General features: G+C 37.9%; 6 protein-coding genes and 1 long non-coding RNA gene across 8 annotated transcripts; 1 reads left to right on the top strand and 6 right to left on the bottom strand.

The window, feature by feature from the left end:
- Positions 1-906: 906 nt before the first annotated feature.
- Positions 907-5,656, bottom strand: LOC131323699 (uncharacterized). The gene is made up of 3 exons (XM_058355546.1): positions 5,462-5,656; positions 1,084-1,302; positions 907-990 (listed from the first exon to the last, which is right to left on the bottom strand). Exons 1-3 carry the CDS (start codon positions 5,588-5,590, stop codon positions 907-909), a joined length of 432 nt encoding a protein of 143 aa, XP_058211529.1. The 5' UTR covers positions 5,591-5,656.
- A 7,851-nt stretch (positions 5,657-13,507) lies between these two features.
- Positions 13,508-16,151, bottom strand: LOC131322637 (uncharacterized). Its single transcript, XR_009198905.1, has 3 exons — positions 16,023-16,151; positions 13,975-14,088; positions 13,508-13,689 (listed from the first exon to the last, which is right to left on the bottom strand). It is a non-coding gene; the product is annotated as an uncharacterized LOC131322637 (long non-coding RNA).
- Positions 16,152-22,615: 6,464 nt separating this feature from the next.
- Positions 22,616-23,936, bottom strand: LOC131322725 (uncharacterized). The gene has a single exon (XM_058354144.1). The coding sequence runs from the start codon at positions 23,738-23,740 to the stop codon at positions 23,150-23,152; it is 591 nt and encodes a 196-aa protein (XP_058210127.1). The 5' UTR covers positions 23,741-23,936; the 3' UTR covers positions 22,616-23,149.
- A 9,529-nt stretch (positions 23,937-33,465) lies between these two features.
- LOC131321703 (uncharacterized) lies at positions 33,466-42,211 on the top strand. The gene is made up of 8 exons (XM_058352596.1): positions 33,466-33,959; positions 35,242-35,613; positions 35,857-36,116; positions 37,368-37,509; positions 37,689-38,060; positions 38,475-38,606; positions 39,420-39,548; positions 39,638-42,211. Exons 1-8 carry the CDS (start codon positions 33,807-33,809, stop codon positions 41,870-41,872), a joined length of 3,795 nt encoding a protein of 1,264 aa, XP_058208579.1. The 5' UTR covers positions 33,466-33,806; the 3' UTR covers positions 41,873-42,211.
- A 614-nt stretch (positions 42,212-42,825) lies between these two features.
- On the bottom strand, positions 42,826-56,178 carry LOC131323236 (uncharacterized). Of its 2 annotated transcripts, none has more exons than XR_009199129.1 (2): positions 55,852-56,178; positions 42,826-43,551 (listed from the first exon to the last, which is right to left on the bottom strand). XR_009199129.1 is itself a non-coding variant. In XM_058354927.1 (2 exons), exons 1-2 carry the CDS (start codon positions 56,058-56,060, stop codon positions 43,690-43,692), a joined length of 327 nt encoding a protein of 108 aa, XP_058210910.1. In that variant the 5' UTR covers positions 56,061-56,178; the 3' UTR covers positions 42,826-43,689. The 2 variants fall into 2 exon arrangements, 1 of the variants encoding a protein (XP_058210910.1); XM_058354927.1 differs by having other exon boundaries at positions 42,826-43,807.
- Positions 56,179-58,925: 2,747 nt separating this feature from the next.
- LOC131323298 (fatty acyl-CoA reductase 2, chloroplastic) lies at positions 58,926-65,043 on the bottom strand. Its single transcript, XM_058355012.1, has 9 exons — positions 64,068-65,043; positions 63,555-63,658; positions 63,252-63,451; positions 63,055-63,155; positions 62,536-62,746; positions 61,966-62,127; positions 61,784-61,865; positions 60,576-60,979; positions 58,926-59,975 (listed from the first exon to the last, which is right to left on the bottom strand). The coding sequence occupies exons 1-9, from the start codon at positions 64,447-64,449 to the stop codon at positions 59,810-59,812; spliced, it is 1,812 nt and encodes a 603-aa protein (XP_058210995.1). The 5' UTR covers positions 64,450-65,043; the 3' UTR covers positions 58,926-59,809.
- Positions 65,044-65,386: 343 nt separating this feature from the next.
- LOC131322337 (uncharacterized) lies at positions 65,387-69,222 on the bottom strand. The gene is made up of 3 exons (XM_058353638.1): positions 68,878-69,222; positions 66,712-67,050; positions 65,387-66,126 (listed from the first exon to the last, which is right to left on the bottom strand). Exons 1-3 carry the CDS (start codon positions 69,121-69,123, stop codon positions 65,629-65,631), a joined length of 1,083 nt encoding a protein of 360 aa, XP_058209621.1. The 5' UTR covers positions 69,124-69,222; the 3' UTR covers positions 65,387-65,628.
- Between the last annotated feature and the right edge of the window lie 1,858 nt (positions 69,223-71,080).

The following is a 71,080-nucleotide window of genomic DNA, read 5'->3' as shown; positions in this document are numbered from 1 at the left end:
TATATTTTTGGTACGAAAACGACAGACCAGCTTGGGAATTACATTGCATTTTAAATTGGTATGAAAGTCCTGCACCACAGGCTAAGTGGATGACAATGCCGGACATGGGTCACCTCATAGCCTCTACTTATAACTGTGTCCTTCCCCTCCGATCTAAACCCTTACCCTCCATGAAGCGAAAAGTTATTGCTATTGGATTCGTTGATGGCGAACATTTTGTACAGATACTCAAGTTATTAGTTTATTATTTGCACATTTCTATATAACGAATGTTGCTCTTGAAGTCCAAGTTAATGTAATTGTTATACATACCCTCTCATTTGTACATCATGAACCTCCTAAAGTCTAATTAAAGTTAATTTTTTTTAAAACCTACCATGGTAGGTGTTCCTTAAAAACGGTTCCCCCATGCCGCCAATAGCTTGCAATTGGACAATCTATCGCGACTCTATAGCAAAAAATTGGGATGTACCATATGTCAAGGCCATTCAAAAGTTCAAGGAGATCATTGGCAATGACGTTGCAACAAAGGAGGTCATCGATGTGGATTAGGCATTTTTATTTGTCAAATGTATCTTGTACTTTGTGCTGCTATTTTGTTTTAGAATGGTGATTGGACTTTGGATCCTAATATTTGACAAATTGTAGTTGTACGTATTTTGGTACTTATGGATGAATGTTGGCAGTCTGATACTTATGGATGAATGTTGGTAGTCTGATACTTATGGATGATTGTTGGCAGTCGGACAAAGAACTTTCAGATTGTAGAGTTTGAAAAAACCACTTACAATCATACTTTAGTACATGAAATTTGGGAAATATTTCAATCTCATGAATTCGAAATTAGTGCAAAATTTCATATTCGTATATAGTTTTGGATCCGTGAAAGGAAAGTTGGAGGTCATTTCAAGTACTTCCTCCGTCAGTGTGTGCATCAGCCTCTGGCTCTACCGCCTCAGTGTGTGCATTGGTCCTGGCCTCCTCCTCTGTCTGTGCATCGGGTCTGGCCTCCTCCTCCGCTTGTTCATCGGGCCCGGCCTCATCCTCCTGCGCCTGTACATCGGGCCTGGTCTCCTCCTCCACCTGTGCATCGGGTCTAGCCTCCTCCTCCGCCTCTATAGCATCCTCCTCCACTTGTTGCTCTGCCTCAGGCCTATTCTCCTCCTCATCGGCCTCTCGGACAACCTTCTTTTGCCTCAGTCGTCGTCCTCTCCCTCCAACTTCTCCAACTTCTGAAGTTGAAATTTGGTCAGCCTTCCTCTTCCTTGCTGAAATAGTAGGACGAATCCTCTTCATTTTGACCTATATTCACCAATTAAGAGCAATCAACCTTTAGCACATTGATTCCTCTTCATTTTTGTCAAAAAAATCGATATCAAACATTTAAAATGATAGAATATCTCACACAGTGCAAGCAAATAAGACTCATGAATATCATAAAAAAGGAACACAGAAAACCTAGTACCAAAGTGGAAAAGGCCTTCAGTTATTGCCCAAAAAAAAAAATTCGCATATAAGTCTCATACCATGAAAAGAAAAAAAAAAAGAATATGAAACTCACAAGCAATACAAAATGGATGGATTTCTATATTCTACTAAAAAAAAAAAAAACCTGTCTACAAGTCCAATTTAAGGCCAAAAAAATACTGCCACACAGCCAGAAATTGAGAGAAGATGCGCTTCAAGAAAAGATGATAGTATGCGACTGTAACGCCCTGGATTTTGGGTACGTTAAAGAAGACATTTTATTGAAAATAAACTGAGTCGGGCTCTTTATTACAACAAAACTTAAAAGAAGTACTTTTATTACAAACGGGAGGGAACTAAGGTTCCTAACTACTGCTCCTCTTGTTCTTCCATCACAGCTAGCTCCTCGGCTCCGAAGGCCTCCAAAGTATAAAGCTCGCCCTGCTCATCTATGAAATCTGACATATTATACCAGCGTCGCCACCGATATAATATGCCAGGGTCGCCAAAAAGGCAACACCGTGAGCCACAAAGCTCAATAGAACTATCCAAACCCTCTAACCCTTAACTTACAACAATACATCATATAGTCAATAATCTTCCACATAGTGCATGCTTATCTAGCCAAATTAACTAACAACGACACATCCATATTCGAATATCAATCAACGTTGGTGTCCAAGATTTGTGAGTTTCTCCTACGTGACTCCTCGTAGACCGTGTCAACATTTTCCACATTTCATAAACGTATCACCTTTTCAAAATTTTTTTTTTTTAACACACCCAACCTCGGTTCCGCCGTTCCGGGTTCCCGAGTACCCTCACAATGGTTCCGCCGTCCCGGGTTCCCATTGGCTCACATTGCATTGGCTCCTCTCCGCGGATAACCAAGCACACACCCAACCTCGGTTTCACCATTCCGGGTTCCCGAGTATCCTCACAATGGTTCCGCCGTCCCAGGTTCCCATTGGTACACATACACAACTCACATAATGCCACCCAAAACCGGTCATTATGTAGTTTCAAAATATTTCCTCCCTCGGATAAACACATTTTCATCCTTGTTAACACACCCTAGGTGCCATATCTTTACTTTCTTGGTTCTCGTGTCACGTTATCATGCATAGACTCCGTGGTGTTGGACTTTCCACATAAACAAGCATTTATCTAAAACTCAAAATGAATCCAACAAGATCATCCATCTCTAGACTACTTAACATGCTTGAATCACTAATAACGAACATCATGCATTTCATACGTTTCCAACAAAAGATAACCTTATCTACTTTAAATAAAATGATCAAAGTTACTTCCTAATGAACTTATTTTTAGAGTTAGGATACAAAACTACTTTATACTTGGGATAGTAGATAAGGATAACTACCGTTCTTCTTGGCGGTGGTCGGCTACGAAGATTTGGTAGTCGGTTTTAGAATTCGGCGGCGTAACGGTGTCGATTTGCTTCGAAAGGAAAAGAGATGTACTTTCTTTTCCTAGAAACAACTTTACTAACTAAATGTGAACTACTTTAAAGATCTATGGGTGATTTTAACAGGTGGTTTGGTGGTATTGCTCAAGAACTCAAGAAAACTAGAACTTTGGAAGCAAGAACACTTAAAATTTCTAGAGAGAAGGAAGAGCAAAGTTTTAAGGTGTGAGTTTGAAGCTTGGAATGGCTTCTATTTATAGGCCAAGACTCTCCTCTCTCTCTCTCTCTCTCTCTCTCTCTCTCTCTCTCTCTCTCTCTCTCTCTCTCTCTCTCACTTTTCTTTCACTTGTCATGGTTGATTAAAAGGTTGATGGGTGAAGTTAAGGCTTGCTTGCACACTAACCACCTAGTTTTAGGCTTGCATGGCTAGTTTCGTACCTTGGATGGGATTTTGGAAGATTTGTTGAAAAGAAAGGAGACAATGGTACAAGATTTGGTGTTTAAAGAATAATTGAAGGACAAAAGGTGATGGATTTGAAAGATATTCAACCCATAAGTTGAAAAGGTGAAAGAACAACTAGGTACAAGTCTCATCTCCTTCTTCTTCCTTCCTCATTCCCCTCTCTCTCTCTCTCTCTCTCTCTCTCTCTCTCTCTCTCTCTCTCTCGGCCTCTCTCTCCTCTCCTCTCTCTCACACATATATGTATATATATATAAGTACTAAGGAAGACTAATATATATAAGTAAGTACCAAGTACAAGATTCTAGGGTTAAAAAGGTCAAGATTCTCCCTTTAAACTAATACAAAATGTACAAGTACTTAATTAATATAATATAGTGCTTTGTACTCTCGGGAATCTTAATAAAAGATTAGTTTAATAGGACTAGTACTTAGTTGGCAAGACTACCCTATGGACCAATGGATAATAAATCCCCTAATGGTTAATGACCAAAGAGTAATAAAGGACGAGTACCTTAAATAATAAAATAAGCCTTTTAAAAAGACTACATGTCCTTTGCATGAGGCAAATACACATATGCATATATATATATATATATGTACTTATCAAGATATAATATTTGGAAATGCTATTGTTCAATGGGTAAAGATTACCCTAACGGTTATTGTCCAATGGTTAATGGTTACTAGGGAACTTTTATAGTAAAATAATCGAAAGGTACTTTAAAGCAATTATAAAAGTCTTTGCTCAAATCTTTCATTGAATCTTTTTAATATAAAGAATTGGGTTTCTATAATCCAATGGATAATAGTTCCCCTAACTTTTATCGTCCAAAGGATAAAGAATAAAACCAAAACAATAAAAGAAAATAATTAAACAATTTCTAGGCTAGGGTTTGAAAAGGTTCAAAAGGTTCAAGATGGGCAAAATGGCCCATCTATGGTTAGGGAAAAGTAACTAGGTGACTTCCTAGTTTGGTTTCTCCAACAAGTCGGTTAGAAGCTAACTAGACTGGCTAGATAGGGTTTTAAAAGTCAAGAAACGATCCTTGAGGGGCTAAAGTGTAATTAGAGTTTCTAGTCGAGGAATATGATGATAAGGCGTTCAATTGCTCGAATACAAACTACTAGGAATCAAATCAGAAAATCATCGAGCAATTAAGAGAAATTAAGAAATTTCGAATAACAACGAGATTTTATTGAATGAAAAATCGGAGTTGTTACAGCAACACACCCCTTGTGCACCAAACATGGGTTGCAGCCGATGGAATATCCCAAACAATTACTACCAATTTAACATGGTCATCATAGATAATATGCCTTGAATTTCTAACCACTAAAAAATAGGATAAACATTAGTTATTTGGGAGTTCCATCCAAATGATCGAAACTATTCATTCGATCAAACAGTAATAGATATAGGGATTAACTTTTTTTTTTTGCTTGAATTGTTTTAAAATCAAGCCCCTGTAGCCCTTGAACATTGAGCAAACCAATGAACTGAGGAATTTTACCATTCCATTGTCAAAGATGCAAGAAAATAGAAGAAAAAAGAATTGAGAAAAAAGAAAATGAAAAATACCCACCACCACCCGTACATGCATTCTAGCCCTTGAACATGCAACAAACTCAATCAATGAATTCTATCATTCCATTGTCATAGATGGTAGAATACAGGTAGAAATAGAAGGTTGAGAACTTGAGAACCCTAGAATCTATATGGGAGGCAAGAGAAGAATTGAAAAGAAAAACCCACTGATAACGCCAATAAATTACCCATGCTCTTTGCAAGCACCTAAACATATAACATTGGTACGACATATATGCATATCAATTATCAAAGTGTCCGTGGATGTATAAAACCTCAAATACCACTGTCATGGAAGGATTCTGTTTAAAATAAAAACATATAGAATGATTTTTTTTGACCCCAAATCAATTGGCCATGATAAGGAATGATTTCTAGGGCACAATTTTGTTTTGATTTCTAGGGCATGATTTCTAGGATATGGCTTCCGATTCAAATACTCAAATTTAAAACCAATAATTGAGTTCTAATATCTAATATAGTTTGTAAAAATCAGAAATTTGGATCCGAACATTACCAGTCTTATGGCGGTAGTGGATGGAATGTTGGTGCTACAGATGATGGATGATACCCAACGGTGGTGGTGAAGGCGAAGACTGCTTCTCTTGCTTGTCATGGTAGTGGCGTGGTGGTGGAGGTTGCTCATGTTGGTGGTGGTATGGCGTGGTGGTGGTGTGCCGTTTGGTGTCTAACGAAGAGAAGGGACAAGAAGAAAACAAAAGAAGAGGAGAACGACGTGAGAGCAAAAGGGGATGGGGAGAGTTCAAAAAGGGATAGGTTTGGGGTAATTTTGGAAGTTCCTGGTTATTTGTTAGGTTATATGTAGTAAATTCTTATAAGATTTTGTGATTTTGTCTAGTAAACGTTACATGCAGTAAATTCACAGTTGCATTTATAAACTCCCAAAAAAAAAAGGGGAAATTTAGATAAGGTAAAACGACGTAGTTTTGTGTTATATTTTGGTTGCAACTGTTGTGCGCAGGAGATTTTAACCTAAAAAGAAAGTTTTGTGTTGTATTTCGGCCACACCATTGGGCGACAAATTTTGAATTTCCTAGCCAAATAAGTCCAATTTGGCGACGAAATACTAATTCCTTGCCAAAAGGTACCATTTTCCGATGAATTTTGGATTTCGTCACGATAGACTATTTTTGTTATAATGATCTTTCTCCCCTGCATGAGAAAGATGGTTAGCTCTCGAACATCATACCCGAAGAAACTGTCATCACAAACCTTTTTCTTTGCCCAAGTGCTAATTGGTACGGGGCCATAAAGACAGATTACATTCTATGTCTTCTTGATGACTTTTCGAGGTTAGAGATGAGTTTTATGTGTGTGAGATTGTGAATGTTCTTTTTTGAATTTACGTCTCATTTTTCGTTGCTTTCCTCCCTCCTTAAGGGTGGCTGCCCATTCCCAATGTATGATTTTCATATCAATAAAAGTACCATCTAAAGATTGGGGAATTTTTTTTTTTACGTTCTCTTAGGTACATGCATTCTTCAGTCGGGCGAATGTAATTATGTAACGCCCCGATTTTTCGAAAGCAATATAAAATAAAATCTTAAGAAAATTTGCTAAATAAATATAATTTTCCAAAATAAAGTTTAGCTATTACAGTCACAAGATAAATTTACTGATTCAAAATACATTAACTTCAGAGCTGACTCTAAACTTGATACAAATTCGAAGCATACTCGATCTTTGTTCCTGATATTCTTTCCGTGTTGAACTGTACCATCTTTGAATCCTCTTCATTGAATCATGCGCCCACTGGCAAATTGATCGCCGAAGCAAACGATTTGCCAGGATACAGACGTATCCGTGAGTGATAAATCAACCAGTAGAATAATTCAACCCAACCACCCCTCTTACTTTACAGCTAGCAAGTAATAGGATAATAAAGATGCAAAAAGCAGAATAAGGATTTACAAACATCGATTTATTACTATTCATTATTCTAAGGTGAAATCTAAGATCCCTCCGCGAGATCTTTCCTCCCCCAACCGCTAGCCATGCTCGGTCCCATGAGGTCACTTCCTTTTGCTGTCGCAGATACACCTAAGTTATATACCGAGTGTGCACCCCAATAACTACAACAAGGGGAAAGCTTATCATGCCTGAATCATAACTAGGGTTTGCCTATCTTATATACCACTTTACAAATCACTTCACAATCATCACTGGACACACGTCAGTCTATCAATTCATCACTGGACACTCGCCAGTTTCAATCTCATCACAAATCCCATCATATCTCAAAATCACGCCTTCAGGCAATCTAAAAAATATAACTTTCCAATTTATCAATTACCTAGCATCGTCTAGTGAATTCTATTCGCATACCACTCCATGTCTCTAGGGTCCAATTTAGCATTCAAATCAAGTATCGGTGCAATATACAGTTAAAACGAATAATAATTAAAACAATTAGTAAGCAATGCAATCACGCAACTTTTTATGAATGGGCCGTTGCCCTTAATCTCATATAGCCAAGATGATAATAAGTAAGAACTTTTTAAAAGAATTTTAAGAAAATATTTTTTTAGGCTCCCATTAATTATTTCTAAGTAATTAAATTTATTAAAAACTAATTAAATACATTAATTAGGAAAAAATATTAGAACAATTAACATGACCTTAATAAGAGTCCTAAAGATCCTATGCAACCAGTTAAGTGTCAAAAGTTGGGTTTGGAGAGTCGCGGAATTAATTTAAATGAAGACGTTAAATAAAGTGGCCGAAAGTGAAGTAAATAGATAATAAAAAATTTATAAATTAAAATATGTTGCGGTTAACAAAGTTTTATCTTTGGAATGTAAGGAGTCTAAATAAAATTACTCGGGCATTAATAATATGGTTTATAAGGTCGTAAATTAATTTTGATTGGAAACACTATAGAAATAACAATAAATAGTAAATTAAATAAAAAATATATTAATTTAACAAGATATCATCTTTGAGATGCAAGGAGTCCAGAAAAAATTAGTTTGGGTGTTAAAACGTTGTTTGGAAGGTCGCAAGATTTTTCGTTTGTAAACTTTGATAAATAACTAATAAATAGTTTAATAAATAGATAATTAAAAAAAATGATCTTAACAAGTTATAATCTTTGAGATGTGAAAAGTCTATAAAAAATAATCCGGGGGTCAAAAAACGATGTTTGGAAGGTCGCAAAGTTATTTCGAAACATCTAAAATTAATAAATAGGAGTATTATTAATTTAAAAACTTTTATTAATCAACTCAATCTATCAGATAAATTAAACTGATATAATTAATAGGTTTTATACTAAGTTGATATTACATTGTAAGAAAATAATATCAATTCAGTAGTTTTTTATAATATTAATATCATAAAGATTGTAAAATAAATATCACAAGAGTAATCTTCTTCGTAAATAATTACAAATAAAGTGCCGGGCTCAAAAATAATATCCAATTGGTGAATAAGGCAGAAAACGCACAGTGAACTATATTTTTTTCGTTAGGAATATAGGGTTAAGCATATAAGCACTTAATATACTTAGAGAAGGGGTTGGATATGATTATAGTACCTTGAATTGGATCGGATTGATTTAAAAATGAATCTTGAATTTTGGGAAAGAAGACTTTAGATTCCTTGATTAGGAGACCGTGGGATCGAATTGGACGATGTTTGGGGATGCTTGGAGTTGAAGGAAGTGATTGGAACGGGGGAATTGGGTTTCGGTTGAACGTAGCTATGAAACCCACTTTTCTCAATCCAAAACCCCATTGATTGGAGCTTGATTTTCTTCTGTTTTTCTTTTCTTTTCTGGTCGTTGGAGTGTGGAAAATATCGTGGTATTTTCGTAGGTCAATGGGGTGGGGTATTTATAGGAGAATTTTGGTGGAAGAGTATAAGAGTAAATTTAATGGAGTTGGCTTCATGAAATTTTGAATGAACGAATTAGGCTTGGTTTTAGGGTCAGGAAGGAAGTAGAGACTGAGTAGGAGACGGAGAGACGGAAGGAGTTTGGGGTGAGGGAGAAGGAGTGTGCATGCACGCATGTAATTTGTGTGTAGGAAAAATTTGAAAAGAATGCATGTATATATTGCATGCATAATTGTAAAAAAAGAATTACATTAAGGAAAATAATTATAATATTATTATATTTAAAAAAAAAATTGGGTCAAAAATTCGGGCGGTTACAAATTAGAGCATAGAGCCATAGACCATCGAGATGCCCCAAGGTGGTGTTACCTAATTTTCTGGTTTCTATCCAATCGACGGAGAAATGTTGGCGTTGTTTTGTGTGTTCTTACAATGAGGCCTAAAAAGGCTATTTCTAGGAAAACAAATATGCGCAGGAAATAACTTTCCAACTTCTTCAAAACTCTTCATTCCCCTTTGCTTCCACTTGTCCAAATAACTTCCCACTAACATCAAAGTGTGTAGGAACATGCCCAGTGTTCTTTTCAACCTCCAAGTGTGTAGGAAAATGCCATGTGTCTTTTCAACATCCAAGTAAATAGAGATACGCCAAGTGTCCTGCACATATTATTAAAATACAAATACCAATACTAATAATAATAAAATAGGTTGCATTCCCATAATTGCTACCTTTCGGTCGATCATTGACGGGCGGTGAATATATGGTCCAAACAATGTCCCCCTTATTCATATGGGTGAAGTGCTAACATAACCCAAGTGAATAATTTAACTAGTTTTAAATCACTCATTTGTCGATATCGACGGGTGATAATTCTTTGCGGTGTAAACATTTATGCCCCAACTCTCGAAGAGTTTTAGATAAATTTCACACCAACATAATGCACGACAACTTACTTAACTAATCAGTTATCATCGCAAATTATTTCGATAGTTTTTATGGCCTATAAACATGACTAAATTTGTAATCAAAGGCCAATATTTGCCAGCAAAGCCTCATCCCTTATCGACACAGGCACAAGTGCATAATCGACGGGAACTTGGCTTATTATCGACAGAAACATCCCAGTATCGACGGGAACCATTGACCTTATTAGTTTCCATCGAAAACCACACAAATGGCTCTGGAAATCCAATAAGGACACTTAGCAAATACAAAAACATTTAGTCGTCGAGCAAATGAACAGTTTCACCAGCATTTCTTGGCAAATACACCAACACTTCACTCGACTGGATTTGACCAAAAAATTCCATATTGAACAAACGGTTGTTCATAAATCACAGCCATAATTGGCTTGAACTCATACTCCATGGGCAAGTTTTCACTATTCTTGATCCGTATAGATAGAGTGGAGGGATCATTTTCTATTTCAACCGGTCATGGTCTAAAATGAAAAACTCTAGTCGAATCATTTTCACGATTCAACTCCATTCAAGTTTCAATGCGAAAGCCACTTTCTTTACATAATTTGGCTTTTAAAGATGAGTTTGCCCCATGCAAACTTGAAATCATAAGAGGGCAATTTATGATTTTGGGATCATTGGAGATGTTATTTGTTCACTCTTGACTGGTTGCCCCTTCTTACCAAACATCTTCATGGGCAGAATGTTTTACTGATCATAATGGTTTTTTTTTTTTTTTGTAAAACAAAATTGATCAAAATTGGTTAACCCTAGATTGTTCCAAAAATTCGGCCAATAAATGATCAGCCTCTTTTGAACAATTTAATTGATCAAGCCTTCAATGCAGGGCTTATAAACACGACATTGCCATTTTAGAAACTAGAGACCTGTGAAAAGGAAACGAGGCCACAAACTAATGGCACTGATCGATCGATGCATGGCAATAAAATTCTTAAAAGATTTCGGCATAAAAATTCTTATAAAATTGGGCCTTCCATAAATTGGCCCTAAGTGTTGGTCAATTTTGTTTCTTCATAAACTGATGGCCGACACTCATAGTATGCTGACATCCATGCATACGGAATACAGTTTGTTAGACTTTCGTCTAACGAAAGACAAAGCCATTACAAATGGCCAACAAATGGCCATGTTTCGCCGGAAATTAGTTTCCTCTGTTATCATAAATGAAGCCTTGAAAGGCACCAAGATATATGGATCTCCCTATCCAGGAATTGGCCAACAAATGGCCGGTTTTCTTTTAGCAAATTGTTCAAACCTTATAGGCTTTCATTTTCACATTTGATTTTTTGCCATTAGTGATGGTGCGGACAAAACTGTGGTATTTGCCCAAAAATTGTAGAAAAGTAATGAACATTATCTACACCTCTTAACCAAAACTGGACATATTTCAACCAGAACCAATACAGATACCAATACAGAAGGCTTTTGAAAAATCCATACCTCTTACGAATATTGTTGATCAACAATTGAACAAATAATTCTAGGGTCCTTGTGGTTGACATGTAGTGTGCCATAGGAGGCACATATTGACTTTGATTAGTACCAAATCCAGGCGGTACTTTGAAACCAATGGGAATGTTTTCATTTTGGCCATTACCACATTGACCTCCAATTCCATTTGGAGTCTTCTTGTCATTAGGAATTTCTCCTTGTCTTGGTGTAATCAACCTTAGAAATAGAGTCAAAAATTCTTGGGCAAAGTTATCTTGTGGATTTGCCGAAATGTGAGCCGAAACCTGAACGAATTGTCTGATTAGGTGTGCCATTACTTCCAAATTAGTAAGGGCCCTCCTTTTAGTGCCAAAAATTGTTACCTAATTTTCTAGTTTCTATCCAAACGACGGGAAATCGACGGAGAAATGATATTTTGACTTGCTAGAATGTGGGTGTGAAAAGTGGAGTCTGGTTCCTTGCCGTATTTCAGTACTTCTTTGGAAACAAACAATGAAGTGGATGGATTGTGAAAGAAGACTAACAAAATGGGCTTTATTAATCTCCAAAGTAGAAGAACAATCGATTAAGATAATCGAGTGAACAATTACAAGTTATAACTACTCCTAGAAAAGAAAAGATAAAGGCATGTTGGCGTTATTTTGTGTGTCCTTACAATGAGACCTAAAAAGGCTATTTATAGGAAAACAAATATGCGTAGGAAATAACTTCCCAACTTCTTCAATACTCTTCATTCCCCTTTGCTTCCACTTGTCCAAATAACTTCCCACTAACATCAAAGTGTGTAGGAACATGCCCAGTGTTTTTTTCAACCTCCAAGTGTGTAGGACAATGCAATGTGTCTTTTCAACCTCCAAGTAAATAGAGATACGCCAAGTGTCCTGCACATATTATTAAAATACAAATACCAATACTAATACTAATAATAATAAAATAGGTTGCATTCTCATAATTGCTACCTTTCGATCGATCATCGACAGGTGGTGAATATATGGTCCAAACAGGTGGTTGATTCCATTGAATAATATCCATTTGGTCTTACTACTAAAAAAAATACTCCATATATATTGTTTCGATAGCATTACTAGAAGAGATGTTAGAGATTATAATGAAGTTCTACAACTTTTCCATTTTCCGGTTTTGTCTGCTGTGAAGATTTTCGCACTTTTTTGGAGTTCTTGTGCCTTCTTTTCAGCGAAAAAGAACGTTTAAGATGATGAGATGAGTAATCAAATTTGCATTTCTTTTGTTTATTGGAGCTTTAACAGACATGTCTTTACCAAATTTGAAACTCTATTCATTTATCTTCGTGTGTTTGATTGAATGCACGAACGATAGAACATTCTCTACCTTTTTTGTTGGAGCGGTCTACGAGAGGTTCGTTTGTTTTTTGTATTTTGAGCACAAAAGACAAAAAATAATTTCCAAAATCACTATCCAGCATAGTTATCGATACCGTTCCGTACCGGCCGGTACGTACTGTTTTGACGGAAAACCGGTACCCTAACCCCCCAATTTCGTTCCGGTCCCAATACCGGTCGGTACCGGACTTTTCGGAAAATACCGGCCGGTATCGGGATACTGGAAATTCCGGCTGAGATTTTGCAGCTTTTTTTTTTTTTTTTTAATTTTTCTGGTACCAAAAAAAAAAAAAAAACGTTTCAGGCCTTCTTTTTTTTTTTACTTTTTCTTGTCCCAAAAAAAAAAACATTTCAGGCCCAAAAAAACTAAAATTTTTTTTAGCAAAACATAGGCTTAACCTTAGATCCCGGATTTGCACCCCTCCTGCGCACGAATAACCCGTGACGCACACCCGGTTAATTGGTTTCCGAATCAGTTTTTCCAAATTGCCTTCGGCCACGGCACATTTTCCCGAGCGTGCGAAACCTCTTATTGGGTTCTCATTCACAAGTTCACTAGTGTGCAAAGTCATTTAAAGTGGATAAGAGTTTTATAACTAAGCAATGTGGGACTAGAGAATCTCTAGTAGAGATATTTTATGATAAATTGTATGATATGGGGAATTTTTTTGAATTATAATTATATATAATTATTATATATATTGTAGTTGCGGTAAATCCGAAACGGTACCCGGTACCTGACCGGTACCGGTACGTACCGTACCAGTAGAAAAACCGGTACCATGTCCGAAACGGTATTCAGAACTATGCTATCCAGTTCAATAGTTACATAGGGAAAACATTTTACTCATGAGACTATTTTGCGCTATAACAAACAAATCCTAATTCCCTTCTTACAATAAAATTTAAAAAAAAAAAAATGAATACGCTACACATGATGGTCAGCTCTCGAACATCATACCCGAAGAAACTGTCATCGCAAACCTTTTTCTTTGCCTAAGTGCTAATTGGTACAGGGCCATAAAGACAGATACCAAGATCACCTTGAAGCAGCCGTGGATGGAAGTAGCACTTATACAAGTCCCAGAATTCATCTCTGTGACATGAATACAAATGTAAATGAGAAACAACATTAACCATAATGACCATACCAGGCACAAGTTGGAGAAGGGAGAATGCATATTGTATTCTGGATTCTAAGACAATAAATCCTTCCCCTACTTCCGCACAAGTATAAAAAGATGAAAAGGAAGGCAGAGGCACTGAGACTCGGAGGTCTCAGAGATAAATGAAGTCAAATTCACAAAAGCCGTGGATGATTCCGATACCAATTGCATACGAAAGGACAACGGTAAAAGGAAGAGGGAGAAGGAGGAACAACCTGACTAGGGGAAGGGTGAACAAGGAATAACCCTCAACGTCTGTGTGCATGTCGAGCACAATCACGGCTAATCGTGATGGTCCAAGTGCCTCCACATCAATCAACTTCTTAATCCTGACATTAATTTCGAGAAACACCCAGACAACCATGTCATATAACTCAATATGTCAACAAACCCAAATGCACAGGATTTGATAAATACATAAAAGAGATAAATGGCATTTCACTCGGCAACAAAACAGCAAAATCAGCGAAGCAAATTGAAATGCAAAACTTGCAGATGTGGAAAAGATCAGGAGAAAGATGCACAATTGAATAGACAATCCGTTCCCAAAAATGAAGACCATGTCAAGGATTTTTGTCCTCTCCTCTTTTGGATCAAATTCCTTATTTAATTACTGATGTAGAGAACTCCACGTTAACTCAGCCTCCTTTAGATGAGGTCAAAGGTGTAGTTTTTGAGATGGATGGAGACATTACAGCTGATCTGAATGGATTTTCTAGAAAAAACACCTCAAGAGTCAAGTGGATTTCTGGTCCACATTGAGCAGCAGTTAGATTTCCTTTTCCAGATTATCACTTCTATTATTTGTTGAGAGATTTTGACAGATACCTTTCTAGGTTTGTGGGAAGCCCCAGGGTTACAGTTCTATTATTTCAAATAACACTTTCATGATTACAGATTTGTACCTGGCTGCTACTATTTTCAGTTTGGTGGAGGGGCTTGATATTCTTATGCTTCAGGGTCTTAGGTTGCCCTTGCCCAAGTCTAAGAGATACTCCTCGTAAGTGGTCTCTGATTTGGTGGTGCATCGTTAAACCTCCCTTAATTAACCTAAAATTTGATGACTGTTCTTGTGATAATCCAGGCATTGCTAGAGACTCTCAAGATCATTTTCTTTTGGCCTATGCTCAACCCGTAGGCCACCGTTCCAGCTTGTTGGGGGAGTTTCATTTCCGGTGATCGTTGTCTGCATTTGTGTATTACCAAACTTTCATTGTTCTCTAGTGCGTAGTGCTAGAGCGCACTATTGGAAAGGGTAACTAGCACTAGCGTATCGGCATATTGCTCAAAAGAGAGGGTGGGAAAACCAAAAATCAACACTAGAGCAATCTGCCCATAATTACCTAGCAAACCGACACCTACTACTTTCATAATTCATAGTATGAGTTCTCTAGTGAATATTGCTAGAGCGCACTATTGGAAAGGGTGTTTTAGCACTCACATATCGGCATATTGCTCAAAAGAGGGGGAACACCAAAAATCAGCACTAGAGCAACCTGCCCATGATTACCTAGCAAACCGACAACTACTATTTTCATAGTATGAGTTCTCTGGTGAATGGTGACAGAACGCACCCCCTCCAACCACCACCAACAAAACAATAGTAGTTTTGCATGAGAAACTAATGGATTGCAATTGAGAAAGAAGTCTCTCGTCTAAAAAAAATTTTGAGAAAGAAGTCTTTTTAGGAGTCCGGGGTTAAGATGTTTATTATTGTAGTATCTACAAATAGGAGAGCCTTCATTGTAACATTCTTTCGTTGTTAGATGTAAAGTAGAGTAAATAATGAGTTCATCAAAGCAGGTGGTCAGTATGGTTTTATCATCAGACTAAGAAGACCCTTCGTACTTCTTCTCGAGTGACTTAAGCAAGCTGATTCTAGGGCTAGTAAAAGAGTGAAAGTGGATGTACCTCCGGCACTTTGGCAGTACACCAATACTGTACATGTCTCTCATACTATCAACTTCGGTAACTTTAATATTTCTTTTTCTGAACATGAATCACTTTGGTTATTTAGCATTCATGTTTGTGCTCGAGAAAATCCAAATCCCTGTAGTTTGACCTCGGACTCACCCGAGTAATACTACAATGCGACGTACGGCATTTGGGATGCAATAAAAAGTTTACCAAACAAATCCTAAAGCCTAAAATATATAAAGGTCAACTGTCCATCATAGACGAAATGGGTAGCCTTTCACCACGCCTTTATAGAGCCAGCGTTCTGAGAAAAAAGCAAATATAAAATCAAAGTTACAAGACTAACCTGCTTGGTGTACCACAAGCAATGTTAACACGGTTCTTTAAAACGGCCACCTGAATTCATTAGTAAGAACAAAGATAGATAAGTGCATATACAGTATAAGTTGAAGAACCAATAAAAAGTAAACAGACTCAAGACTAGGTCAGAAGATTTACTCAAATAATACTCCCTTTATTCTATACGTGTTTCATTTTATGGCCACTTGTCACCTTCTGATTGGACCAATAATTTTTCATGCGGCGGGTTCACGGCGGTCTTGGTTTTCGTGGTGGCGGCGGCTTGGCGGTTCGGATTCCAGTTTAGGGTTTTGGAAGTTTTTGGGCTTTATTGTTGGGTTAATCCCCTCGTATTTGGGCTTTTAGGCCTTTTCAGGTGTTGATTCTTTATTGTGTTATCCGGGCTTTGTGGCCTTTTAGGTGTCGGGCTTTGGCCATTGGGATTTTCTCCTTGGTTAGTATCTTGCCAATCAAGGACTTGGGTCTCGGATAGACACTTGTTGTCTTTCTCCTTGTTCTTTTAATCTTTGTAATCTTTCAAAGATTAATAAAATCTTTTCGCTGTTCAAAAAATAATAATTTTTCATGCAAACGGATTCATGATTCAATATGTTACCAGGAATTACATCCCTAGTCAATTCCAAATGTGGGGGAAACATAAAAATATGATATTACTGCTCCGTTTGTTTGGGCGTAGAATATTTTTTTGAAAAATGTTTTGCTTATTTTTTGATATTTGGTTGTGCAAAAGACATGAAAATATTTTATTCCTTCATATGGTTGAAAATGTTTTTTGCTTGAAAAAGTCGTAAGTTATTTTTTGAACTTTAACTTCGCTTCGCGACTAAAAATTACGTTACTTTACTGAGCTCCCCTACAGCCCCAATCTCATCCACCTATGACCTAATTAACCATGTGCTTTCTCATCAAAGACAACAAAATTTTGTTTGTAATATATACGTACATACCTACCTAGAGGGAGAGAGAGATCCGAGAGTAGCTACTTTACAACCAGAGGAAACCCACCGGAAATAACACGCCACCATAGAGCCATCGAAAACCCACTGCCAACACCCCGTCACCCTCCACCCGAACCGCAAGCCCCCACCACCCATGTAGCGCCACCACCAAAAACCTCCACCAACGCCATCCCCTCCACCAACCACAGGACCTTCATCGCCCAACCCCAAGCTCCCAACACGATACCCAGGATCAATGCATTTAGATATCATATCAAACGATATACGATCAACGTGATTTTTGGCATGGTCAATATTCTCAACAAACTCAAGAAAATGAATGGTTTCGATCATTGTTGTGGGCCCGAGAAGAGCCCACAAATGATCCAAAACTGGACCGGACTAGTTGGAAGGAAAACTAGACAGGATCCTCTCCCCTACAATCAATCTATATACAAATATGGTTAAGCTCAAAAGTCTCCAAACTCCTAATCCTAAATTCTAACCATTGAAACGTGGGGAGGGAGGAATGGGAGAGAGAGCATGAGAAGGGAAAAATTATTGGGTGTTCTTGCGGCACCCCTAAGGAATTATTGGGTGCTTTTATCTTATATATTTTTCCACAATTGTGAATTAATTTGAATCAATTAAATTTACCCTATAAAATTTTAATTCATAAAAGGAGAAATAGGTCTTTCCTGCAAAAATGGGAACAACACTTTGGTTTCAACTTGCATATAGTTCGACCAATTTATGCACATAACCGGAAAAAAAAAAATTCATTGTGAACCCTTTTTTATTTATTGTCTCGTACATCGAATGGGTACAACACTAGTATATATATAGTATTTAGATGAAATGGAATGACTCCGTTTGTTTCAGTGTAAAATGGTTTTGGGTAAAATATTTTACCCATTTTCGTCGTTTTGCTAGAAAAAGGAGGAGGAAAATATTTTCAAGGTAAACTATTGCACCAAAGGAGGGAAAATGTTTTCATCTATTTTTTTGCCGTAAATCGTTTTTGTTTTGCACGGCACCCATATAGTCCCACGTTTCCAAAACACGTAGCTCCCTTTCTCCCAAAATACTTGCCCATCCCCTTTCTCCCAAATCAAATCCAAAACCGAGAGACTATCTTCACTAGTATGTCTTGTTTACTACTAGTATGAACTTGCATTTTTTTCCTTCAAATTCCAGTCTACCATTTTGTGGTTTGGGAATCCAGTTGATGTTTTCAGTTTGCAAAATAAATAACTGTAATCAATACAGTGACTATCTCTCTCCCTCTTTGGCAGTGAGGGCGTCTATGTTTTGCCTCGACGAAACTTTATGTAGTCTTCTTGTCTCACATACAGTATATATTATGTACATAGCTACCGGATCTAAATCAGGGAGGTAACAATTTCCAAATACAGTGACAAAACACAGTAGTCTACTTGAAATTGGGTCCATTGCATAAAAGTACAAGTATCATGAATCGTGAATCCTGAACTAACCGGAAAAGAATGCGATAAATGGTGAATGATTGAACAGACTATGAAGTATATGAAGTTCAAACAAAAATATGAATAATGGGATATGTGTCGTAGTGTATTTGGCATTGAATGATCCCATTCAAATCATAGTCACTGGTTAATTTGGTGTTATTTGTTGGGTTATTCTTTGATGAGCTTTTATAGAATGGTAAACGTTCTATTTTTATTTATTTTTTTGAATGTTGGAGGTTTTAAAATGCTTGGATGTTCTATATATCTGATCTAACTTAAAATAATAGGTTAGTACATCACCTTTGTGTTGAAAATTATTTTGACAACCAATCCACAGAAAACAATTGTTTTGAAAAATATTTTTCATGTGACAGCCAAACGTTGAAAAATAATAATTCAAAGTCTGTTTTATGAAAAAAGTTAAGAAAAAAATAATACAAAATGCTATCAACACAGACTGTATGTGCACACATCGTGCACATACAACTCCGTGGAGCCCATTACGGGGTCCCCAAAAACAATACAAGCCATCCATTGGTTTTAAAATAATTTTCTAAGTCATCATGTAAAAAATCAGTTCAATCCGATACCTCTAAGTGCTTGATTCAATCGTCTAAATGTTTCTTCAGATTTCAAAATCCTAAAGTTAAGCGAAAATTTGAATGATTACATTAAGCATTTAAAAGTATCGGATTGAGCTGATTTTTTATGTGATGACTTAGAAAATCATTTTAAAGCTAATGGACGGCTTGGATCATTTGTGGGGACCCCGTAGTAGGCCCCACGGAACCGTATGTGCACAATCTGTACACATACTAACTGTGTGGGTAGCATTTCTGAAAATAATAAGGGCAATAATTTTTGGAGTGATAACCAAACATTGAAAAATAAAGGCAATAATTTTTGCACTCCACTTTCTTAGAAATGCACTCCAAAATTTGCCCTTTAATGCTAGAAATCACACACTACACAAGCACTAAAAAAGACAAAATTTGGAGTGCATTTATAAGAAAGTTGAATGCATAAATTATTTTCCAACTGGTAGCTACTAAGTATCAGACAATGACTCATCTGCACACTACAAAACTGATAGATGATCCAGAATTAACAAAAGTATTAGGTGCCTTGTCATTGCATATAGTCTTGTTTTACGAAACCCTCTAAACAATGTGAAAAATCTTGCACAACATCCAAAATGCCTACTGTCAAACAAGTAATCGACAAAGCAGTCTCTTTCCATTCAAGTAAATTTGCATTTTGCCCGATTCGGAAGGGTAGCGTGAGATGGTAAATACTAACCTCGAGGTAATTGCTCAATACTACTGTGTATAGTCGGATCCATGAGGGGTTAGATCTCCAGCATCCATAAATATTTCGATTTTGTTGATACTTTGGACTTTAGTTATAGCCTATAGGTAATTGTTTGGTCCCTTGATGGGTTTTCGATTACGCATACGCAAGAAATTTGTAGAAGAATAATACGAACTGTTTACAAATAGCCAGAATGGATTACTTGGTTCTAGATGCAGGGGCACCGGTCAGAACTCAGGCGGCAAAGATAGAGGTGATCCTAAGCGCCAATCAGCCAATGTAATCGATCAAAACGCACCAATCAGCCAATGTAATCAATCAAAACGTAGATAGTACTAGCATTTTTCTGCTTTTTGAACATTCAACATCGGAGAATAAGTCATAGGCATTGGACACTTTTCACTCAAAGCACGACTTCTTTCTATAGATGGTACACAGTGACATCAGAGCATCTTGCTGCACTGGGGAACTATGGGAATAGAAGGATTCTTATAGCAAGCCGGAAAGTGCATCCATCGTAATGCACCCGTAGCACTTCAAACACTTGGTAGGACAAAAAAGATGGGCCATAGGTGGTAGATTTCGCTCGTATAAGGTGGGTCACACCTGTAATACCCCTTTGTTCTCATTGCGAAGACTACGATGGAAGCAGAATGTGTCTCTCTGAGAAGATGCAAAAGGAGTCGTTTTGTTTAACTTTATAGTGGAGTTGGCCGTTCCAGGAAGTTGAAGCGAGGCTCACTTTGTATTCTGGCAACCAAGACGTGATTTGATCTCAAAGAATCCCAAGAAATATGAAAATGGTAACAGTCTACAGGTAACAAAGCATAGGAATAGGAACTAAGTGCAGGGTGTGCCATGTCCAGAGCTGTCTTCCAAAACTAGCAACATCTTTCCAGCAATAATGTCTTTTCTGTGGCATTGGCAAACTGAACAAGTGTTTCACCTGTCTCCCCAACCCAAACAATGAGATTCTGCAATGGGTAAGCAAGGTTATAGTGGCCAAAGTTCACAATAATCTTCAAAAGGAGAAGCAATAGATTCTGATCAAGTAGAAACCCCGAACAAATCAATGGATAAAACAAATGTGGATGGATCCGCCATAAGTAATTCTGGTCAGGCAACCATTCAGGACCATTAGAGTTAACTATGGTTCTTGCTTGGGACTTGGGAGGATCCGCTCATACAATGGGCAGCGGGCACGCATGCCCGATTCAACTGGAGCTATGGGCCCCATGGCATGGTTTTCGCTTAAGTTAGGTACACTGTTTCCAAACTTAATTCGGAACCAGACTCAGCAAAATACTCCAGGGGCCCTTTTGATTGGCAGGATTAGAAATGGAATTGGTTAAAGTCTTATAAAACTTTTCCGGCATTTCATACAAGAATCAGTGGAGGGATAAAGCTCTGTTGGACAACCAGTCCTACAAACCATGGGATATACAACAGCTTGGGGGAGCACTATCGTTAATCCCCACACTACCAATCCCATGAGCAAGGGCTAAAAGTCCTCACGTCGCCAATGCCATGGGATCCTTCATTGCCCCAAAGCCTGACAATTAGACAGCTTAGGGATTTGCATTGGTGCTGCGGTTTTGGTGTTTGGACACAAGAAGGATGAGCAAACAAGTATCCTGAAACTTCCAAGCCAACAATCTAGGTTTCCTCATCATCATTCTCCACCACAACATAACTTCTAATGTCAAGGCTGCTGTTAGATTTGCTACGTCTATTGGCTTAGTACTATCCAAAGAAAGGAGCAAAACGTATAGTTAGGAAGAAGGGGCATAGATAATGAACAATAACCAATTAATAAACTTAAACCAAATCTGCAGCAAGCACCTGGATAGATGTTAACATAGAACTATCAATTAACAAGAGCAAAGCATACATCAGATGCGCCACTGATTACAAAGAAAACAATAGTCCATACGTTTTATTACAACTCTCACCAAAAAGGTAGAGTATAGTGGTTCATGAAATTCCAGCTGATACTACTGATCATTAGTTTTTGCATCTGAGTCAATCTTCCGAATACCTAAAACTACTGGGCTCATCAAGACAATCATAAGAATGAATACAGTTATTACAGTATAACTGTAAAAAAAATGATTGCTTCAACTCTCGGGATTGTTAATCATTTAAGACAAAAATAATATCATCAAATACTATTGGAATGCAAACCTATATATTGAGCTCTACCATTCTGGAGAAAGAACAAGATATTTACCAGGAACAGTAACAAAGATAATTCATTACACAACTTCCTAAGTTCCCTTTGAAGTAAATTCCTTTATGTTAAATTTGGATCAAAAATTCATGGAGGGATTTGTATAGGGGGAAGAAAAAGGTCTGGGAAACACACATTGAACTCATGAAGGAAAATCCCTTTACTGTAACAACGAAATGTATTTTTGGAATTGATTTAATTTAACGGCTTCAGACACAAGTACAACAGAGAGCATTAATTAGATCGACTAATTAATAACCTCATGATAAGTTGATAACAAAGGTAATCAACGCATACATATAGAGTTCACAGAAAGTTATTCATCAATAATTGCAAAAAATATATAGATCACTAACCACATCAATCCAGCAATTATAAGCGAACTAAAACCAATCAAGGTAGTCATCAGAAAATCCACAACTACATAGCTAAAACAATTTCCAAAAAATGCAAAAGAAGAAAAAGGGTGTAAAAATGGATCAATCTATATCGTATCAATCAATTGCACATCGATTTCAAGAGAGAACTACTAACTAGATTTCAAGAGAGATTAAGAGAACTACTAACCAGTTACCGGTAGAGCCCAATGATCATATCAATCCATAACTTTTCGTTTGCATCAAAACCATTCAAGTAGCCATTATAAAATCCACAACCAATATCAAAATAAAAAGTCCAGCAACACAGCTTTAAAACACGACTCCTGACCCAACTGTATCCAAAACAATTCGATACACGTGAGCTCATGAGCATCGATCCGCTTCGAACACAGCTGCCCTCGAATCATGTTTAAAATACATGTCCATATCATTGCTTGTACCAAAACTAAGTTAAAGAATGAAAAAAAAGTACTAGAAACACAACTTTAAACCACAGTCGTATGCAAAGTTATGTTTTAAAGTTGCTATGGTAGCATTACTCAAAAACAACAAGCTACAGAACCAAAAGTCGGAAAAATTATCCTATGCCCTTGGCCACAGCCATGTGGTGCCCAGGCCTTTCCCCGCCACAATGTGCGGTGGGACCCAAGGCAAGGTGTGTGGATCCCACTGCAATATGCAGTGGGAAAGGGCCTGCGGCACCACGTGATGACACGCCAGGGGCATTGAATATTTACTCCAAACGCAGATCATCGGATCCGACCCGATCAACTGGTTTTCGGATCGGGCACGGGGAAGAGCCCGCCCCCAACAGCCCCTCTCGGCGGCGAAAACCCCAGAAACTTCTGCAAGTTCGTCCTAATACTAATCGAGCACAAGAAGTAGAGAAAAGCCATCGAGCAATCCGTCATGTCCTCCCCCTGCAACCCCCTATGACTCATCTTCTGCACCAACCGAATCGGGACAAACGGTATCTTGGCCACCGCCTTCCCCTCGAACAGCGAATTCAGCAATCCGAAGACAACGAAGAGGACGAGCGCGACGACGGCGCCGGACTTGAACTTGAAGAGGGAGAGGTCACGGGAGGACTCCTTGAGGGAGGACTCGACGCGGTCGATTTTCTTGGTCTTGGATTTTTTGAGGAGGGGTTTGGAGGAGGGGTTGGTTGGGGTGTCGGTCTTCATGGTTTCGAGCTTTTTGGAGGCTTTGTCGATGGAGGACTTGAGGGATTTGTAGGAGGTGGTGCGGTAGATGAGGAGCCAGGAGATGGCTTCGCAGAGTAAGGCGGTAAAGAGGGAGATGCAGACGACGGTGAGGCTGTCGGAGTATTTGAAGCCGGTGAAGAGGGAGGAGGCCATTTTGAGAGAGAGAGAGAGAGAGAGGTGATCTGGGAAGAGAGCGAGAGGTTTCTCCGGTGGGATACGAACGGAGACTTTATCGAGGGGGTGTTTGGATGTAGATGTATCCGAAGCCTTACAGGGAAGAGAAAAAGCCTAGGAAACGTACCCACCTTCGTACACAACTCTAGATGATTTTTTTTTTTTTTTCCAATACATTACCAAGGGGTCCAGAGGCCTATGTGGTACTTGAACCTTAGTCACTGTCACTGTTGAGGGAGGGAGATGAGTTACCAAATAAGTCGATAATTCAAGTTCAAGTTCGGCCCAAATCTTAACAATTCGAGTCCTACCTTAAACAAGTCATGCTGAGTTATCTACTAAATGAATCTCAATAATCGAGCCAAACTTTTATCGAACAAGCTAAACGAGCCAAAAACTCGAGCTCTAACTCGGCTCGTTTACTAAATGAGTCTAGCCAAACTTGCGAGCTGCTTGGTTTATTTACAGCCTTACTCTAAGGTTTTTATTTTTTAAGTACTCTCATAATAAATTACATTTAATTCAAAAATAAAAATAATTACTTATTGTATTGGGAGACTTAAAATCCATCCTCAAATTTCATCCAATTTAAGTATTCATCTCGCACTTTTTGAACAGTTATGATTTCATCCCCATTTTAAAATAATCCCAGAACTGCCCTTATATAATACTATATATATATATATATATATATATATATATATAAGATTTTTTGGATGAAATCTTAAAATTTATGGTCCTATCTGTTATTATGGTATATCAAATCCCTTAATGTTATTTCTTTTTTTAATGGTAATTTAGCCATGTTCCGTATAATAATATCAATGGAAAATATGATTTTTTGTTGTTTGGTTGGCTAACTCGAAGATTAAAGAAAACATTCAAAGATATGGTCAACTTATCATTTTATATTCCTAAAAAAAATCAATTCCACAAATACATTCCATGATAAAAAAAAATAAAAATAAAAATAAAAGTAATCAATTATATTTAAATTTGCCAAATCCCACTGAATTAGGAAAATAATCCAATTCAATCCCATTAAATTGGAAAAACAATCCAATCCAATCCCACTAAATTAAGAAAACAATATAATATAATATATGTATATCATAGTGAAAGAGTAAGAAAGATAATTCACACTCTAAGATGATGAAAATATAAGCATAAAAAAAGGGCGGGATGAATTCTTACATGGCATGAATAAAAAGGATAGATATTTAAATATTCCTATTGTATTAGTGGAACACACCCTAAAACAACCGGGAATTCATGAGAGTGCGAGTGCAGAGTAAGGATTGAAAGTACGAGCGAATCCTATTTTAAAGGATTATGTGTCTAGAGTGTTTACGCTAGTGATTAACTTATACATAAATTTTTTTTTGGTTGTCTTTATTCTTTTTTTTTCATTTATTAATTTTACACCAAACTTTACGTGATATGGGTGAGTAAGAACAAGAGAAATCAGAAAAAAGGAAAAAAATTAACTTTTACACAAGTATATTGGGAAATATCCAAAGAAAAGCTCAAAAAGTCAATTTTTGGACTTTTTCTTAAATATTTTTCAAAAATACTTGTTTAAAAGTTATAATTTTTTACTTTTTCGATTCATCTCGTCCTTACTCACCCATATCGCATAAATAATTGGCGTAAAACAAATAAATGCGAAAAAATTTGAATGAGGACAAAACCAAAAAACTGTGGTGCATAAGTTAATCATTAGCGAGAACAAGGAGGGTCGTCCCAAGGGGTGTAGGGCAATCCAGCTCGGCACAACTCTAAATACTCTTACGTGTTATATTAATTCTAGGTTAATTAGGAAAATTTCTATTGAATTAGACCCTGCAATTCCTTTGAGTGAAAAAAAAAAATTCTTAAAATTTCTATCCGTGGGGGTTAAAATCCCCTAAATTTCAAGTTATCAATACCTTATTCTTTAGGTAATTAGGTTGAAGGTATAAAATATCATCTCTTCTTTGGACCTCGCGAGTAGCAATACAAATTTATAAAATAAATAAAATATACTCTAGTAATTTTTATTACGCTCTCTGTCCCCATTCTTTTATCCCTCATCTTATCCCAACCGGATAAAAAAGTAATTATAACTATTAATTGGTAATACTTTTTTTATGCGATATGAATCTTATTTGATAGATCTTAATGAGTTCTTTTAAACGATACTCTTAAAATCACCTACAAGATTAAAAATTGCAAGATATACTCAATTGAAAAATGTCATAGACTCCCAAAAAAAAGTAAAGAATTAGAACGGAGGAAGTATTAATATAAAAATACACGCCCTTACTAAATGTAATTCCAATCGTTAGATATAAATGAATCTACATGGATCAAATCACCTCAGAGTCTCAGACTCATTCAAACAAAATTGTGTTTTAAGCTCTGTTGAGGGACGAACCTATAATTGTATGGGTGTAGAAATTTATTGTCCAACAAATGTACACATGTTTCGTGGCCCAACCGTAGTCTTCGAATCAAAGTCTTTCATTTTGTAAAAGATATATACTATTTTTTTTATGATTTTTTTGGTAATCATATGTTAAATAGAATACATTAAACTCTTGATCGGTCCCTTCAAGTTTTTGGTTTATGATTTATAGTCCATAATTTTGAATCTAAATTTGGAAATTAATTAAGCACTTAATAATATTCAATTATATAAGTTGATCTTTTACAAAAATAGTGTAAGACTCCAACTTTATATATAGATTATAGGCACTCCACTTTTTGTTCCCATCAGATGACGACTTCGGGTTGGTGTTGTTCAGTGAGTGCACACCTCCGAGCCATCGGATCTCAATCCGACGGCTTGGATCTCATTTAGGTAACCAACGATCGAAAGCCGTTCTTTGCCAAGATGAGATCTGAACCGTCGGATGCATGATCCGACAGCTCGGAAGTGTGCAGCACGGTACTGCGTACACCCCTACACATCACCATCCCCCAATTCATTAGATGAAGTTTCTAATTTATCCTTCCTTCTTAACCACCCAAAACCAACCCCTCTCTCTCGCTCAACCCCCAAAACTAGCAATCAAACTTCAAATCACTGAACCAACACCGACCTCACACCCACCCCCCCCCCCCCCCCCCCCGTCTCTCTCTTTGACAAATCCACCCCCTCCGATCAAACCTCTCTCTCTCCCCTCTATGTTCAAGTTATCTGTCCCATCAACACTCCAAAAACAATGACCCACCCACCAAATTCATCTGCCCCATATTCGACTCCTTAATGTTTAACCCGATTGTCATTTCTTAGGGTCAAACCTTCGAGAGAACATTCGTACAAGCCTGCCGCAACCTAGGGTTCTCTCCTTCACTCCTTGGTGGTTCAAAACCCGATTTCACAATCGGAACCCCCAATTCCGCCCTCAAATCCATGATCCTCAAGTGGTGCGATAACTGCGGTACCCAACACCCCACCGCACCCGATCACACCTCCCTCCAAAATGCCATCCTTAAAATCATGGAGTCTTTAGAGAAGAAGATGATAGGGAGGGCGAGGTCAACTTTTTTCTTCTTTTTTTTTTATCTAGTTGAGATCGGCCTTGGTTCATAGGATTTTTGATAACTGTGGAGAGAGAGAGAGAGAGAGAGAGAGAGAGAGAGAGAGAGAGAGAGTTAGTTTTGGGGGTTAAAGTGGAAGAATAAATTAGAAACTTCACGTAATAAGAACAAAAAGTGAAGTGTCTTGTGTACAAAGTCGAAGCTCCAAAATCAACAACCAATAAACAACGCTAATAGCTTGTGTGTAATTCAAAGTGGACCCACACAGTACGTTTTTACATTTACAGTGCAGGAGATTTCTATACTCATAATAGGATCTCGAACAGGTGTACATTGTGCATAAATAACCACACAAAAAAAAGAGAGATGAGAAATTGCACTTCTGTTTAACTTAAGTATACTGTCACGTTCCCTCTAAAGTTTTGTAAAATAAAAAATGTAACTGAGGGCTCAGTTTTATATATATATATATATAGTGCGCCTCGTATGTCCAAAGGTAAAGATCATCCAAGATCGATTCCCTACGTGAAGACAAATCAAACTTAAACAATTGCTAGTATTTTGGCTCAATAAATTTATTCTATTTTTTTTTTTATAAATAGTAATCAAGGTGTTATGGTTGCCAGGGTAACAGGTGATGTTATAGATCTAAGAAACAGTACATCAAGAGAAAACTCTATCCCTAAACAAGAGATCAAGAAACCAAATAGGAGGAGACTCAGGCTCTGTTTGTTTGGGCGTAAAATGTTTTATCTATTTTTCGGTATTTGGTTGTGTAAAAAATGAAGAAAATATTTTATATGTAAAATATTTTTCATTAATTGGATAAAAATGACTGACTCTTAAATCTTCCACAAGTTATTTTTCGAAATGAACTCACTGCCTTCTACTGCAATTTTCATTGCTCAGTTTCCTCGATTATCAATCCTGACCCACGTTCAATTCCAATATTCGCAAATCTTTCCACCGTTTAAGCCTCCTTCTCTCTCTATACACTATTTTGTCGATTTCTGAAAATATTTTTCAAGTGCCAACCAAACACCAGGAAATAAAAGTTTGAACTTTGTTTTCTGAAAAAATATTTTACATTGTAAAACATTTTACATCGAAACAAATGGAGCCTCAGTTTAAAGAAGACTACACCCAATTTCAACTAAACCCATCGCTCCAAATAGACAGAGCATTGCAGAAAACAACCGAAAATACCCACACAGGGTGATAGAAGCCCCACAAACAAGGAGAAATCCCACATAGGGGACACCAAAGAAAAGAACCAGAAAAAAGAGAAAAACCGATAACAGAATCGGACGAAATTCGCCATACCGGAGCAGACTTCATCCACCCACCTAGATCTCCCAATCCGGCGGGAGGAGGATGCCTCCGGCAACCACGACCTACAAGCCACTACAGTCAATGAAATCATTGACCAAGACATATCAAACATAATTTTCTTAAAACAAATAATTCAATAGGAAAATGGAATGCCTTTCTAACTTCTTATTCAATAAATCCGGAGCCCTCCGTTGGAAAAAAAAACAGCTTTCGGATTATCCATGTGGATTAAGTAGGATCTCATCATGTACAGAAAAGCAATATCCATAGAAGGTAGATAGAGTTCTATGCAGGGAACAAAACTCTCCATAACTGGAGAGTAACAAGAAACAAAAGAAAATAAAAACAAAAAAATAAACCTCCGGTCACTGGGTAGTATGTAGCCAGAGCCACCGCCTTGGACCTGGCCACTTATTTGCAAATATAACTATAGCCTTGGCAAGAGAAGGAATGAAATTATGTACGGTTGAATACAATAGTTGAAATTTTCTTGAAATTGATTTAAAAGTATTCATATTTCTTGAATTTTTCATAGTCTTGCACCACCATGTACCACTATCATCTCCTCCACACCACCGCAATAGTTGCTGCCAACACCACTACAACCACTCTCACCGTCAACACCAAACATTATTGTCATCTACATATCACAATATATAGTTGCTTGATTGTGGTGGTGAAGGTAAAAGTCGAAGTGCTAGAAGTAGTGTGGTGGTATCACACTACACTAAAACGGTCAAACCACTACTACCATTGCACAACACCACATCTCATTGCTTCTACGGTAGAAGTTCTACCACCACCACACCATTTGCCATCATTGTTCATGTCACTATATGTCTCCGTAGCTTTATGAATTGTACCACCATCGCTACGTCACCATCGCAACTCCCATGCCACCTTTAAAGGCTTATTAAGGGCGAGTTCTCCTAAACTTATCTTAAATTAAGTTGGTTGTCTTTATTTGAATCTGTTTTTGCATTTGTTAGTTTTGCGTTCAACTTTTGTGAATTGATTGATTCGTCTCGAAGAGAGGAATCAGAAAAGTAATTTTGTTTTTTACTTTTACCCAAGTATTTTGGAAAATAACCACTTTTTAGCAGAATAGGTCAACTTTGAAGACCATTTTCTTTGGTAGCAAAAACTTAAGTTAAATTCATAAGAACACAACCTAATTGTGTCACTCAGTTTTAAATTTTTATGCAATTTTAGCAAATTAGCATATAAACTGAATGTAAACAGCCAAAAAAAAAAAAGTATTTTGGCAACCTACTCTAATATAATATAACCTGATTTTGGCAACCAAATACCGGAATAAGAATAGTATTTAGTAGTTAACTGCCAAAAAAAAAAAAAAGTATTTAGGCTATGTTTATTTCGATGTAAAGTGTTTTACAATGTAAAATATTTTTTCAAAAAACAAACTTCAAACTTTTATTTTCCGGTATTTGGTTGGCACTTGAAAATATTTTCAGAAATCAACAAAATAGTGTACGTAGAGAGAGGGGGAGGGGTTAAACGGTGGAGAGATATAAGAATATTGGCATTGAACGTGGATCTGGACTGACGATCGAGAAAATTGAGAATTGTAGTAGAAGGCAGCGGGTTCATTTTGGAAAATAACTTACGGAAGTTTTAAGGGTAAGTCATTTTCATCCAATTAATGGATGTAAAATATTTTTTTCATTTTTTATACAATCAAACACCGAAAAATAGATAAAACATTTTACACCCAAACAAACGGAGCCTTGGTTGACTGGAACTTTGAATTCAATTATCTTATATTATTGAATTACCAATCCATTCAATTATTTTATAATATATATGGTAAGTTTATTCACACAGGCAATAACAAGTCACATGGGTGGATGAATCAAGGATTCAAGGGGTCCGCATAGGCCTCGACTCCAGCCAAAAAAAAAATCAGTATTTCTTTTACTATGATTTTTGCCACGTACTTGAGAAGGCATAAAAAATTCTCTGTCCCTGATAAAAATATGCAAAACAATTTTACTCTTAGTATAATTTTTGCACATGGTTGTTCACTGTTGCATTTTAATATCACAAGTAGGGCCGTAAACGAACAGAGCAGTTTGCGAGTTCGGTTCATTTAGTAAACGAACAGAGCTCGAGTTCGTGTTTTCGGCTCGTTTAGTAAATGCTCGTTCGACAGAAACTCGGCTCGATTAAAGAGGCTCATTTAGTAAATGACTGAGCTCGATTTGTTAAGGGGCTCAACTCGTTAAAGCTCGAGCTCAAGTTTTTGGCTCGTTTGGTAAACGGGCCAAACTCGAAGTCGACAAAGCTCGACTCGGCTCATTTAAAACAGCCCTAGTCCACGAGTCATGCGTACATGCTATGAACGATTTGTTAACAAGTTCTATGATACTTTAAAGGAACAAAACTTAATTTTCACACATCGCATACCTAATTTTTTCCCTAATTGGCCCGTTGGTTTAAATTAATGCAAATCATGGCTTTGCCCACAAGCCGAATTGTGTAAAAACTTTAATGAATTTATTCATCTTTGTGTCCTCATTTCATGTTTAGTTTTTTTCAGTTTTAAAATGTACATTGAAGACCTTTTTCTTTGGTAGCAATAAGGCTTGTTAAGTTTGATTGATTTTAGTGAACCATCGCCGTAGGGCTACAAGCGAGTTGAGTCGAGCTTTGTTGTATTCGAGTGCAGCTTAATTGTTCGAATCAAGCTCGATTCATTTACTAAATGAGCCAAACTAAACTTTGCAATGTTAAGCTCAGCTTGTTTATTAAACAGTCCAAAACTTGAGCTTGATTTCAGCTCGATTGAAAATTACTAACCAAGTCGAGTCGAGTCCTAATGAACCGAGTCTCAAGCTGTTCGCGAGTAATTCGATTTGTTTGCAGCCCTAAGGCCAAGATCGACTTTGTTCATTTTGGGTCTCAAAATTTTTGAACATAATTTTTAATAAATTTTCTCTATCTCTTCATTCATTATGAGTGCTGCTAAATACAATTGCGAATTTACTACATGTAGCCAATTCATAATAAGAAATTTTTGAATTCCCCTTTATGAATTGGCTACATGTAGTAAATTCGCAGCTGTATTTAGCCAGACCCTTCATTATTTTCAAAAACCTTTTGCAAAATCCAAACCCAACACGACACCGTGCCAAAGTACAATAGTACATTCCTATGAGAAAAAAAGAGAGAATATATAAGAGCATCCTCATGTACCTCTTTACTTTCCTTTTCAAATTAAATTAAAGAGCCAAAATAGGAAAAAAAATCCCAAACCCCCCCAACATCAGCCTCTCTTTCTCCCTCTCTACTTTGAAAAAACTCTAATTTTGATATAGTAAGAGCATCTCCAACCCTTGACTTCAAATTAGGGATGTCAATTTTTTTTGAAGGCTGATATGACATTTTGGCTTCTCCAATTTGACATCAAAGCCTTCCTTTCCAACCCTTATGCCGAATTCTATTTATTTGACATCAAACTATCCCTCTCCAACCCTTAATGTCAAAATCCAAACAATCATTTTCGAAATTTGGCAGGCAAGAAGTGGGTAGTCAAAGTTGGCATGCTTCCTCCCCCTTTCATCCATGTCAAATGCCACGTAGGATTTGGCCTAATAGAAGGCATCTGGATTGGAAGGTGAATTGATGCCAAAAATTACCGTTGTACTGTCCACGTCATATTTGACATCTCCTATTGGAGATGCTCTAACTTGTTTATTCCCACGAGTCACTATTCATTAAGTCATTCATTATTTTAGTAAGCTTCCAAATGGATAAGCGGTGATGTTTCTTTGTTAAACGCTGCTAATGACACAGATAATTGCACACAGATTGTACATAGATTTTGTTGCAGGGTCTACCACGGATCTCACACAAATGATCCGAACCATTCATTAAATGTAAAAACATTTTTACAAGGGTCTCCGCAAAAAATCAGATCAATTCGATATTTATAGGTGTTCGATCTAATCATCTAATTTTTCATTTAGATTTTCGGATAATGAAAAGTTAGATGATTGGATCAACCACCTATAAGTATTAGATTGAGCTGATTTGTTGTAAAGACCATTGAAAAAATATTTTACATTTAATAAACAGTTTGAATTATTTGTGTAGACCCGTGATGAGCCCCACAATAAACAATAATTCTACAACCATATCCTTTTTACACACCCAAATACACACCCATACACACAAGTGTGTGGGCCCCACACACACTAGAGTGTCTAGTGTGTGTAGAGCCCACACACTTGTGTGTGTGGGTGTGCATTTGGATGTGTAAAAAAAGTGTGGTCCTAGAACTACTCCACGATAAAACTTGTGCACAATTTTTTCTGTATAGACAGACTTACTATTCAAAACAGAAAGCTGAAGATGATGAAGTCACGAAGACGAGAGGGAGAGATTTCAGTGGGAAGGCATTTGGTAAAAAAATAAAAATAAAAAAATTTATCAGAGCTTTTGGTATCTCAGTGTATTGCTTTTGAAGCCCAGAGAGGAGGGGGGTTTGCTTGTTTTGCTTCCAACGTTCTGGTTTTGCCTTTTCTTTTTCCATCCGGTTCTGGTTTTGTTGGTTTGGAAATTTTTTGGGGTTGAAGTTTTTTTTTAAATTATGAATATTTAATTGAGTAAAAATTAAGCGTAAAAAGTCTTATACAGTATACATTTTAAAAGTGAATAACTAAAATAATAATGTGATTTTTAAGGTGTAATTTGGTTTAAAATGTGGAAAGGGTGATGCGGATGGTGTAATATACGTGAGTGTGTATTTAACTTTTGCAATCCGTAAATGGTAATGTAACAGTAGCTCCTCCTTTTAACCGTGCGGCGTGCGCCAACGCAGGAGGGTGTTTTCTGGCTTTCACAGCCTCCAAATCCCATCTCTCTCTCTCTCTCTACATATACACCAAATCTCATCACCGAAAATCTCTACGTCCTCTCTCTACCCCTCTCGCATCTCTCTAAATTCTCCACCGATCCACACCAAATCCACCGTGACTCGGATACCCACCAATACACCAATCCGTATCGATCCAATTTCCGATAGCTTGATGCAATTGCATATCTGGGTATATCTGTAACTTGCAAAACTGATTGGGTTTTGATCCCTTTTTTTTTTGTGACGGTACAATTCAGATGGGTGGTAACGGATGTAATAAAAGAATGAATCGGTATTATTAGTTTGAAGATGCCAGGGTTAGCGCAAACAAACAATGAAAGTCAATTCAGTAATGGTGCCGCGGCGGCGTCGTTTTACTCGTTACCGTGCTCAAACGGATCAGTTGCCAATGGGTTCTGGTCAAGGCATCGCAATGATGTCAGCTACAATCAGCTACAGAAGGTATACAACTTTTAATTGAGTGCATAGTTAGATAATTACTTTTGTAATTGTTTTTGAGAAATTGGGTATTGCAGTTTTGATCATTATGTGGTGTTGTGTCTTTATTGGATTGTGATGAGTTCAATTTGGATCTTGTAGTGTGTAGAATCTAGTGATATGGAAGGATTTAGATTCGCTAAATTAAGTGAACTGGTCGCCCTGGACAGAACTTAATGGAAAAATAGGATTCATATAGCTGACCCCAATTGATTAGGACACAAGACTCGGTTGGGTTTGGTTTAGTGTGTATAATCTGGTCATGGTGTTCTTTTTGGGATTCTAGTGTGGGGTGGGGTGTGATTGTTAGCTGGTTGTCTTGTTCTGATTGGATGTGGAGTCTGTGATTGATTAGAATTTGGATCCAGTTTTACATTCGGTGGTGTTAGTTGTTAATTGGGGTTGCAAGTGAAAACGGGTTGCCTAGTCGGTTACCCATTTTGTGATTCGTTTACCCTGTAGGAACTTCGGGACTTCGATCCTATGGCGGTTTTGGTGTCTTGGGTATTTCTGGAAGTTGTGGTTGAGTTTCTTCCTGCTTGAAGAGGCACAAAGGTAGGGAAGAGAAGAAGAAGCATTTGGAAAACTGTTACTCTTTGGTTGATGTGGCTAATCGGGCTAGAAAGGAACCATTGTTGTTTCGAAGGCCCAGTAAGTCCAATGTACAGGCTTTAGGAGCTTTTAGGTTAGTAGTTTGTATAGTTGGGAGTCAGGGGATTGCAATGCTTTCCTTGATCAATCACTTGTTTTGGACTCTTTTTTCCACACATAGCATTACCTTAATGTCTTAGCCAATTAATTACTTTTTTCCACACATGGCTTTGAAGTTTGAACTGTTAATTGAGGCTAGAAGTTCAAGTTTATTTTATTCCACTTCTGCTATGAAGAAAGTGAGATATGAACTGGTAATGGACTTACAGTAAGTGAGGTTTTACGTGAGAGTGAACCTCACTGTGTTTTTGTATATATTCTGCTACGCGTCTTCTTCAATACTGCGTGAGGGAAACGGTTACATACTTACAAGTTTTAATTAGGGTCTAAAGTTTTCTTATTGTAGTAACCAGATGAATCCAATCTTTTTTCCGGAATTTAGGGTGTGCAATAACGATAAAACGACAAAACTATAAAGTTACATATCCTTGGGGATGCAGGTTAGGAGTTAATGCGGTGTGTTTCAATACCTGTTTTGGTTTAGCTTGTAAAGATGTGTGTATTCTTGACCAATGTGCTGTCTACTTGCATGCAGTTTTGGGGTGACTTGTCAGCACAAGCACGGCATGAGCTCCTGAGGATTGACAAACAAACCCTCTTCGAGCAAGCCCGTAAAAATACGTACTGCTCGAGATGCAATGGGTTGCTGCTTGAAGGTTTTTTGCAGATTGTCATGCATGGAAAGTCTTTGCAGCAGGAGGGAGCAGTTGGGTCCCTTCTTTGTAACGGGCAAGGAGCCTTGAAAAATCAAGATGGTGATGGTGATTTGGGTATGACTACGGCATGCCAAGAGGAAGTTCAAGATCCATCAGTTCACCCTTGGGGAGGTTTGACCACGACTAGAGACGGGACACTGACACTTTTGGACTGCTATTTGCATTCCAAGTCTCTGAAGGGACTCCAGATTGTACGTTGCACCCTCGCATGATACATCCCCGTGATTAGTATTCTTATTTCCTTTTTGTTTTTTCAAACCGACTGGGCTAGCTTAGTTGGCTAGAGTCTCTGTTCCTCACTGCAAAGTCAAAGGTTCGATTATTGCAACAGGCAACATCCCTCTCCCTAGGTTACGGCGTCCAATGTACACAAAAAAACATATTCCTTTCTTGTTCTTTTCCATTTTCTGATAACTCTGTTTCTGTTTGATCAGGTTTTTGACAGTGCACGGGCGAGGGAACGGGAGCGAGAATTGCTTTATCCTGATGCCTGTGGTGGAGGAGGTCGAGGTTGGATCAGTCAAGGAATGATGGGTTATGGAAGAGGGCATGGAACAAGGGAAACATGCGCTCTGCACACTGCCAGACTGTCTGTTGATACATTGGTGGATTTTTGGTCAGCACTTGGAGAAGAAACTCGACAATCTCTTCTAAGGATGAAGGAAGAGGATTTTATAGAAAGGCTCATGTACCGGTGTGTGTTTGGCTATCTTCTTCATATTATCATCCTTCATTTTTATAGCTGATATTATTTTCAAGTTGGTGGAGTTACTGGGAGCGCTATGATGTATATTCTATACAGAAATAGCAAAGAAGATGACATTGACTCAACTTCAAATGATGGGCACTTTAGATCATCTTCATTTTGTTTTTCTGTTTTGAAGGAAAAAGTCATTGACGTAACTGGCCTTGTAAAGTTGAAGTTTAAACCACTTCTTGATGTTCTACTCACAATAATGCAAGTCAATCAAGGAAAGGATACTCTTGATGGAACAGCAGAAAATGTAGTTAGACAAACAGCTTGGAAGTGGATGGCATTGTGTCAGATTGTATTAAGCGAATGACATTGATTTACTATTAAATTTAATGACACTGTTGACTTTGGTACGATTATATACCCTCTTCAAAGAAGGAGAAAATTTGTCAGCTGCACCCACATTACCATTTCATAGTAATCTGAATTAGAAACTGATGTGTTTTATCAACAATTTGTTGAGTTAAGCGGAAATAAGGTTATTTTTTTCTCTAAGTGGGCCTGGGGATGGTTGGCACCTTAGCAGTATTTACAAAGGCAATATTCTATGAGGTTTCAAATACACAAAGTTCTCTTCCTGCTGGATTTTGCTAAGATGGTGTTTCCTGAGCATTGTGTCCCAAGAGTCATCATGCACCCAAAACTTCAAAATGAATGTACAATGTTGAGGTCCAATAACAAACAGACGTTTTCTTTGGGAAGTTAAAAGTTTCGATTCTTTAGGCCTGAAGAAGCAGAATCCATTGAGCTTATGGAGTTACTGGGTGTAGCAGGACACATCTTAAGGAAAGAGTAGTATCTTCTCTATGTCAGAAAATCTAGATTACAACAAGGGCTAGTTTAAGTCAAGAGTAGTGACACATCAGATTTGAGATATATGCACTATCAGCACCCAATACGAAGGCTGACAATTAACAGAGAGAGTGAGATCATTATTTGGGCATCGACTGATACAGACAGCTGATACAAATTCCCTTTTGCAGTTGACTGTTTAAGGCTTGACCTTTGAAGTTCTTATCGTTCTTATACTCGCTGGGAGTATTTTAATTTTGCCCTTAAGATCACCTGTGTTCTTATCCACGTGCTTTTGATGCATCATGCATGATTGGAAACCTGCCTTTTAGTTTGATGAGATCTCATGGTCATCATGGACTGTTCTATTTTCATTAAAAATTAATGCTTGTGTCACAGGTTTGATAGCAAGAGGTTTTGTAGAGATTGCAGAAGAAATGTTATTCGGGAGTTCAAGGAACTAAAGGAGCTAAAGCGCATGCGAAGGGAACCTCGCTGCACCAGTTGGTTTTGTGTAGCAGATACAGCCTTCCAATATGAGGTTTGTCTCAACCATGGCTTATAAGTGTATTTATACTAGTACATTGGTGGATCATATGTTTTGATTTAGACTTCCTTCTTATATTCCGTTAAACATAGTAAAGCACAACTATGAACAATGACAGTTTTAACTTATATAAAATGCTGCATTTTGAATTTATGAGTTCTTCAATATCTCAGGTGTCTCATGACACAGTCCAAGCTGATTGGCACCAAACCTTCAAGGACAATGTTGCAAAATTTCATTACTTCGAATGGGCTGTAGGAACTGGAGAAGGAAAATCGGATATTCTAGAGTTTGAAAATGTTGGCACGACTGGAAGGGTTCAAGTGGATGGTCTAGACCTAGGTGGCTTGAATGCTTGCTACATCACTTTAAGGGCTTGGAAAATAGATGGCCGTTGTACTGAACTTTGTGTGAAAGCTCATGCATTGAAGGGTCAACAATGTGTACATTGTAGGCTTGTAGTTGGTGATGGCTTTGTAACTATTAGTAGAGGGGAAAGCATCAGAAGGTTCTTTGAGCATGCTGAAGAGGCTGAGGAAGAAGAGGTAATCAATTTTCGCAAAAAGCGTACTATGTCTTGTGAGTTTAAAAGTCATTGGTATGATCACAAGCATATGGATATTTTTGTCTTGATCTTTTGTTGAGAGCAAGAATAATGAACTTGCTTCCTCTTTAATAGCTTAAGTTGTTTGGTTAGCAAAAAAAAGAAGCTCAAGTTGTTAGATGAGTTGGTGGTTAAACCATAGCAGGCAATTGATGATGTGTTCTAATCGTACTGCATACCTGATAATTATTCTATTTGCACGTGTTTAGCCCGCTTACGAAGGAAAGTCCGGCTACACTTGATGTTGAGAATAAAAATATTTCAGTTTCCCTTTTTCTAGTAGCTTACGCCTTTTAATGAGTTGGTGGTAAATAATCTGATATTATTCTTTCAATATGCTGATATTAATTTTCAGGATGATGATTCCATGGACAAAGACGGAAATGATATGGATGGAGAATGCTCCCGTCCCCAAAAACATGCGAAGAGTCCTGAACTTGCTCGAGAATTTCTTCTAGATGCTGCAACTGTTATTTTCAAGGAACAGGTACGCTCCTGACAATTGTCATGCTTTGCTTAAACATTCATTGTATTTCAGTGTTGATGCCCCATCCCAACTTTTCAATTATCTTTTCTTCAGTTTCCTCTCTAGCCTCCCTAGGCCTAAGTGTTTTCAATTTAAGGGCTTAAGGGGGTGGAAAAGAAAAGGAAGGGAAGATAAAGTGAAAGAGGGAGGGAAATTATAATGAACTTTCATACCGAACTTTCTCAACTACCAATCCTCTCCCTCCATTCAACACCTACCAAAAATCGAATGAGATTACACAAGCCCTTTACTAATATCCGATTGAGCTTTCTAGGGCCTTTAAAAAATGTTTTGAAAATAATGAACGGCTCAGATCATTTATGTGAGACCCCGAGGTGGGTCCCACTCTCTCTCTCTCTCTCTCTCAAATGGCAATTTTGCCAAAAATCCTACCCTATATGGCGTAGATTTTGGCATTTGCCAAATTTGGGAGGAAAGGAAAATGAGTTCACGGGTGTGGCACCCAATTTGCCAAATTTTGTGCCATTTTATGGCAGTAGCATGAAAATTTTCCATTTGAACACCCCAGTGCTGTTTCTCTAAGAAAAGAACAACAGAAAAACCTCCTCACCGAACCACATGTTTATCAATTAAATATTTTGGCTTATAAAAGGAATCAGTTAAATCTTTCGATGATCCCGGTAGTGAAATAAAGTCTTGTTGAAGAGGATGACCTTCTTCGCTCTAGTAGATTTTGGCCTATATGTATGTGGCTTTTGTTCAGGCACATTTGTGTAATTAGCCGATAACCATTGTCTTGTCAACTATTTTCAGGTTGAAAAGGCTTTCAGAGAAGGAACTGCAAGACAAAATTCTCACAGCATTTTTGTGTGTCTTGCGCTAAAACTGCTTGAAGAACGCGTTCATGTGGCATGTAAAGAAATTATAACATTAGAAAAACAGGTAAAATCATAGGTGTTGTATTTTAAGATAGTCTCAGACTCCAGCACGAGGAAGGAGAATTCTGACTCTCTATCTGGTCTGTTCTGCAGATCAAACTTCTTGAAGAAGAAGAAAAGGAAAAGCGTGAAGAAGAAGAACGCAAAGAGAGAAGACGAACAAAAGAAAGAGAGAAAAAGCTCCGAAGGAAGGAGAGATTGAGGGGCAAGGAGATAGACAGGGAGAAGAAATCTTCTGAATCATACCAAAGTCCAGTTGTTGCTGATGTTCCAAGGGAGGAAATTTCCCCCACTGTTGATGAGCAGCCAAATTTCTTCAACGACAGGGACCCGATATGTGAAACAGGTGATATTCCATCCCCTTATGCTCAAGAAGAGCAGCTTTCAAATGAGTCTATCATGTTATACGCGGAAAATCATTCAGATGACATTCCGGATGGGGAATTTTTGAATTCGAATGAGGAGAATGGTTCATTTGCAAATGATCACACAACAGTATTTCATCGAAAGCCAAAAATTCGGAAAGGGTTTCAACCGGATCCAACCTTGAAATGGTTGGACAGGAGGCAATTTGCAGTTGTTTCAGAAAGCGGGGGAATGGTTAGTAAATCTGAGCATAGACATCATGGTGATAATTTTGACTTTTCGTCAAAGAGTGGCTATGGAATGAATAAACAGTCAAGGTGTAGTGATTCCACAAAATCAATCAGAAATGGAGGCCCCAAGTTTGGTGAGAGGTCTCGCTGTGCCAACGGCCGGATGAGTGATAGATGCGACTTCCGTGCTTGTAGCTGTGACCAACACAATGATTACAAAGCAAAGGTGGAGCCAAATGCTTCAATGAGAGTACGTCGGGAGCCCAAGTCAGTTAGTCAGTTGGAATCTGTGTCTGATTTATCCAAGCCGTATTATCGTGGTAGCATTAACAAGTATAATCAAATTGACTATAACCGTGAGCATTGTGGGAGGCCTAAAACCAAGAATGGCACGGGGAAGAATCCTTTTGTTAGGGATTTGCATTATGCAAAGAAGGTTTGGGAGCCCTTGGATTCACAGAGGAAGTATCCCCGCAGCAACTCAGACACTGATGTTACATTGCGTTCATCCAGTGCCATTTGCTCTGATGATGTCACTGAAAAACTGGATGAAACCAGCCATAACCAGAAAAACTCGAAGGAACCAAGAAAAAATTCCCAGAATGGATTTTATTTAGAAGCAAAGGCTCCTCACAACTCAGATGAAACAGTCGATGAGGAAATTGAATTATGTTCTGTTACAAATTCTCCCTTACGTGGAACATGCGATCCATCTATGAGCACTTCCAATTCTGACAACTGTTCATCGTGTCTTAGTGAGGGAGACAGCAATATAACCTCATCAAATTCTCCCAATGCGGAATCCATGTCCTTGTCAGATTCAGAAGATGGAAGAGAAACGTCAGTATGCAGTGAAAATAATGTCACTGAATCTCATAAATCTGAAATGGAGAGGAAACAAATGGCAGAGGAGGAAGGGCAAGCTTTAAGAAGCGGGACATCATCTGTGTATATGCCACAAAATGGAAAAAGTGATTTTCCTCTGAATTTTCCCAAAAAAGCATCAGAGAATCTTGAGAATGGAAGAACAAATGTCGGTGTGTATTCACAACATCATCACGTGGTGATTCCACCAATGCATAACCAGGGTGGCATACCCTTTCCTGTATTTCAAGCTCCTTCAACAATGGGTTACTTCCATCAGAGTCCAGTTTCTTGGGCAGCAGCTCCAGCTAACGGATTTATGCCCTTCCCCCACCCCAACCACCACTACGTACTTTCCCACCCTTTTGGATACGGTTTAAACGGGAATTCACCCTTCATGCAGTATGATTCTCTGCAGCATTTTGCTGCTCCACTGCTTAACCCATGCCCGGTGCCGATTTACCGGCCAGTTGTTAGAACAAATGGCACAAACTCAAAGGATCAAACCAAGATTTCTAAACCTGGTGGGGTCCAAGATTCGTCTAATGAACCTAAAATTGGAAGGGCAGTTCCAGCAGGACAGAGTCCGGTGGAAGAAATTCCTATTGGGGATGGAGGGCAAAATGGGAACTCAGAAAAATCCCACAAAGGAAATTCAGGATTTTCCCTCTTCCATTTTGGTGGTCCTGTAGCTCTTTCAACTGGTAAATCGAATTCTGTGCCTCCTAAAGATGGAATTGTTGGGAGTCGATCTTCGGATTTGGCAGTGGAACATGTTCAGGATGATCGTGCTTGCGATGAGAAAGATGCTGTTGAGGAATACAACTTGTTTGCAGCAAGTAATGGGATAAAGTTTTCGTTCTTCTGATGTGGTATTTAAGCCGCCTCTCCTTTTCTTGTTAAGGGAAAAGTTTGAGTAATTTGTAATTCGGAACACAATAATGTTTCTCTTAGAAAATTTTCACAGTATCTTATGGCTTTGTGATTTGTTATATTTTATTCAGTTTGTCTCAATGTTCCTCCTAATTTACAGAGAGGAAAGAGGCTGAGAGAGTGTCATAATGTTTGAAGGTTTTCTGTATGAGGTGAGTCTTTCTAGTTAATGGAGCAGAATATATTTTTCATGCTTCATCCAGATAATTTGAATTGAAAGTTTTCACGGTAACTTGTTGAAATGCAGTTTTGTTTGTTTTCTTGATTTCTGATATACCTCATGTTCAAATGATTGGAGTATTATTTTGTTAACATAAGTGATGTCGCATTTCTTTCGCCTTGGCTGAATCACACCCACATCAGATGAGATGACATAAACCATTTACTCCATTTCTTCCGGGAAACAATTTATATACCGTTGAAGAGGGAACCTTCATGAGAAAGAAGATGCTTGTTTTTCTGATAATATTGAGTGTGAAATACTGGGTTTTATACATTCACCCAGAAAACGATGCAGGTCCTGCTAAAGAATTAGGTGCAGATTGCCTTTGACCTTACAATGATCATCGGCGCTTCGGTGCACCTATGCTTATATGGGCATGTAGCTGTACATAGCGTTTTCTTTGGTAAGGTTGCGTTGGGATCGTGAATTTGTGGAAAAAAATCCATGATCCAAATGATATAGGACATATTTGGAAAAGGACTAAGTATGATCAAACACTAGAAAAATAGTTGTTTTTGGAGCCGTGAATAGTAAAAGAGAAGAGAAAGAAGGGTTTAAGAAGATAGACCTAGGTCTCACACCTAGGTTACCAAAGGTCCTAAGGCATCACACCTAATGCCTCTTTAGCATCCCATCAAAGAAGGAGATTGCATCACAATATCATAAAAGCTTAAAGCTCTTGTAAATCTTCATTCATTCAATCCATTCAAACTCTTGGAAGTACATCAATTTATAGGCTCCTAATGTGTTTAATGCCGAACACTGTTCCATTCCCTAGATAGCAGGATAAGATGAATGTGTTGTGTGATGATCAAATACATTGAATGTGTGGTCAAAAGTCAAAACCTTTGATAGACTTTTATTGGGTCCATCAAGTGTCTCATAACTTCCAACCATATGAAATTATGTAACCATGGGCCGCATCATGCTCCCTTGGTTGGAGAGAACTCGACCTCGAATTGGTATGAAAAGCTTGAAGTTGAGGCTAGTCTTCTTTTGTTTCAAACAAAAAGAAAGGCAAGGACGCTTTTAACTCCACAATTGGATCCTTGAACTCGACAGGAATGAGGAAATCAATGGTTGACACCATCTCTTGTGACATTACCTTCTTCTTGTTTGATATTGACACGTTCTTTGATTTCATCAACGGTTGGTGGCCCTTTCACCTTTCCCATGGTCGCTTGAATTCACCTGATCAACCAAGTGAAGCTCAACGAAACTCTTTTGGCACTGTAACTAGCTCCATCACTTTCTCCACTTCATGTTCAAATCCACGCACAAGAAGTTAATTTAAATGCCCCTTGGGTTCCATCTCATGACCAGCATTCACCGTCGTTTGAACTCCTGCTTAGGTTGGAATTCCATTGTGGGTATTTCTCACGATTTCATATCTGAAATTAACAGTACCATTGGGCTCACAATAAACTTCAGAGTTCATAATAGGTACGTTTTCCCCATAATATCAGAGACCAGATCATAATATTGTCTAGTGTTGAGCACCGAAAGGAGTGAAAGTAAGAATACTCCAGTCAAGGACACCTATCTGAAGTGATCGGCCTCAACGGGGAACATCTCAATTTACCCTTGTTTTGTAAACAAGGAATTACCAACTCTTTCCGAACTAGGAGCTGGTACTTACTAGACCCTCTAAAGAACAAGTAACGTAAATTTGCATGAGATCAGATAGAATTTACATACCTATCACATGAATGACATAATAGTGGGCAAATTTCCATACCTATCACACGAATGACATAATAGCGGGCAAAAATAATTAGTAGTAGTTGAGTAATATTTATACAGCTTGGTAATCTCTATCTCCTATGATCAAGTCACATAGAATTTCCATACCTATCACATGAATGGGATGATAGCGGCCAAAAATAATGAGTAGTTGAGTAATATTTATACAGCTTGGTAATCTCTATCTCCTATGATCAAGTCAAGAACTTGTGGCCTTTTGGTGATGAGTTCAATCCATACCATACATTTACCACTTATCTTTTATACGAACTTCTGGGAGTCCTGAATGCATGACTACCAAACCATTGTACTAAAGATAAAATCCTAACCGTATTGATTAAGTTTGAACTAATCAATTTGGACATGAAAACAGAAAAACATCTTCCTGCCACAAGTGGATACTGTCAAGCATGTGAGGAATAAGTCCTACATCATTAGTTGGAAGGGTTTTATTTATGTATACTACTAAAGAATAAAGATGCAATTATTGAAATGGTTTTTTTGGTCTTTTTGAAAAGTCGGGGAAAAAAAAGGAGGAAATGGTAAATCCAGCAGTACAACCATTCGGGTAGAATACATCATGAGTCCATTGACATCTCGACCAAGTGGATCTAAAGAGTGAAACCACAACCTTTATGCTTTTTGCCCATAAATTAACATACATACGTGCAACTTCTGAAGCATTTCAAAAGAGAACTGAAACAACCCACCCATTTGGAAAAGAAGAAACTTTAGCAATCACTCTTCCCTCAACTCGCTGTGGTCTTATTTTCGTGTGATAGATAATGGTTGAATAAATATAAACACACATACAGGATATGTTGCATTTTGGTTGTAAATTATCACACTTTGATTGTAAGTAGAGGCTTGTCCTATTGTTCTGCAGTAAAATGGAGTAAATTACACATTTTTTACTAAACGTGTAGCCCAAGGAGCCGTGTCCTCCATTTTTTGGAGATTTACATGTCGGTGTCATATCCTTGTGTCGTGCATGCATCTCGGCACTGAAGAGCATCCCGTATATGTCCAACTAATGTTGTGCCATGCATCACCCAATGCCCAATAAAACTGAGTTTTATCGCACTATCTGCTTTGTAATAGTAGTGAGGTGTTTCACACTTAATTACAAAAACACCAAAAATAATGGAGTAAATTATTAAAAACCAAACACTGTGAGTGTTTCACACTTAATTACAAAAACACCAAAAATAATGGAGTATATTATTAAAAACCAAACACTATGAGTTTGTGACCACATGGTCCACATTTACCATCAACCCGCAACCTGTTTCAACCCGCTCAAACTCGCTCATTTGTCACCTCTAATATTTTGATTTATTCTGCGATTTGTGAAACCCCTCAAGTTTCTTGAGACATGTGCACAAGAAAAGTGATGTCTTCATGGAGTAATTCTTTACGGAAGAGCAAATCAAGTCTCCCCTCAATATGAGTTCCCAATCAGATGAAGAAGAAAATGACAACTGTGTTTATTACTTCTTTACAAATACTCCTATGTGCATGCATTTATTTAAGCTCTCTCAATCAATGAATTCACCTATTGTATACCAACTATTTTTAATGACTGATTAATTTACCTGACACTGACTATGAAGTGTAAATTCTCGTATGGAAATGTTCTAGTTGCTCATGCCTTAGATTAAAGTGGGATTCAACTTTACTGGACATATGTTTGGTTTGACTTGTCGTTTTGTTCAACGTCAAAAAATTTCACTTCCCTCTCACAAGGTGTCCATTCCTCTATAACATATGTGCCATCGTTATATTTAGTAGGAATGTATACACAGAGCACTTGGTTTGAGTTTGTAATGTTAGTTCACCATTATATTTGAGTTTTCTATTTTCTACTGTGTGAATTATGAAAACCCAAATGCTGGCAATGAATTGTAATGCTTTGTTGAGCCAAGATTGTGCATAAATTAAAGTTGTTTTTCCAATGTGTATTGCAGATGGAAGCTGGTATGTATTTAAACCAGGATCTTCCATCCCCACTTAAAAACTTAGCCTTGTACAACAAAATGTGTAAGGTGGCGGTAGAATGTAAGAGCAAGATCTCTAACAAGGCCATGCTCACTAAGCATTTTGGTGGTGGTGTTGTCAATGAGAAAGGTCATGTAATGCTCTCCCATCAAGGAAAGAGGACATCATAGAGATGAACATTAGGAAAGTTGGGGATGAAACTGTTTGGCCAGTAGTGCGTCTTGCCAAAGACCCGTTGGGGATGAAACTGTTTGGCCAGTAGTGCGTCTTGCCAAAGACCCGAAAAGGGGTCTAGCCCTATTAAAAGTGGAAGTCGAGGAAGGTGATGAGTTCTGTATTTTGAGTCAAGAAGAATGGATACTCCCTGGAAAGAAGATATTTTGTCTTTCACAACTTTCTAGGATGCCGTTTTCATTTGAATGTGGGGGATGTCATATCCACATTTAGCTTATGGAGAAAAGGGAAAGTCCTTTCAAAATAGAACAGTTGATGATGGGAGATCTATGTGGGATGATGATGATGGATTTCGAAAGTATGTGATGATAGCAGACAACAAAAGTTGTATTCTAGTAAGTATGGATGGGAACATTCCTCCCCTCCAAATGTCAAAATTCACTAGGAGTTTGGCATTAATGGATTTCAACATTACAGAAGAAGCCCATCGATATGATTCCCAAGGCACACCTATTTTTGGCATTGAAGGAGAAGTCATTGGCATATTTGCTTTTCAATATCGAAGATCTTATTTCCCATACCTTTTGAAGTGGTGAATCAATTACCGTCTTAGAAATCGTATTTAGTGGATTCTTCTTACAAGTTTCTAGAGATTTTTACTGTATCTCTTTCTCTCTGTCACATGCATGCACAGCTCTTTGTTGTTTCAACTTGCATGAGACTCAAAATTGTGAAATCACCTTGCTAATGGGTCTCATTTTAGAGTATAATGGTTCATCCTTTCTGAGGTTGCTTCACTTATACTACTGTTTATAAAGGAAGATAGATTTCTTTCTGAGGTTGCTTCACGTATCAAGTAAGGGTGATATCGGTTTGGTCGGTTCGGTTATTTGACAAATTCTCCACCGAACCTACTAGTTCGGTTTTCCCATTTCAAGAACCGAACCGACCAACAAAGTCATCGGAACCGACTGGTTCGGTTATGTTGGTTTCTGTCGGTTTCCGTCGGTTTTTCGGTTTAAGTTTGCAGATCTAAGAAAATAGAGAAAGAGGAAACAAAACAATCTAAGACTATAAAATGATGAACAGAAACAGATCTTTCATTGATCGTATTTCGTAATCCAAAAAAGAAGTAATACCCCCAAAATCTGAAACCTTAGGCTTTAGAACTCAACCACAAGATCGATAATCAAGGTGCGCGAGAGAGAGACGGAGTCGACAATCTTCAGAGATGGATCGAGTTGTTGATCGATCTTCAGAGATGGAGTTGATTGGCGAGATGTTGCTTAGTTTTTGAAGAGGGAGTGAAACGAGGGAAAGAGAAGAGGAGTTGAAGAAGACAGCTCACTGCTGTATTGGACTGTTGGGTATAAAGTGAACTGTGAACTAGGGTTAGAAGATGTTCAACAGTGGAGATTTTATAAGATATCAACGGTGGAGATCAAACATGTTAAGGAATTATGTTATAGTCGGTTCGGTTTTAACCGAACGTCCACCCCTCAAACCAAAAACCGAACCTAAAATTATTTTGAGACTCTTAGAAAATCGAACCAAACCAAACTTACCCCCAAAACAAAACCAACTACTTCGGTAGGTTTTTTCGGTTGTTCGGTTTTTCGTATCACCCCTAGGAACAAGAGAAGCACTTCTTATAGAGGAAGATAGGACAATAATAGAGAGAATCAATAACTGTGTATAATACAATAGCTGGAAGTAAAAAAGAAGGATGCATCACACAAAAAAAAAGGACGAACAATTATACTCACAATTATACTCCAGAAGGACAACCATTAGCAAGGTGCTTTCACAATTTTGAGTCTCATGCAAGTAGCAACAACAAAGAGCTATGCATGCATGTCACAGAGAGAAAGAGCTATAGTAAAAATCACTGGAAACTTGCAGGAAGAATTCACTAACTACGTTTCTAAGATGCTAACTGAATACTAAGGAAGGCTTTCACCACTTCAAAATGTATGGCAAATGAGATCTTCGATATTGAAAAAGCAAATATGCTAATGACTTCTCCTTCAATGCCAATGCCAAAAAAATAGGTGTGCCTTGGGAATCATATTGACGGGTCTCTTCTGTAATGTTGAAATCCATTAATACCAAACTCCTAGTAAATTTTGACATTTGGAAGAGGGGAATGTTCCCATCCATACTTAATAGAATAGAACTTTTGTTGTCTGCTATCATCACATACTTTCGAAATCCACCGTCATCCCACAGATCTCACATCATCAACTATTCTATTTTGAAAGGATTTTCCCTTTTCTCCATCAGCTAAATGTGGATATGACACCCCCTACATTCAAATGAAAACGACATCCCAAAAAGTTGTGAAAGACAAAATATCTTCTTTCCAGGGAGTATCCATTCTTCTTGACTCAAAATACATAACTCATCACCTTCCTTGACTTCCACTTTTAATAGGGCTAGACCCCTTTTAGGGTTTTTGGCAAGAAACATTGCTGACCAAACAATTTCATCCCCAACTTTCCTAATGTTCATCTCCACAATGTCCTTTTCCTTAATGGGAACGCATGACTAACAACTAGTACATGACCTTTCTCATTGACAACACCACCACCAAAATGCTTACTGAGCATGGCCTTGTTAGAGATCTTGCTCTTACATTCTACCACCACCTTACACATTTTGTCGTACAAGGCTGTGTTTTTTAGTTGGAGATGGAAGGTCCTGGTTTAAATACATACCAGCTTCCATTTGCAATACACATTGAAAAAACAACTTTAATTTATGCACAATCAAGGCTCAACAAAGCACTACAATTCATTGCCAGCATTTGGGTTTTCATAATTTACACAATAGAAAATAGAAAACCCAAATATAATGGTGAACTAACATTACAAACTCATATTCAAACCAAGTGCTCCATGGATACATTCCTACTAAATATGACGATGGCACATGTGTTACAAAGGAATGGACCACCAAAGAATCCTTGTGAGAGGAAAGTGAAATTTTTTGATGTCGAACAAAAAAGACAAGTCAAACCAAACATATGTCCAGTAAAGTGGCATGAGCAATTAGAACATTTCCATACGAGAATTTACACTTAATAGTCAGGTAAATTAATCAGTCATTAAAAATGGTTAGTATACAATAGGTGAATTCATTGATTGAGAGAGCTTAAATAAATGCAGTCACATAGGAGTATTTGTAAAGGAGTAAAAAACACAGTTGTCGTCGTTTTCTTCTTCTTTTGATTGGGAACTCATATTGAGGGGAGACTTGATTTACTCTTCCACATGAACTTCCACATGAAGACATCACTTTTCTTGTGCACACGTCTCAAGAAACTTGAGGGATTTCACAGATCGCAGAATAAATCATAACATTAGAGGTGGCAAATAAGCGGGTTTGGGCGAGTTTTGGCAGGTTGAAACAGGTTGTGGGTTGAATATGGGTCAACAGTAGTAGGCAAGTTGAAACGGATTGGGTCGAATGTGGGTCAAGTCATACCCAAACCCAACCCAACCTGTTTTCAGTAACCATTGGAGTATTTGAGTGTTTAGCAGTGTACTGTACTTGTTAAAAAAACAATTAAGATCAGAACAGAGATCCCCTATGAACATCAGTCCTAAAAGAATGGCGGCAAGTCAAGAAGTTTCTTCCTGTAGTCTTTCCAGGATGGCGGCAACTTCGCAATAATAGCCCCAACTTGAAAAGCCTCAGGAAGAATGATGTTCATATTATTGATCCAATTTGATGAGATCCTGATTCTCACCCAAAAACAACAAAAAACAATTCAAGTATGGGAAGATTTTGGTTTCTGCAATGTTTAATTCTCACCCGAAAAAGAAAAAACTACTAAAACATTAAACTCGTCATAGTCAATCACGGCTGTCGTAGAAACTACACTTAGCAGTGAAACCCGACGTTGATACACAGAGAGAGATACCTTGGTGGTGGTGCTAGAAACAAGGGAAACGGCTCACAGACAATTCGACCTTGTTCGACCGTTGGATCTTCTTCCATTTCCAACTGAATTTAAGAGCCCTAATCGAGTAAAACCAAAAAAACCCTAATTCTTGAGAACACGATTTGAAAACACAGCCCTTCTGGGAAGTGCTACAATACACACCTTTTATTTGGGTGTATATCATATGCACCCTTATTAAAATACACCAAAATGTTATGAATCCCAAAATGTTACGAATCTATTACTAAAAAGTTACGAATCATATTGTTGAAAAGTTACGAATTTTTAGTATAAAAGTTACGATACGAAATAAAATGTTATGAATGACCGGTCCTACAAGTAATTTTTTATGAGGTGGCACAATATGAACCACACAATAGGTGCATATGGTACACACCTTAAAGGGGTGTGTATTGAAGACTTTCCCCTTCTTCAATCATTAGGGTTCTTCTTTTCTTCTCTTCGTCGAGTTGAGTTTTGTTCACCCTCCACTTAAGAGGGGTGAACATTGATATCATACTTATCAAAAAGTATATTACATAATAAGCATAACATCACTTTGTGATGAAATTCACACTATTTCAACCAATAAAAGAAAAGATAAGTGATGAAATTCACACTATTTCAACCAATAAAAGAAAAGATAATGTTCACCTAAAAAGGGGAACAAAATTGCACTCCTCCTGTTGAAATGAAAGGGGAAACGGGGTTTGACCTTTGAACCCGCGAGGGGTTATTTACCCGTGACCTGCCCGTTCCTACCCCCGCGTGTCCCCTTTTTTAATCGTGGCCGTTGGTTCTGATCAAACGGCTCACAGCCGAGTCCCGCACCAGCCCTTTAGAAACGGGATCCATAGGGATCAGAACTCTGAAGAGGCTTGAGCAATATCATTCAGAAGTCCTAGAGCATGTACACCAACACCACCAACACTAGGTAAAATACCTACTCAAAAAAAATTGATTTCCATTTTACCTATCCATTTTTCCCTTCCACACAGCAGCTTCTTTATAATTTTCCCTCTATCAATTATATATTACACGTTCATATATATTATATATACTGTAAACCATATATACTGCAAACCTGAGATCGCGATCGAGGTCACCGAAACCGGACGGTCCGGACCCAAGCCTTTCTCCGTTGGATGCTTGATTCTCTCAAACAGTAGAGATAGAAACCCAACCTTTCTTCGTTCGAGAGAAACCCAAATCTCCAGACCTAGCTTTTCTTCGTTTCTTCGTCGGACCCAGATCGATTCCGGCGAAATAAACCCAGATTACCAGACCTCCGTTTCAGTCGATCGATTTCATGAACACCAAACCCAGCCTTTCTTCGTTCTTTGTTGTGGGGAGAGAGAGGGGAAAAGAATAAAAAATTGGAAACCGAATGAATAGTTCCTCAGTATAGGTAGAGAGGTTTTTTCTCAGATGCACTATTTTACATTGGAGTTTACCGAGACTGGTGCAGAGCAGTTTTGTCCCTTTTCCTAGTTAGAATAGCTAAAATTGCATGTTTACCTAGGTTGATGTACATGCTCTAAGAAATAAGCGGCTCAAGGATTTTGTATTAGCGTGTTTAGAAATTATATTTATATGAATCCAACAATACATACAAGTAACACAATTTCATATGCGAGTATGAATAATGCAATCAAAAAAATCCACAAAAATTGTCCACTATACCACACAAGAACTAAAAAATGTTGTTCTAGGTAAAAAATAAATCCACACCTTTTTTGGGAAGTGAGTAGATAACAATGAGTTTTTTTAGTTTATGGAAAAAAAACTAAATTTCAAAGTTCTCATTTCGCATGGTGAATAATTTTTATTTTTTTTGGAGAGGTGAGAGTAAGATTTTATAATTGACTTAGATAATTTGTCATGTTTTGAATTTATGTTAAATCAATGCATTATTCTACTAATAATATCTTCTTGAGAGAAATGGCAGCGAAGAGATTAGGGAGTACCTTTTTAAAAATGCGCTTTTCCTATTTAGGTCCTACCATTAAATTTTTTATCGTAGTCTTGGATCTAAAGAAATTTGATTCTAAAGTCAATAGAGTTTTGTAGCGTAGTTGAATTTCTTTTTAAGGTTATCTATAATCTCATAAACTAAACCAACAACAAATTTGAACTAGTTAGTGCCATAAATACTAAAAATTAGTATATTTAGATACAGTGGACATGTAGAGAGAATGCAGGGCACGATACCTATAGCAACAAATCTTTTTTTCCCTTCTCGGTCTTTTTAAATTTCTTTCAATAAGTTAATGTATTGGGTGTTCAACTACGAATTATCTAAATTGATGGGTGCTCATAGTATATTGAGTTGAGTGTTCAAATACATAATAACATAATTAGGCTATTTAAATTGGTTGATTTGTGGGTTAATTTTTTGGACAGGGTATTCAAAAGAAAGGCTGACCTAAAATTTATACATATATATATATATTATGAACAATACTTTTTTTTTTGGTGGTAATGTGGAGCCGCCTCAGTCAGAATTCGATGAATCCCTCGAAGAATATGAAGTATTCCTTGCATTCAAAGCTTAAGCCCTGGTAAACCCAAATTCACTCATTACCAATATTTTTAATTATTACTTTTATTTTTCTCTCTACTCATTACTTCTATATTTAATTATTAATCTCATTTCTCTTTCTATCTTTCTCCGCTCATTATCCATATCCCTAATTATTACCTCTTTTTTTTTCTCACTCTTTACCCAAAAACCAAATCCAAAATTTTTTCAAACCCACAATCGAAGAAGGCAAAATTTGCAAGGGGCAGTGGAGTAGTGTTATGTGTGATTAATCACGTGCATAGAGAGAGGCGGAGTAGCTTATTAATTACTTATATCTGCTCTTGCAACGCATTTACCCCTTTTTGCTCTAGCATAAGTTACTTACCAAGGCTTGGGGCACACACGATGCGTGTGCATGCATGTGCAAACACCTGATAATTTGATTTACCTTTTTAATTTTGTTGATCAAAAAATCAAGGCGATTTTGAGTTCGGGGTCGAAATTAAGGAATAAGGAGCATAAATCCGTATATTACAGAAATAGGTTCATTATAGGCAAAGTATGGATTACCTCCTCATGGTTTAATTGTTTGGCAGATGACCTCCCTATCATTTGGAAATGACCAACTTGCCTCCTCGTGATTTTGGAGTAAAGTGCTATCGTTACATTTTCCATCTCATTTGACGGAAAGTGTGAAACACACGCCCATTGTGAGACTAAAGATGGAAAAAGCAGTTAAATAAATATAAATTCCAAGTTAAGAAGACTACAATACCCTTCATCTTCTTAACATGTACACTAGCCGACACCACCCCATGTTCTGTTTCTCAAACCCCTATCTGTTGGCTTTCACCGACGAATATCCTAGAAATTGGCTGTTGCCGTCGTTCGAGAAATTGGCTACACAACGAGTATCCTAGAAATTGCGCCTGATTTCATTTTGAATGGACACGGATCAAATATATCCCCAGAAAATTGGAGTAATTGGGTGTCTATACACACACACGCACAGAGAGAGAGAGAGAGAGAGAGAGAGAGATGGAATGAGAATTTATGATCCGATGAGGGAGCGTCCATGTATAGAGCCGAAGGGAGAGTTCACTGTACTACGTACTTGTCTTTCTCTCCACAATGCTCTTTCTTCTGGAATTTATTTTTTTTATTAGGAGAATGGTCCTCTCTCTTCTGGATGATTCGACCAAAATACTACATTTTTTAGTTATATTTTGAAATAATTATTTTATAGCTAAATTTTGATTGTAAGTTCATTAATTTTTTTGAAAATGATTATAAGTTCAATTGAGTAACTCTTTTTTCAGGAAAATTAGACAAGGGGTGGGGCTGTGTTCGTCTACTTTACTTTTCCAGAGAAAGAAGTTAAAAAACCAAATACATCTAAAAAATTATGCCAAAATAAGGGATTAGTTACTAACATGTGGTTTTAACCCTGATTGGGTATTTAAGAGCATGTACGAGTATATAATAATTAATACCGTAACGCATATAGATTGGAGGAGGAGAATAAAAACCAAGAAAAATAGGGACACTAAGGTAATTTTATACTACCTCCGTCCCAATTTAATTGTCACTTTTGGGAGTTCGTGTCACTTTTCAATTGATTATATCTTGTAATTTATAATGTTTTAGGTGATTTTGAAAACATTTTATTATAGAACAAATCGAGATCTATCAAACAAGATCCATATTGGATATAAAATTTATTACCAATTTAAAGATATAACTATTTTTTTATCCAGGTAGAATAGAACTGGGACAAGTAAATTGGGACGGAGGGAGTACCTAAAGCTAACAGAGTTAACGGTAGCACTTTACTTCAAAATCACGAGGAGGCAAGTTGATCATTTCCAAATAATAGGGAGGTCATCTGCCAGTGGCGGCTCCAGAAATTTGTGATAGGGTGTTCGGAAATTACCTTAACTCTACTAGCTGATATATTAACCAATAATATATGTACAAAATCTCATATAGTTGTATAAATAGTAGGGTCAAAAAACATAACTTTTATTCTTAAAAAATTAACTACGAGGCGAAATGCTTAAAAATATATAACTATTTTTTTTAACAAAAAATTAATTTTTTTGAAAGTTGTTGTATTTCATAGTAGATTGTGTTTTGAGAATGGAGGGGGTAAAATTTTACAGTTGTCTAAGATGAGGATTTATATTTTGTGAAAACATTTAAACAACATATTAATCTACTAAAATCCTTTCAAAAGAAATTGTAGCGAGTATTTTGGAGTTAATCTTCTTGAAAATATGTTGTTCTTTAAAATGACATAATGAGATTTTCTATTGTAGTCTTAAGTTTGAAGAAATATTATTCAAGTTAACAGGATTTGCAATGTAGTTGATTTTTTTTTTTAAAGCTTTGTCCATATTTTTATAAGCTGATTAAAATAAATAAATAAAGTAGTTATTGTCATGAATGCAAAATTAATACATTTAGACATTGAGAATAAAGATATGGAGAGAGAATGCAAAACATAATACTTATACCAATAGATTTTTCTTTTCACTTTCCTTTTACGATTTTTTTTATTATAATTATGAGCTTTATTTAAGGTAATGTGTTAGAAGTTCAAATATGAATTATCTAGATAGATGGGCTGTAATTGTGTTGTGATTGAGTGTTCAATTAGTTTTGGATTAGGTGTTCAATTCTTTTTGGGTTAGGTGTTCAATTCTTTTAGACTTGGGTGTTCATTGATATTTACATTGGATGTTCAAAGAAAAGCTAGCCCATAATTTTAACATGTATTCTAAACAAAAAAATTTGTTCGGGTGTTCAATTGACCATGGAAGAGTGTACATAGAGCCGCCTCTGTCATCTGCCAAACCGCCAAACCATGAGGAGGTAATCCGTACTTTGCCCTTCATCATAAAACAAAGGAACTGTAAAACAAAATTGATAAAAGCAGACTTGGTTGGATTTCTTATGTTGTAGATATATGTGTCCAAGATAAAAGCCAAAAACACATTACATCATCACATGCAAGAAAAAAAAAAATAATACTTATCAGATGAAACCATCGTATGCGCAGTCAGTTGTGCTTAATTAATGGGCCCGGCTAAATACAATTGCGAATTTACTATATATAGTCAATTCATAAAAGTGAATCCAAAAATTTCTTTTTATGAATTGACTACATATAATAAATTCGCAGTTGTATTTAGCAGCACCCTAATTAATTTGGCATACGGAAGATCAAAATGATCACAACAATCCAAAACTCTAGTAGTTTTTGAGGGATTAATACAGTATGAATTAAAATGACTTGCCACTCACATGGAGAAGTTGGTGTTGTGTTTCCCCTGAAGCCCGGCCCTGTCATCTTCAACATTCCTACTAGCTACTACTTTCTTCGTCTTCCTCTTCCTCTTCCTCTTCATCTTTTTGTTCATTCTCGCCATAATCAAGCCCGTTAGTACTTTCCAGCGACCCTTCATAACTCTCGTCAAGAAATTCAAAATTCGTGTCTGTTGTATGAGAACCATGGTCACTCTTTATCTCTTTCTCCGTCTACAAAATGTGAGGTTGCATTTTTGTTTCAGATTATTCTAACAAGGATGGAACTTGCATGTACATAGAAAAACCATTCGTTGGAGTCGATGATGTGTGAGCATCAGAAGTAATTAGTCACTCTCTTCCCCTTGTACGTATATATCTGGTTTGTGAGTATGGTATATATGGGACAAACCGGGCTGTTGTATAAAGGCAAATTATGTCAGACTTGCTGATTTCTGTATATACTCCGTATTGGGTTCTTCGTACCTTGCATATGCGCAAAATGATGTCTTGCTGCTGACTGCTTTCACCGCAATGCTTTACGTACTATTGCATGATTAAATGTATCCAATTGACAGTGTATTGTTGATGAAATGGGAATGTCAGTGAAATTAATGAACATAATGCAGAGGCCAAGCTCTTGTAGCGATGGGAAACGCTTTGCGAACATTGGAGAAAAATGTTATTGTCAATAGCAAATCTGGTTCTAGGTATAGGCAATGTTTGAGGACACGATTGGGAATTTACTTATTTCTGCCCATTTTCTTCTAGTCACACCCCTCTCATATTTAGTAGCAGCCATTGTGTCCTAGTAGTTGGAAAGGAATAGACAGCTTGCTTGCTGAAGGCTGGGCAAAATAAAATCAGAGCTTATTTTATACAGGGGAATGAACTAGCTATGAAACAATCAAGGAATTTTTTTTTTTAACAAAAAAACAACTATTCCCGGTGTTTACACAAACCCCGGCAAAAGATGCTCATTCCAGTCACCGGCAAACTTTTACCCGCGTATATTAAACACCGGTAAAAGACGTTGCTTCCGGTCACCGAAAAATTTTTACCAAGTGTTTATTAAATGCCGGAAAAAATGTTGGGTCCATTCCTGGCGTTTTATAAACACCGTATATTATTCCCGACACCGGCAGTCGCAGCGTTTATTGCAAACACCGGAAAGCCTTTTACCGGCGTTTATTTCACTATTGCCGGCGTTTTTAAGCCGTCATTTCTTGTAGTGAGAGGTCAGCAAAGACGGCGACTCCTTGGAAGTGGATGATGGCTAGAGATTGTTTTGGATGGTTGCAGCATGAAACAAGAAGGGGGTGGTGGCTAGGTTTGAAGTTGGGAGGTGTGGGTAATGGGAAAGAACAAGGATGGTTTCGGAAATGGGGTATAATAAGGGGACTTGGTGTTGGTACTAAAGTAAAGACGGGGTGTGGATAGCATTTTCAAATTTCCGTGTAGCTTCGCTAGATTGACGAAAGAGAAAAACTTTTTTACAGAGGGTATCGGAGGTGAATCGCAATCGTCTAAAAGTATTTTTTAGACGTTCAGAATATTAAAATTTGGACCGTTAGAAACAGTTTTAGACGGTCACGATTCATTTCCCTGTAAAGAAATCCCTTGTGAGGGATTTCCAAAATTTTCCCGCCTGAACCCACTGGCCAAGGAAGATAGAGTGGAGTGGAGCTGATTCTCTCTCACTGTTCTCTCTCTCCCTCCCTCCCTCCCCCTCCTTTCTCTCTCTCACAAACTTTCTTCGTCTACACTCTGTTCAGCTCTCCGCATACGAGAAGCAGCCTTATCTTTCTTTATTTAGCACGCGCCTTCCTCGTATCTTCCATGCTAGACCCGAGCTCTCGCCTTGCAATAGAAATTTACATGATTCTCTCTGAAACGAGCTAGGGTTTAGAATTAATCAAGGATGGGGCTCTGATAACGGTTTTCTTCATCTTAGCTTTATCACAGTACCCCTTTTCTCCCATGCTTAAAAGAGTGAGTTTTTCGTCGTACTCAGAGATGAGGAGAAGTAGAGAAAAAAGAGAGCCATTGATCAATCTTTGCAGGGGATGATTTACTGCGATTTCATTAGACTCAAGGCTTAGGAGCTGTTTGATAAAACTGAAAACTGAAACTGAAAGCTGAAAAATTAAGTACTGGAAACTGAATGCTGAAATTTTTAAGCTGAAAAGCTGTTTGATAAATATATTAAGTACTGAATTAAAAAAATAATGAATTAATTTTGTTCCAATTCTATCTTAATTTTTCTAACGGTAACAATATACTTTTGGTAATGGTGGTGGAGTGGTGGTGGGAGAGTGGTGGAGGTAGTAGGAGTGCTGGTAGTGGTGGTGGTGGAATGGTGGTGGTGGTGTAGTGATGGTAGTGGTGGTGGAGTGGTGGTGGTGGTGATGGTGGTGGAGTGGTGGAGGTGGTGGTAGGAGCGGTGGTGTGTGGTGGTGTCATGATGGTTGTGGTGGAGTGGTGGTGATGGTGGTGATGTGGTGGTGGTGGTGGTGGTGGTGGTAGTGGAGGAAGTGGTGGTGGTGGAGTGGTGGTGGTGGTGTAGTGATGGTAGTGGTGGGGGAGTGGCGGGGGTGGTGATGGTGGTGGCGTGGTGGAGCGGTGGTGGTGGTGGTAGGAGCGGTGGTGGTGGTGGTGTAGTGATGGTAGTGGTGGTGGTGGAGTGGTAGAGCTGGTGGTGGTGATGTGGTGGTGGTGGTGGTGGTGGGAGTGGTGGTGGTGGTGGTGATGTGGTGGGGGAGTGGTGGTGGTAGTGGAGGTGGTGGTGGTGGAGTGGTGGATGTGGTGGTAGTGGTGGTGGTGGTGGAGTGGTGGAGGTGTTGGTGGAAGTGGTTGTGGTGGTGGTATGACGGTTGAATATAAGTACACAAAAATTCAACCAGAATTAAGTAACTCAAAGCTACTTAATTTTTTTCAACTTTTTAGCCTATATTTTAAGTGGTACTTAATTTGTTAAGTAATATGAAATGTGGTTATCAAACCTACTGAATCACTTATTACTTAATTGATTCAGTATTAAGTGCTGAATTTAGGTTATCAAACAAGCCCTTAGTTTAGTGATTAACAGGTAACCACTTCCAATATATATATGGGAATCACATGTTTGATAATTTGCCTGAATGGGTACCACAACGCGGGTTTAGGGTGCAGGGTTTACAGCCATATCACCGGTACGTACCCTTCCATTGGTTCACATTTGCTCCGTTGCTTGTTTTTGTTAACAAATATACTGACTGAATTGTTCGCTACATTTGCTTGTTAATTATTTCCATTGGTTCACATTTGCTTAATACGGTCCATATCTTTTAAAACATTTGGTTTTATTTTTGACGTTTTCAACCTTCGTTTCCATAACTCGAGATATATATGTATGAGTTTTAAACTACGAAATTTGTAAACCCTTTTTATGTTTGGTTTAAAAATTCAGCCATTCTCTGAAAGTTCCACCCTACAATGTATACCCTATAGTCTACACATATAATTATTTTGCAAACTCCATATTTAACAATTTTTTAATTCTCTATATCTAACCAAAGTTCCTTAATATAAACAATAGCATTGAGCACGTGGTTTCATGCGGAGCACGTCGCCTTGCGCTAGTATATAAACACGAAGTTATTGGGTGGCTGGAGGTCATCAATTATACTCAGCAAAATAGTTTCCACTGCTGTTCCATCTCCTCTGTGATTTCTTCGATGCTATAAATATAAATTAACTTGAGATAGTCGGATTTACAAGAAGTACTTATTGGAACAAAGCACTGATAGTTCTCATACTTGGTTTACACTATTTTGAAAAAGGCAAAGCTTTTCCTTTGCCCCCCCAACCTATAGGGAAAAAGAAGAAGAAAAAGCCACAACTCTTTATTATTACATATTCTTGCAGCAATTCACAAGTTATATATGTATATATCCTCACGTAATAGGACGCAGGGCATTTAGCTACACATCCCTCTCCCCTTCATAACATGCCTTCTTAGACCAGGAATGTGGACATTTGAGATGTAATCTTTCCAATCTATGTTCCCCACATCAAATCCAAACTCTTCCCTTTCTTCTTCAGACATGCATTCCATCAGTCTCTCTGTATTGCTGTTATCAAACCTGAATGCCACAAAAACGATGGCAAGTTTACATATGAAGATACATTTAGGTAGGAGCATAAGTTGAGCCGAATGCCCTGAGTTATTCACAAAAGGTAGGAGGACCGGAGGAGAATAGGGAAAAAGAAAGTTGCGACAACTGATGGAATAGGAATGTGAAGGGGTGAGCGCTAAATGAGGTGGCCGGTTAGGACATGTGCATATAGTGCGTAACTTGCAAATGTGATAATGGGGAAGTGAAGTATATGTTGAAGATGTAAAAAGAGTGCTAAAAACATATTTTGGGGTATGCAGGAAATTTTAGAGGAATAAAGCGAAAGAGATTTCGAACATCATAGGCTAAACATCAATTTTTGCCAGTTTGAGGGTGATGGGCACATGCTAACTCCATAATGGTTGCAGCTAGCACCAACAAGATTCGTTTCCGGCATACACAATTAGGATATTGAGAAAAATGCTTAGGGTGCATTACGTGGGATCCACGTACATTGGATTGGACAACTCCAGACACATGTATCCAGATTTGTGTTTGGACATTTGTGTCCGTGACACTGCTTTTTCAAATAAACACAAGAAATGCAAGATTGTATAATCATCTCACCTCCCACCATAAAAGGTGTATGGCTGATAAATACTAGCCAAGTACTTGGCTTGCTCCACTATTTTCCTGCAAATGTTTTCCAGTTTTTTGGACTTCGTCCCATTAGGAACATTACTGGCAGTGGAATTCAACCCGGTTCTCTCAATCGCGTCTCTCCAGAGGTGAGAGGAGAAATCTTCCATCGACCCAAATAGTTTCATCGTAGGAACGCGGACAGGCCTCCCCTTGGGATCCACGCACGGGGCTGATTTGAAGTGTTGGTGGAGCAGAGAGGCAAGGTCTTGGAAAACCAAGGGGTTCACAACTGATGAAGCGATTTGGTAGACATTACTCTCCGGTTTTCCAGCTGATCCATGCTTTGCTATTGCTGCCAGAGTTGCATTCACAACCATATCTGCTGGAACCTGTAATTTTAAGTCAGAAGGTGACTCTGCCACTGCGGGCAGGTATGTAAGGAGTATTAATCTATCTTAAACTTTTTGGTAATTATTCGAAATCCCAAGTGTAGCTCGGAAGATAAATCCCACGGACAAAATCAAAAGGTCTTAGGTTCCAGCCTTCCATCTTGTGATTTTGCCTACTTGCACAGTAATTGTGTGGCTAGGTGGAAGGTGTTTTGTAAACAAACTTGTGGTTTATTTGAATCCTTTGCACTTGTTGGCTTTGGAAAAATGGGAATTCCTTTCTGTGTTTAGTCCAGTAAAAGCTTTAACCTCACTCTACGATTGTCTGGGCCAAGGTTTTGATAAGGTTCAGAATCTATGCCGCCCCTCCTAACTGGCCTGCATTATCAGATTGGTGTTTGCAAAATGTGAAGGGTAAATGCTTTGTTGCACTCAGTATGAATTGGCCCTTGGGGCTTTGTGTATATAGAATCGGAAAAAACCAAACGGGCAGCGATAGCTCTTGGACTAATATCAGCAAGACTCGCTGCAATATGCATATCTGCACGCCGCCGTATTTGGAATTTTTCTCCCATGATTTCTAGAGGTAACAAAACTAGTAGTCGACATTAAGGCCTTGGTTTGGTTGTTTCTTAGCTGTTTGTTGTTAGGCTTTAAGGCCTTTTCTTTGTTTCTCATTTTGGTGCGGGGTTGTTACCCAGTGTGTTGCTTCTGTAGCTTGGTATAAAAGACTAATTTACCGGAAAAAAGCAAAAGGTTTGTTGCTTTCAAAAATGAGAACAAGATGATTACTGGAGTACTTACTACATCAAGGACCCCATTTGGGTCTACCAGAAAGCCAGTGAGCTGCCCTTTCCCGTAGTACAACACTATAGGGTCCATCATCCTAGCCAGAAACAAAGGATTATTTGGAAGCATATACAGAAACAATAGAAGTTATAGCAATTTGTTTGATTGACGAATTTTTTGATGTGAAAATTTCATACCTATTTCCTTCCATCCATCCAGGGAAAGGTTCTCTGTAAGTGCTTTCAATAACACTAGGCCTGATTATGACAACCGGTATTTCTCCTCTCATGCTATCAATCAACATTTCTCCCATCGCCTTTGTGAACACATAAGTATCTTGCCACCCGTGTATGTTTGCCCTGATTCAATCAACCATGTCATCACCATAATCAAGTGCAGGATTACAAGCTGTGTTTCTGTTTTGTACTAAAAATAGATTAATTTAAGTAGGAAAAATCAGTTAGTTTGGTTGCAGTTTTCACGATCAACTTTCAGCAAACTGTCTTTATTTTCTGTATAATGTCTCATCCCTTCCATATCTTCTTCATTTTCTAGCAAGATGGTTGTCGAGAACATTGAAAACTTTCTACTTGCTTTCTAAAAAGTGGGTTCTCTTCGGAAATGTTCCCAAAAATTTAAAACTGAACAAGTTTTCTATGGTTGCAGGAGTATTATATATCGAAGAAGATAGATTCTCAAAACTGCAACCAAACATCGCCTTATGATGGTAGGGAAAAGAAAAAAAAGTTGGGGGAGAAAACTATCACCTCTCCGAGCCCAATTCTTTCATTTTCTGAGCCACTGCATTACCATCTAAAGATTCCTTTGAATCCAAAACCAACTTCAGTTCATCCTCAACCCTCAAAAAAGGTAAGGGTCTTTCGCTGGTTTCAAATGCTCGATTCTCCCTTGCGATGCTATCCCCTATGCAGAATGGCTTTTCCATTATTCTTCCTTGCCTTTGTCCATTAACATAAGCTGTAGTATCCAATGAGTGAAGCAATCTCAGAAAGGACATTGCAGAGAGGCAAAAGAAAATTAAAGAGATTTGTCAAACTCAGCGTGATCATGCCTAGAGTAATATTTTCTACGCAGCTGGTCCCAAGTCTGGATAAAGGAGGAGGTTGCGTGCTAGGTAGCTGACAACTAGCCCACAAAGAACAGATGACGTTTGTCAAACAAACCTAAGTTTTTCCTCTTTACCCTTTCATTTTATTTCCCTCCACAACTTCCACAAGCGTATATTTGAGGCTGTGTTTGGTTATTGGATATATGGAGGGATTTACCTGTAGACATTTGCAAGAAGAGCTTTAGCTTCTCACACTTCTTTGCAAAGCTCATAAGACGACTTGGCCCTCCGGTGTTAATGTCGAGAGCTACATCATATCTGCAATTTCATTGGGGAAAAAAATCAAATCAATTTCTTGACAAAGCAGTATACAAAGAAGTGTTCGTTTTGAAAAGGAAACAGTTGCTCCTTAACCTTTCATCAAAAGTGGTATTCGCCGCGGAATTTACAATTATGTCAACGTCTTTTGCAATTTCATCAAGTGCAGTTTCTTCTAAGCCAAGATTAGATTCACAAACATTTCCTAAAACAGGAACCAGCTTGCTCAACATGAAAGCCTCATAGGCATTCCCATAGGTTTGTTGGAGACAGCAGAACAGTTCGGTATTTATGATCTACAACCAGGCAGCATAGACATCCAAAGTTATTTGCTAATGAATAAGCAAGAAAAGGTAAACAATTTACTATTGAAGGAATGAAGTTACAAACAAAACTCACTTCAGTTTTCAATCTTTCCATTGCAGCTTCTTTGCTTTTTGCTTTGATCAAGAGAAAAATCTTGCCCACATCAGGCACTGTCCTTATTATCTTCTCAATAAGAACTGAATATTTGTAGCAAAAAAATCGATGGGCAATCGTTAAACAAAGACAACCAAGTTAACTATGTCATTATCAAATGAAATACCATATAGTAGTATAAAGGAACTTCTTACAAATTATTGGACACAGATTCTGTCACACTAAGGGTGGGCTTGACCGTAGAACCCACACCTCATGAAAATAATTATTTTGCAAATATGTGTCCAACTAGTGTGGACGTAGAAATGCTGAAGACAAACTCGAAAAAAATAATCCAAGAGATAACACAAACAACTTTAAAATGGAAAAGAAAATGAGGTGCCAAAATTTCAAGGGGGTAAACAAAAACATTGAAGTTATTTAGATTGAGAAAAACTCAAACATATGTCAAATACATTCGACATGAAGGTCAAATAAAATGAAAAAATGTACCTTTAGCCAAAAACCCAGTTGCACCAGTAATGAGAAAACTCTTCCCCCTAAGATATTTGACAATTCCAATTCCATCATCCATTTCCACTAGTGATTTTGCCGGTCCACCGTAAGGCACCAAGTCCTTCACTTCATTCCCATTTGTGGATAGAACCAGAGTTCCAGCATCCATTAGAGCACCCTTGCCATGATCATCACTCACCAATTTTGATCTCTCTGTCAGAACAGACGATACCCTGCCCGATTTTACGACATTGCCACTGCTTTGGCAATGCACCACCACCCTCTTGTTCCCCTTCAAACACCACCTTTGGTGCTTGTAGGGAAGGGGCATAAGGGACTTGGAAGAAATTGAGAAGGCCCCCATCTTTCCAAAGGGCATGAAAAGATTAGAATGGAAAAATGAAAGGAGAGTTTATTTTTGGGAAGGTGATCAAGATTGTTGGGGTAGTGAACTGAACCCCTATCTAAACACTTCCTACATGAAAGAAAGAAAAAAGGCAAGTAAACAAACAGAGGCAATATAAGATATGGGTTGGGTTTAGATTTAGAGAGAGAGGCAAAGGGAGAGGAGTGAGAAGGGAAAGAGGGGTGGGTTGGGAGGTTTTAAGGGCCTGAGTGATGAAAGTTAGGAGAGTAACAGAATGGCTCTCTTGACACTTGCACACAAACAGCTAAGTTGAAGGGAATTGGACTCTCATGGGTATTTGTTTATTGGTTTTCAGGTTAATCATCTTGCCAAAATTATGTGAAGGAAGAAAGGGTGTGGGGTTGGTGGAAATAGAGAGACCTTTGATTTGTAGCTAGATGCAGGTTTCAAGCTCAAACAGAACACACTCTTTTTCCCTTGGCCAAAAATATTCTTCTACGAGATAAACTTATTCACAGCTCCGCGCAATCTCAGTCGTCCAAAAGTATTTTTGACGATCTGGATTAAAACAATCTATTAGCAGTAATAGATTATTTCTTACCATTAATAGTTTGTCTTTAATCTGGATCGTCCAAAATATTTTTGGACTGTCGAAATTGCCCGCCGTAAACTTTATTTACGGGAGGCCGGTTAAAAAGTTTTTCTCTCTCTACTTGTATTAGTCATTGAAACTCCTTCCACCGAATCTTTCTGCACAAGAGAAATAGGGCTTGTGATAAACTGATTGATTCAACATCAAGAATTGGGAGTTCAAGTTCAGATTTCAATGAAACACAAAACTTTTGTTTTCCAAATATTCAAAAATATTCCCAATCAATGACTAAGAAGTACCAAATGTACAATCAAGTAAATCTGGATTACACTTTTGGAATTATGAATACCCAAAAGATAATAAAGCAAAAAATAATCATCAAATATCACTCCTCATCAAGCAAATTGCTTGTCCAATATATACACACAAAAATGAAGTGTTAGTTGTCAAGAAATCCAGTTCAAAAAAAATTAAAAATAAAAAGTCAAAGTAATCTAGTAAAAGTAAAATATTCATATCAATATTAATCAATCAACACCCTTTAGAAACAAATTCAACCATTATAATCAGCCACATGTGAAGGTTGATCTCCAATCCATTCATTCTTGTGGATAATCTCTCTGTACCTCTCCAGGGGGAATGAAGCAATCCCCCGAGAGTCCCCGCACGTTGAACGCCACGTCATCGATCGTCCACGCTTCTTCCATCGTCGTGATCGCCGGGCCCCCCTTCAAGTTATCCCCAAATCGGGTGATGACTGCACTCGACCGTCCCGAGTGTGCAATCATCACCCCGTCCACCGTCCGGTAGTCCTCAATTTCCGTGAACATCGTGGTCTCCCAGTACATAGGATGCGCCCCGGGGCACTGGATCCTGGTCAAGTAAGAGTCCTCCAAGTACACCAGCAGTCCACTTCTTTGGCTGAAGTAGCCAAACATGACATGTTTTATGGTCTCAGCTGTGTTGTCACCTCGATCGACTAGGTCCGTCTGATCAGCGGACAATTTCAACACGAAGCAATCAACGGTCATGATTCGTTTTTCGCCTATGTATTGTGCCAGGGAGAACATATCTGATACAGCCACAGGATCCAGTCCCTGCACAAACGTCAAACAAAATAACTTAAATGGGTGTATTTGTTTGTTTGGAAGCCAACCAATTATTTTGTTGAGTCTAAATCTTAATGCGGCCTGCCATTAGATGACAATTTCACCCGAACCGATGAATAACGAAACCAATTCACACCTATTGGGGCGGCTTTTATCCCATTTTTTAATCGCGGGTTTGGTTTTGGTTTTTAATGTGGATAAAATCCGCGGATTTCGGTTCCAAATTGTATTTTTTACATTACATGTTCACATAAATGCCCTGGCCCTCGCATATAGGCATACATGTACATATACAACCGGATTCAGGGAAAAACCGAACATAACCGATTCCAGCCAGCCGGGTAAGGTTACGGTCTAGGTGAAAAAAAACTCATCAGGTTTTGGTGTGGGTTTTGAATTCCGGGTTCGGTTCGATTAATTTGTCAAAAACCCGGAACAAACCGACCTGTTGGCCCTAGTACTTGTAACTACTGCTAGGCTTGACTTACCAGTAACCAGATAATTTCTTTGACGAGTTCTTGATAATGAGTAGTTGGTAATTATAAAGGGGTGGTTAATGGCGGTGGTAGTTACCTGAAGGGCACGCCGGAGAGGGCGAACACCGCCTTTGGCGGTGTGAGAACCGAGCCAGGGGGTGTGGCGCCAAGCCACGCTGCCATCACTGCCGGCTACAACCTTGCGGCCACCCACAACCAGCTCGATTAGCCACTTGTTAGGCACCATTTGCCACATGACGAAGCAGCCCTTTTGCGGGACCCCTGTCGCGGCTCCGCCAGCCGAGCCAAGCTGATCATCGATCATGCCCATCGTCACTCTTCCCGTAACGTACGTGTTCTTCACCGTCCCGTCTAGTTTCCGGCAACCCGTTGCGGCCGTGAAGTGCTGGATTATGTATTGTGCGGATGATGAGACCTGCAATATTTTTAACAAATGAAGCCACGAAAAAACTCACAAAATTGTAAAATTCAACAGTTAGAAAATTATAAAGGAAAAGGTTTCAATACTCATAAGAGTGCTACATATACATTTTCCCTTACTGTATTAGTAACTTTGTGAATTTTTTTTTGTTTTGTTTGAGGGTTGGGGGTGTACAGTTCAACTTACACACACCTCTATTACTGTAATTCTCTCCGGTCCATTTGAGTAGGTCATTCATGCCGAGACTAGGGAATTTCTTGAGCTTACACACACCTCTACTAAATTTCTCACCGGTCCATTTAAGTAGGCCATTCATGCCGGGACTAATGAATTTACAAGAAAATATTTTCTTGCAACCAGATCCCAAGAATCGAATCTAGCCATCCAGGTAAATTGTGTGAAATCCACCAACCGACTGGACTACTCCTTGGGACTATTTGTGTACAATTTTACTGTATGTGCAAGTTACTACTTTGCATCAGATAACAATAAATGACACTGAAGGAAAACCAGAAAAAACTGAACTGGGTTGAATAGTAGTAGAGAGTGGGACAGTGGGGGTCGGAGCAAAAGTGGGAATAAAAGATAGTACTGGAATGTAACTCGTCTTTCCAAGGAGGCCCACTGCCTGGTCCAGTGGCTGATCCAAAACAGAGAGAACATAAAAGCTAGACACCTGAACTTGTACATGTGCCTCTTTGCTAATTGTTTTAAAAACATGTTCGAGCTTCATGAGATGAATCCGTACCTCAATCAAGCTTTAATCAAGCCAAACACGAGTCGATTTTCAGTAGCTTGAATTGTTTGCACATTATAATCCAAACAAAGCCGAGTAGAGTAGCTTATTCAAACTCGGTTTGAAATTTTAACAAACGAACTCAAGTAGTTTGGTTCGTTTAGCAGCTCCACGTACTATTGGACAAAAATCAAAGCACAACGCAGCGCTCCTACTTTACTCTCTAGAAAAAGGATGTAGCCTAGAGATCCCATCATCGTATAAAGAATAAAGTTCATGCCCCATCTCTAAAGCTACCACATTATCATATGTCCATGTAAGAGGGTTTTGCATCATGTAATGTCATAATTAGCTGGAAAATTTTAAGTACTACCACATTTACACAACTTTGGTCAAACCCACCTACAAAATGTAATTTGTCAATAACTTTTTTTTTCAGTAATTTAGGTTTAATATAAATTTTATTAGTTTTGGGTCAAATTTTGTTAAATTATTTATTTATCTCGATCAGAGGAAACCAAACTCGTAAAAAGTTCAAACTAGACAGAAAAAAATCTAAAATACTCTATCAACTTCAAATTATTTTTGTCTTTAGTAAATTATGCTAAGTTTATTATCAATCATCAGAAAACTTTCGTCGAGATGTATAAATAATTTTTAAAATAAAACAAAATGAACAAAAGTTTAAAAAATAGTACAAAAATTTCATGACAATTATTTCAATAATAAAATCAGGCCAAATGACCAAGAAAATTCGCCATTTCGATGTCGAAACCCGGTATGATTTCCGAGAATTCGAAAAAAAAATTTCCAGAAACCCAATTTCCAAAATTGCCAATTCAACAAACTCTGAATGAGTTGAGAAAAATTGCCAAGAGGTCTTGGGCCAGCGGCATCAGGGTACACTTAATTAGACGTTAAGTTACGAATAAGGAGGTCAGAAGTTTCAACTCTTAATAGGTGTTAGTCTAACAATGTGTTAGTCTAACAATACTAACTTTTGTCGAGAAAAATTAGAGACAAAAATATTTTTGTATTTATTATTTCACAAACAGAGAATATGGGAATTAAGAAATTAGACATACTTGGGATGAGACATTGGTTTGTAATTTGGGATGGAGAGAGACAGGGGAGAGAGGGCAACCCAGAACGCTCAAGAGGATCCTGAGATCGTCCGATTTCTTGTTGAAGAGGAGAGAGAAGTGGGTCTTGACCCAATTCCGCCATGTTTTCTGAGCTGATTTCTTCGACCCGTTCGATGAGGTGGTATGGCACTGCTGATCGTCGTCTTCGTTTATGGGTTCCTCTGATAATGGTGCTAGACGACTCATGATTCGCCCCTCGCTCTCTGCGTCTGTCTCCCTTTCACTTCTGGTTGGCAGCACAGAGGTCAGAGAGAGAGAGAGAGAAAGAGAAGTAGGCGACGACGACTACTTAAAAAAAAAAAAAAAGAAGAAGCATCACAGAGTTTATTGCTTTTGGCACGTGCAGTGCAGGCGCGTGCTTGACTCCAATATGCATGGTAACTGGATTTCAAATCAACCAAGCCGTTCGGAAACTGTTCGAGATTTTATGCGGTAAAAGCTCTTTCAAATTCGATTCGTGTACTAACTTCCTCTAAGTCAAAAGTTGTGGACTATTTCTTGTATTACTTTGTAGTCAAATTGTTTTCACTAAACTAAAATTTGTATGAACAACTTCACAAAAATTAATAAGTTGTTGTGCAAAAATTTTAATGGAAACGGGGCCTAAATGAAGTGAACCTAAGCTTCAATTTTAGGCTCGTTAAATAAATGAATGAACCAAATCTGAACCTGAAAATATTCGGCTCGAAATTATTTACAAACTTAACGAACGAACCTGAACATTCTAAAACTCAATTCAATTTGGCTTATTTGCAGCTCTGCTTGGTAATAGTACCAAATTGTTTTGAACAAGAATTTGGTAACTAGAAATAAGCGCGGGGCTCACCGCTCATGCTATAACCTTCTGGTTTCGAGGAGAAGCTCTCGAGTCTCTCACTCATCTCTAAGCAGGTGAATATTCACCCACCATTTTATCCCATTTGCTAAAAGGTCAAAAAAAATTAGCAAAAAAATGAGTGTAGTTATAAAAAGGAAAAAGGGAAAGTGTGAAAATTAATTTTCTAATTTTACTCTCATATTGCTCTAATTTTTCTTTTCTCCCACCTTCCCAAGTTCCAAACACAGTTGTACTTGATCTGAAAATACTCTCTCTCCGTTTTCACCGGACAACGTTTCCCCCTCTCTATTTCTGCACATTTTTACTTTAGTACAAACACATACTACTACTAGTGTCGCTGTCAGCCGGTTAAAGCGTTCATATAGCTAAATTTACGGTTCATTTCAATTAGTTAATGTATAAGTTAGGAAATGCACTCATATAAAGGATTATGGACAAGCTAAAAAGTTCATTAGTCAAAATAACTTCTTCCAATTAAAATGCAAATTGCCTCTTGTCTCTATCCTTTTCTGGTTGAAAAAGAAGATAAAATAATATATATATATATATATATATATATATATAAAATATTTGCTTTGCTTTTTTTCCCACTGAAAACATTTTCAATGGATACTTTATTATCTTAACAGCGTAAAAATTAAATAGTATATTATCTTACCAAAACTTTATTCATAATTTCCCTCAAGAAAATTCACTAAATTCAACATTGCTGTGTTAAGGAAAACTTTATCTCTCCTGTCGTTTTATGTGGTCCCGGCCCCACTTGTTAAGGAAAAGAAAATTACTATACTAACTCTTAATGGGACCGGTACTTGTTCATTTTTATAACCTAAGAAAATAAGAAAGAGACAGTAATAATTCAGCTTCATTCACTGATTTTTTTTTTAGTATTTATTTTTTTACCTGTTCCTTTCAAATTAAATATCCAAATTAGCATCTGAACAGTTGTAGTTATGGCAATTATGAGTCAACCCTCTCATAAAGTAACTTTCAAATTACATGCTTTTCCTACTGGTGAAAGTGTGTTAATTAAATTAAATCATGTCAGCAGCATGATGTGCCAAATGTTTTGCCAAGGTGAGCCACTGAAAAGGGTTTGGTCCTTTTAAGAGATTTTCTTTTTTTCTACTCTAAATTAGGGCGGTAAATAAGTCGAGCAACTCGCGAATTCGGCTCATTAACATTCGGCTCGGCTCGGCTCGTTTAGTAAATGAGCCGAGCTCGAGTTTTTAGCTCGTTTAGTAAACGAGTCGACAAAAGCTTGACTTTTAAGGGAGGCTTGGCTCGATTAAAGAGACTTTTTTA

The sequence above is a fragment of the Rhododendron vialii genome, chromosome 4a, assembly GCF_030253575.1.
Source record: "Rhododendron vialii isolate Sample 1 chromosome 4a, ASM3025357v1".
Classification (NCBI taxonomy): Eukaryota; Viridiplantae; Streptophyta; class Magnoliopsida; order Ericales; family Ericaceae; genus Rhododendron; species Rhododendron vialii.
Note: the sequence above shows the minus strand (reverse complement) of the source record. Positions and strands in the feature narration are given on the sequence as shown.

Bases quoted from the DNA above. Each gene is read 5' to 3' on its own strand.
- LOC131323298 (XM_058355012.1), bottom strand. From the start codon at position 64,449: ATGCCCTTTGGAAAGATGGGGGCCTTCTCAATTTCTTCCAAGTCCCTT. The intron at 63,659-64,067 runs GTACATTTTTTC...ACAAATATTCAG, and splicing joins AACTGGGTTTTTGGCTAAAG to TTCTTATTGAGAAGATAATA. The intron at 61,866-61,965 runs GTATGAAATTTT...GTTTCTGGCTAG, and splicing joins GGATGGATGGAAGGAAATAG to GATGATGGACCCTATAGTGT.
- LOC131322337 (XM_058353638.1), bottom strand. From the start codon at position 69,123: ATGAGTCGTCTAGCACCATTATCAGAGGAACCCATAAACGAAGACGAC. The intron at 67,051-68,877 runs GTATGTCTAATT...AAAATATTGCAG, and splicing joins AAACCAATGTCTCATCCCAA to GTCTCATCATCCGCACAATA. The intron at 66,127-66,711 runs GTAACTACCACC...ACGTTTGTGCAG, and splicing joins CTCTCCGGCGTGCCCTTCAG to GGACTGGATCCTGTGGCTGT.
- LOC131323699 (XM_058355546.1), bottom strand. From the start codon at position 5,590: ATGAGCAACCTCCACCACCACGCCACTACCATGACAAGCAAGAGAAGC. The intron at 1,303-5,461 runs GTAATGTTCGGA...TGGTGAATATAG, and splicing joins CCACTACCGCCATAAGACTG to GTCAAAATGAAGAGGATTCG. The intron at 991-1,083 runs GTGGAGGAGGAG...CCCGATGCACAG, and splicing joins AGGCTAGACCCGATGCACAG to ACAGAGGAGGAGGCCAGGAC.
- LOC131323236 (XM_058354927.1), bottom strand. From the start codon at position 56,060: ATGGTTCTCATACAACAGACACGAATTTTGAATTTCTTGACGAGAGTT. The intron at 43,808-55,851 runs GTGAGTGGCAAG...CTTGTTCTTTAG, and splicing joins CACAACACCAACTTCTCCAT to AGGGTCTAGTAAGTACCAGC.
- LOC131322725 (XM_058354144.1), bottom strand. From the start codon at position 23,740: ATGGCCTCCTCCCTCTTCACCGGCTTCAAATACTCCGACAGCCTCACC.
- LOC131321703 (XM_058352596.1), top strand. From the start codon at position 33,807: ATGCCAGGGTTAGCGCAAACAAACAATGAAAGTCAATTCAGTAATGGT. The intron at 38,607-39,419 runs GTACGCTCCTGA...AACTATTTTCAG, and splicing joins CTGTTATTTTCAAGGAACAG to GTTGAAAAGGCTTTCAGAGA. The intron at 39,549-39,637 runs GTAAAATCATAG...TCTGTTCTGCAG, and splicing joins TTATAACATTAGAAAAACAG to ATCAAACTTCTTGAAGAAGA.